At 42.8% G+C, this 70,712-nt stretch overlaps 3 protein-coding genes, 1 long non-coding RNA gene and 1 pseudogene across 9 annotated transcripts; 1 reads left to right on the top strand and 4 right to left on the bottom strand.

Moving 5' to 3' along the window:
- Positions 1–17,732: 17,732 nt before the first annotated feature.
- Znf773 (zinc finger protein 773) lies at positions 17,733–31,095 on the bottom strand. 2 transcript variants are annotated; one of them, XM_087606525.1, is made up of 4 exons: positions 31,006–31,095; positions 20,582–20,708; positions 20,080–20,166; positions 17,733–19,499 (listed from the first exon to the last, which is right to left on the bottom strand). In XM_087606525.1, exons 1-4 carry the CDS (start codon positions 31,093–31,095, stop codon positions 18,403–18,405), a joined length of 1,401 nt encoding a protein of 466 aa, XP_087462651.1. In that variant the 3' UTR covers positions 17,733–18,402. The 2 variants fall into 2 exon arrangements, with proteins under 2 accessions (XP_087462651.1, XP_087462646.1); XM_087606520.1 differs by lacking the exon at positions 31,006–31,095 and adding an exon at positions 29,723–30,924.
- Positions 30,796–38,838, top strand: LOC148007210 (uncharacterized). 2 transcript variants are annotated; one of them, XR_015649688.1, is made up of 3 exons: positions 30,796–31,050; positions 31,923–32,014; positions 38,613–38,838. It is a non-coding gene; the product is annotated as an uncharacterized LOC148007210 (long non-coding RNA). The 2 variants fall into 2 exon arrangements; XR_015649687.1 differs by having other exon boundaries at positions 30,869–31,154.
- Positions 38,108–44,055, bottom strand: Zfp954 (zinc finger protein 954). Of its 4 annotated transcripts, none has more exons than XM_087554050.1 (6): positions 43,817–44,054; positions 42,964–43,054; positions 42,054–42,092; positions 41,170–41,296; positions 40,004–40,102; positions 38,108–39,580 (listed from the first exon to the last, which is right to left on the bottom strand). In XM_087554050.1, exons 4-6 carry the CDS (start codon positions 41,201–41,203, stop codon positions 38,676–38,678), a joined length of 1,038 nt encoding a protein of 345 aa, XP_087410176.1. In that variant the 5' UTR covers positions 41,204–41,296; positions 42,054–42,092; positions 42,964–43,054; positions 43,817–44,054; the 3' UTR covers positions 38,108–38,675. The 4 variants fall into 4 exon arrangements, with proteins under 4 accessions (XP_087410176.1, XP_087410187.1, XP_087410184.1 ...); XM_087554061.1 differs by having other exon boundaries at positions 41,207–41,296; XM_087554058.1 differs by lacking the exon at positions 42,964–43,054 and having other exon boundaries at positions 41,207–41,296.
- A 6,376-nt stretch (positions 44,056–50,431) lies between these two features.
- Zfp773-ps1 (zinc finger protein 773, pseudogene 1) lies at positions 50,432–56,226 on the bottom strand. The gene is made up of 4 exons (XM_087606515.1): positions 55,913–56,226; positions 54,827–54,953; positions 53,872–53,955; positions 50,432–52,854 (listed from the first exon to the last, which is right to left on the bottom strand). Exons 1-4 carry the CDS (start codon positions 55,970–55,972, stop codon positions 51,851–51,853), a joined length of 1,275 nt encoding a protein of 424 aa, XP_087462641.1. The 5' UTR covers positions 55,973–56,226; the 3' UTR covers positions 50,432–51,850.
- Positions 61,314–64,240, bottom strand: Hiat1-ps1 (hippocampus abundant gene transcript 1, pseudogene 1; annotated as a pseudogene).

Below are 70,712 nucleotides of genomic sequence, written 5' to 3'. Positions count from 1 at the left end.
GTCTTTGGAAGAATCTGCTCACAAGGATGTGGGCTGTTGATCAGCGAGCATGATTTCTCAAAATGTGGAAGGTGACTTCTGTTTTAGCAGGTGACTGAGAGACTGATGTCAAAGGTTATATTCCATTTTCTTTGTATTTGAGTCAGTAAGTGCAGACTGCTTGCAGAGGCTTCCATGAGTTGTCAGTATAGTAGCAGGTAGGGAAGAGCAGGGACCAGCTTTCAGGCCTTCATCTCCCAGACTTCTCACCAACTCAGGCTCAGTGTGTTGTCTCTTTTTGGTGACACAGGGTTTCTCCACATCTCTATGTAGCCCATACAGCCCAAGTTCATGTCTTATCCAATCTTGTCCCTTCTGTGGGTGGCATTCTATAGGCTAATGATCTGGTCCCTGGACCTCTTAGTGGGAAAATAATAAATAAATAAATAACCGTTGGGGCTGGAGAGAAAAAAAGCACAGCAGTAAAGACCACTTGATTCCCCTCCAGTAACTGCAGTTCCAGGAGATCTGACACTCTCTTCTGACCTTGCCAAGTACCTTCATACGTATGGTATACATAGATATACTCAGGCACAGACATACAAATAAATAAGTTTTCTTCTTTTTGAGGCAGACTTTCTCTGTGTATCCTTGGGTGTCCTGGAACTCACTCTACAGACCAAGTTGACCTTGAACTCAGAGATCACCCTGCCTCTGCCTCCTGAGTGCTGGGTTTAAAGGTATGTACCATCATGCCCAGCCTTTTTTCTTAAATAATTTAAAAAAATAAATTTATTGTTCTTGTCATTTGTATAATTAATTTGTATAAATAATTAATAATTGTATAATTATTCTCTTTTTTGAGTGTTCTTTAGCTGTTGCTATAGACTCTGTTTATATTCTGGACAAACATCTCTGTGGCACTTGTTGACAGAATGCTAACACTCCTTCCTGGTTCAGGGAATATTAAAGAATAGGAGGTTCATGAGCTTGTAAGAGTCATTAAGGAGTGGAGGAATGTAGGGACCTAGCTAGATCTGGCCAATGCCTTATTGGATTGAAATCACCATGTTTGTTACAGATCAGCCATCATCAACACAGCAGTGGCTACCATTCTTGATATAAACCACAGTAGATTCTGTGTGAAATCACTTTTGTCCTGAACAATTTTAGAATGCCTCCTTACTGGCCCCACCACAGAGCATTCCTGATTTTGCTGTCAAACTTGACTATGTTTCTGTAAATTGTATTTTGAGCATCCTTGGATCTGGCTGCCTCTTTTTGAAATTTTATTGTACACTCACCGTGTGTGTGTATGTGTGTGTGTGTGTGTGTGTGTGTGTGTGTGTGCGCGCATGCATGTATGTACCATGATACATAAATGGGATAAGTGGGAGTTAGAGAGTTAGTTCCTTTCTTTTACCATGTGGGTCTTGGGGCTTGAACTTAGGCTGTCAAGCTTGGTGGCAAGCGACTACTGAGCCATCTTCCTGGCCATATCTCAAAAGCCTCAAAAGCCTGTGACCAACTCTCATAAATTAGGAATGCATTTTTCCAGGACTTTATACCCAGAATTGGACATGTAATGTTGTAAATGTATCTTTTATTCTCCTGATGTAGTGGTTGCCTCAGACGCTTATTGTCTCTGTCTACTAACCAGACCTAGTCCTGGAAACATCTAGCCTCTGTACAATCTAATATAGGCCTAGAATGTTTTCAGCCTCTGAGATTACTGCTGAATAAACTTACTCTTTTAGTTCTTTCTGAACTCTGGCTGGCTGGTTCAACTCAGTTCTTGCTCAAACTCTTCTCCAAGCTGACTGATTCAGTCTAGCTTCTCTCAGTTTCTTACTGAATTGCTCTGCTCAGACTGACTGTAGAAATGTGTTCTGATCCTTCTCATTATTTGACTTGTTCTGCTCTCACCTGTGTCTACCTTGTTCTCTTTTTCTCTCTGCAACCTGTCTCCATACAACTGTCCCAGTAAAATTGCTTCTTTTTTCTCTATATACTTCTCTCTTACATAGCTTCCATTTTTTCTCTCTTGAAGGTTGGGAGTATCCTAGTCTGTCAGATCTTTCTCTGATTCATCTTTTGTCTGCCACTCAATTAATTAGACATCATATTCAAACATGGTTGCTTCTTTCTACAAACTAACTTAAGCTTTGTTGTTTGGGGTTAAAGGTGTGTACTAAGGGCTCATCTGTATTCCAGTCAGGAGATTAAAAGCACATGCTGAGGGTGAGCCACACAACTAGAAACAGGTTTGTTTTTTTCAGTAAATAGCACAATATCAGGTTTCACAGTATCATCAATATCCTGCAACATAATGATGTGGTTACTGTTTATGGTGGTCCTGTGGCCGTTTTACAAAAATCTCTCTTGGGGGCTCTTTTTTATTTTTATTTTTTGTTAATAATTCCATTCATTTACATCTTAAATGATATCCCCATTCCTGGTTACCCCTCCACAAACCCCTTTCCACATCTGCTCTCTCCCTCTCCCATTTGCCTCTATGAAGGTGCTCCCTCACCTCACCTCACCCACTCCCACCCCACCTCTCCAGCATCCCCCTACACTGGGGCATCAAACCTCCACCTTATATGGGAAATGTCTGCTTCTAGTGTCAACTTTCTGGTGTATTTTTAGATGGGACAGATGAGTGAGGGCCTTGCCACACTCCTTACATATATAGGGTACTTCTCTATTGTGGATATTTCCGTGTTTAAAAAGAGCAGACTTCTTGAACACATGGGGGAAGATCTTCAACTGCAACGACACACTTACTAAGCAACAGAGAGTTCACACAGGAGAGTCCTTTTAAGTGCGCAGATGTGACAAAGCCTTCAGTCTTAGAGACACACTTATTCAGCATCGAAGACTTCACACCGGAGCAAGGCCTTTACGTGTGTAACGAATGTAAAAACAAAACAAAACAAAACAAAACAAAATAAAACAAAACAAAACAAAAACACCCTACATTAGTAGCGCCCACATTAAGCACAAGAAAGTCCATACTGGTTGAAGACCTGTTGAGTGTAGTCAGTGTGGGAAGAAGTGTATGGCTACAAAAACACACTTATGACTCACCAGAAAGTCCACATTGGAGAAAGGCCTTATGGATGAGGTAGTGGGGGAAATTCTTCAGAAATAGCTCCAACCTTATTGACCATCAGAGAAAAAAGATCTCCTGTGTGTAACGGCTTTGGAGATCATTAAGCTGTATCTCCTAAAGTTACTCTTAGCACAAAAAAAAAAAAAAATTATCCTAGAGAAATGGGGGAAGCCTGCTGTTTCCTTTCTTAAGCTAATACATACCAGAGCAAAGCTCAGTGTTTATGGAGCAGCCAGCATCCTGCAGGTTAACCCTGTCCTTTTTTTTTCCCTTTTGGTTTCTTCAGGAAAGGGTCTCACAACTCTCACTGTTGTCTTGGAACTCACTGGTCTCAACCTCACAGAGATCCACCTCCCTCTGCCTCCCTGCGGGGATGAAAGGCATGTGCCACCACAGACCTTATAACAACTGTCCTTACCACCTATTCTGGAGAGAGTCCCAGTTAGTATCACATATAGGATGTTTTTCATGAGCCATGTTTGTCCTCTAAACTGTTCAGGGCTCTTGACAGAGGCATGTCACTGCCAAAGCGTATAGAAGCCATTCTACTCTCACCACCATCCGTTACCACCTGTCCATTCCTGCTCTATGAAGGCAGACTTGTGCTTGCTCTCCCCTCCAGGGGACCATGAATGATGTGAGCCCATTGAGGGTTCCCTTCACAATTAGGGTCTGAGCAAACAGCTAGCTTTGATCTGAAAGGAACCCAGTTAAGGTCTACTGCAGATATCCAGACACTTCCTCGTGGAAATAGTTGACTCGTGATAGTAATCTTGCCAGATTCCAACTTTGAAACTCCTTTACTGTTGTTTTTCACGGTGGCAAAGGGACAGCGTCTATCATTTTTTATGTCTGCTTACAGTGTGGGGTAGCTTGGGAATGAGGTCGGTTTCTGCCAACACAGAGGGAGGAACACTCTATAAGCACAACCTTGACTCTGATCTTTCTGGCCATATAGACAAGTGTCCATGACCTACAAAGTGGGGTGGGTACCAGGAGTGGTGCAGGGAAACTGAAATGATGGGACTGGGTGACTTTGGTTAGACAAAAGATTTGTTCATTGGAAAGGATCTTCTACAAATGGATGTGTACTTAAAGCCACATGGAATGAATGTGCAGAGAGTCTCTGAGCCTGTGTCTTTGGCAACCGAGAGTATCATCAGAATAAATTATCTGAAGCAATGGTTCTCAACCTGTGGGTCATGACCTTTTTGGGGAGTCAAAGAGCCCTTTTGCAGGGGTCTCCTAAGACCCCCAGAAAACAGATATTTACATCATAATTCATAACAGCAAAGTCACAGTTATTAAGTAGCAACAAAATAATTTCATGGTTGGGGAATCATCACATGAAGAAGTGTATTAAGGTGCCTCCGCATTAGAAAGGTGGACAGCCCTTACTCTAAAGGTTTCTGGATTTCTTTTCCATCCTGGATGTTAGTCTTGTAGCCATTACTGTCTACTTTGGGATTCCAGGACTAGCTGCAGAGGATGGGTTTCTAGAACTCAAGAGAGCCCTCCTCACAACCAAAGTGGGCATGAATGTTTTTGTCAACGAGTCAGGCATTACTCTCCTAAATCATGAAGAATGCGTTATGGTACAGCCAAACTACTTGACATCTCTGAGTCTCTAAGAACAATGGGCCTAGGGATTGTACTGGGAAATTGGCTAAAAAGGAAGGAGAAACTATCATCTTAATTACTACATGGAATCGTTGACCTCATAACTACTGTTAGAGTTCAGGTTTCAGTCGGTACCATCTTGGTACATCTATTTGGGGGAAAAGGGTGTCGTCGAGATAGGGTTTCTTTATGTAGCCCTGGCTGTCCTAGAACTTACTTTGTAGACCAATCTGGTCTCCAACTCAGAGAAGTGCCTTGCCTCTGCCTCCCAAGTGCTTGGATTATTAAAGGTGTGTACCACCACTGCCCGATCTATATATTTTTTAGAAATACACAAATATCCAAGCTGTTGAGATTTTTTTCCCTGGTGACATGGCTCAGCTATTAAGAGGACTGGCTGCTCTTTCAGAGGTCCTGAGTTCAGTTTCTAGCAACCATGCAGTGGCTCACACCATCTGTAATGGGATCCGATTTCCCCTTCTGAGGTGCAAAAAGACAGAATGCTTCTACATGACCTAAATGATTACATGAACTTTTTAAAATCAGTGTTAACTATATATTGACCAGCACGCTGAAGCCCAGTGATAAATAGAGACCACCATCTTGCAGTAGCACCTATATTCTTTCTTTTTTTTTTCTTTTCTTTTTTTTTTTTTAGGCATTTTGGTTTCTTTTATTTATTTTAATTTCTCCATCTTTATTAACTTGGGTATTTTATTTACATTTCAATTGTCATTCCCTTTCCCGGTTTCTGGGCCTACATCCCCCTAGCTCCTCCCCCTCCCCTTCTATATGGGCTTCCCCTCCCCATCTTCCCCCATTACCACCCTCCCCACAACAATCACATTCACTGGGGGTTCAGTCTTGGCAGGACCAAAGTCTTCCCCTTCCACTGGTGCTCTTACTAGGCTATTCATTGCTATCTATGAGGTTGGAGCCCAGGCTCAGTTCATGTGTAGTCTTTAGGTAGTGGCTTAGTCCCTGGAAGCTCTGGTTGGTTGGCATTGTTGTTCATATGGGGTCTCAAGCCCCTTCAAGCTCTTTCAGTCCTTTCTCTGATTCCTTCAACGGGGGTCCCATTCTCAGTTCAGTGGTTTGCTGCTGGCATTTGCCTACTTTGTATTTGCTGTATTCTGGCTGTGTCTCTCAGGAGAGATCTACATCCGGTTCCTGTCAGCCTTCACTTCTTTGCTTCATCCATCCTATCTAGTTTGGTGGCTGTATATGTATGGGCCACATGTGGGGCAGGCTTTGAATGGGTGTTCATTCTGCCTCTGTTCTACACTTTGCCTCCCTATTCCTTCCCAAGGGTATTCTTGTTCCCCTTTTAAAGAAGGAGTGAAGTATTCGAATTTTGGTCATCCTTCTTGAGTTTCATGTGCTCTGTGCATCTAGGGTAATTCGAGCATTTGGGCTAATATTCACTTATCAATGAGTGCATACCATGTGTGTTTTTCTGTGATTGGGTTACCTCACTCAGGATGGTATTTTCTAGTTTCATTCATTTGCCTATGAATTTCGTAAAGTCATTTTTTTTTTTTGGTTCTTTTTTTTTCGGAGCTGGGGACCGAACCCAGGGCCTTGCGCTTCTACCACTGAGCTAAATCCCCAACCCCCTAAAGTCATTGTTTTTGATAGCTGAGTAGTATTCCATTGTGTAGATGTACCACATTTTCTGTATCCATTCCTCTGTTGAAGGGCATCTGGGTTCTTTCCAGGTTCTGGCTATTATAAATAAGGCTGCTATGAACATAGTGGAGCATGTGTCTTTGATATATGTTGGAGCATCTTTTGGGTATATGCCCAAGAGAGGTATAGCTGGGTCCTCAGGTAGTTCAATGTCCAATTTTCTGAGGAACTTCCAGACTGATTTCCAGAATGGTTGTACCAGTATGCAATCCCACCAACAATGGAGGAGTGTTCCTCTTTCTCCACTTCCTCATCAGCATCTGCTGTCACCTGAGTTTTTGATCTTAGCCATTCTCACTGGTTTGAGGTGGAATCTCAGGGTTGTTTTGATTTGCATTTCCCTTATGACTAAAGATGTTGAACATTTCTTTAGGTGTTTCTCAGCCATTCGGCATTCCTCAGCTGTGAATTCTTTGTTTAGCTCTGAACCCCATTTTTAATAGGGATATTTGTCTCCCTGCAGTCTAACATCTTGAGTTCTTTGTATATTTTGGATATAAGCCCTCTATCTGTTGTAGGATTGATAAAGATCTTTTCCCAATCTGTTGATTGACATTTTGTCCTAACAACAGTGTCCTTTGCCTTACAGAAGCTTTGCAGTTTTATGAGATCCCATTTGTAGATTCTTGATCTTCGAGCATAAGCCATTGGTGTTTTGTTCAGAAAATTTTCTCCAGTGCCCAGGTGTTCGGATTCTTGCCCACTTTTTCTTCTATTAGTTTGAGTGTACCTGGCTTGATGTGGAGGTCCTTGATCCACTTGGACTTAAGCTTTGTACAAGGTGATAAGAATGGATTGATCTGCATTCTTCTACATGCTAACCTCCAGTTGAACCAGCACCATTTGCTGAAAATGCTATCTTTTTTCCATTGGATGGTTTTGGCTCCTTTGTCAGAAATCCAGTGACCATAGGTATGTGGGTTCATTTCTGGGTCTTCGATTCTATTCCACTGGTCTATCTGTCTGTCTCTGTACCAATACCATGCAGATTTTAATCACTATTGCTCTGTAATACTGCTTGAGTTCAGGGATAGTGATTCCCCTGAAAGTTCTTTAATTGTTGAGGATAGTTTTAGCTATCATGTTTTTTTTTTTTTTTGTGATTCCAGATGAATTTGCAAATTGTTCTGTCTAACTCTATGAAAAATTGGGTTGGAATTTTGATGGGGATTGCATTGAATCTGTAGATCGCTTTTGGTAAAATGGCCATTTTTACTATATTAATCCTGCCAATCCATGAGCATGGGAGATCTTTCCATCTTCTGAGATCTTCTTCAAAGACTTGAAGTTCTTATCATACAGATTTTTTACTTGCTTGGTTAAAGTCACACTGAGGTACTTTATATCATTTGGGACTATTATGAAGGGTGTCATTTCCCTAATTTTTTTCTTGGTTTGTTTTTCTTTTGTATAGAGGAAGGCTACTGATTTATTTGAGTTATTTTATACCCAGCCACTTTACTGAAGGTATTTATCAGGTTTAGTAGTTCTCTGGTGGAACTTTTGGGACAATCATATCGTCTGCAAATAGTGATAATTTGACTTCTTCCTTTCCAATCTGTATCCCTTTGATCTCCTTTTGTTGTCTGATTGCTCTGACTCGAACTTCGAGAACTATATTGAATAAGTAGGGAGAGAGTGGGCAGCCTTGTCTAGTCCTTGATTTTAATGGGATTGCTTCAAGTTTCTCTCCATTTAGTTTAATATTAGTTATTGGTTTGCTGTACATGGCTTTTACTATGTTTAGGTATGGGCCTTGAATTCCTGTTCTTTCCAGGACTTTTATCATGAAGGGGTGTTGAATTTTGTCAAATGCTTCTTCAGCATCTGATGAAATGATCATGTGGTTTTTATCTTTCAGTTTGTTTATATAGTGGATTACATTGATGGTTTTCCATATATTAAACCATCCCTGCATCCCTGGGATGAAGCCTACTTGGTCATGATTGATGATTGTTTTGATGTGCTCTTGGATTCAGTTTGCAAGAATTTTATTGAGTATTTTTGCATCAATATTCAAAAGGAAATTGGTCTGAAGTTCTCTTTCTTTGTTGGGTCTTTGTGTGGTTTAGGTATAAGAGTAATTGTGGCTTCATAGAAGGAATTCGGTAGTACTCCATCTGTTTCAATTTTGTGGAATAGTTTGGATAGTATTGGTATGAGGTCTTCTGTGAAGGTCTGATAGAATTCTGCACTGAACCCATCTGGACCTGAGCCCTTTTTGATTGGGAGACTTTTAATGACTGCTTCTATTTCTTTAGGAGTTATGGGGTTGTTTAAATGGTTTGTTTCTGATTTAACTTGGGTACCTGGTATCTGTCTAGGAAATTGTGCATTTCCTGCAGATTTTCAAGTTTTGTTGAATATAGGCTTTTGTAGTCGGATCTGATGATTTTTTCCTCTGGCTCTGTTGTTATGTCTCCCTTTTCATTTCTGATTTTGTTAATTTGGACACACTCTCTGTGTCCTCTGGTTAGTCTGGCTAAGGGTTTATCTATCTTGTTGATTTTTTCAAAGAACCAGCTCCTGGTTTTGTTGATTCTTTCTATGGTCCTTTTTGTTTCTACTTGGTTGATTTCAGCTCTGAGTTTGATCATTTCCGGCCTTCTACTCATCCTGGGTGTATTTGCTTCTTTTTGTTCTAGAGCTTTTAGGTGTGCTGTCAAGCTGGTGACATATGCTCTTTCCTGTTTCTTCCTGCAGGCACTCAGAGCTATGAGTTTTCCTCTTAGCACAGCTTTCATTGTGTCCCATAAGTTTGGGTATGTTCTACCTTCATTTTCATTAAATTCTAAGAAGTCTTTAATTTCTTTCTTTATTTCTTCCTTGACCAGATTATCATTGAGTAGAGCATTATTCAACTTCCATATATATATATATATATATATATATATATATATATATATATATATATATATATATATATATATATATGGGCATTCTTTCCTTTTTGTTATTGAAGACCAGCTTTAGGCCATGGTGGTCTGATAGGATGAATGGGATTATTTCTATCTTTCTGTATCTGTTGAGGCCTGTTTTGTGACCGATTATATGGTCAATTTTGGAGAAAGTACCATGAGGAGCTGAGAAGAAGGAATATCCTTTTGCTTTAGGATAGAATGTTCTATAAATATCCGTTAAGTCCATTTGGCTCATGACTTCTCTTAGTCTGTCTACATCTCTGTTTAATTTCTGTTTCCATGATCTGTCCATTGATGAGAGTGGGGTGTTGAAATCTCCTACTTTTATTGTGTGAGGTGCAATGTGTGCTTTGAGCTTTAGTAAGGTTTCTTTTATGTATGTATATAGGTGCCCTTCTATTTGGAGCATAGATATTTAGGATTGAGAGTTCATCTTGGTGGATTTTTCCTTTGATGAATATGAAGTGTCCTTCCTTATCTTTTTTGATGACTTTTGGTTTAAAATCAATTTTATTTCATATTTGAATGGCTACTCCACCTTGCTTCTTCAGACCATTTGCTTGGAAAGTTGTTTTCTAGCCTTTTACTCTGAGATAGTGTCTGTCTTTGTCTCTCAGGTGTGTTTCCTGTAGGCTGCAAAATGTTGGGTCCTCATTGTGTATCCAGTTTGTTAATCTGTGTCTTTTTTTGGGGGGAATTGAGTCCATTAATTTTGGGAGATATTAAAGAATAGTGATTGTTGCTTCCTGTTATATTTGTGTTTCGATGTGAGATTATGTTTGTGCTTGTCTTCTCTTTGTTTTCTTGCAAAAAGATTAGTTTCTTGATTTGTCTAGGGTGTAGCTTGCCTCCTTGTGTTGGGCTTTACCATTTATTATCCTTTGTAGGGCTGGATTTGTAGAAAGATATTGTGTAAATTTTGTTTTATCATGGAATATCTTGTTTTCTCCATGTATGTTAATTGAGAGTTTTGCTGGATACAGTAACCTGAGATGGCATTTGTGTTCTCTTAGGGTCTGTATGACATCTGTCCAGGATCTTCTGGCTTTCATAGTCTCTGGTGAGAAGTCTGGTGTAATTCTGATAGGTCTGCCTTTATATGTTACTTGACCTTTTCCCCTTACTGCTTTTAATATTCTTTCTTTGTTTTGTGCATTTGGTGTTTTGACTATTATGTGACTGGAGGAGTTTCTTTTCTGGTCCAATCTATGTGCAGTTCTGTAGGCTTCTTGTATGTTTATGGGCATCTCTTTCTTTAGGTTTGGGAAGTTTTCTTCTATGATTTTGTTGAAGACATTTACTGGTCCTTTGACCTGGGAGTCTTCACTCTCTTCTATACCCATTATCCTTAAGTTTGATCTTCTCATTGAGTCCTGGATTTCCTGTATGTTTTGGGCCAGTATGTTTTTCTGTTTTACATTATCTTTGACAGTTGTGTCGATGATTTATATGGAATCTTCTGCTCCTAAGATTCTCTCTTCTATCCCTTGCATTCTGTTGGTGATGCTTGTATCTGTGGCTCTGTTTCTCTTTCTTTGGATTTCTATATCCAGGGTTGTCTCCCTTTGTACTTTTTTTATTGCTTCTATTTCCATTTTTAATTCCTACACCTGTTTCTTTGTGTTTTCCTGTAATTCTTTCAGGGATTTTTGCATTTCCTCTTTATAGGCTTCTGCTTGTTTATGTGTGTTTTCCTGCATTTCTCTAAGGGAGTTCTTTATGTCTTTCTTGAAGTCCCCCATCATGATCAAATGTGATTTTAAATCTAGATCTTGCTTTTCTGGTGTGTTTGGATATTCAGTGTTTGCTTTGGTGGGAGAATTGGGCTCTGATGATACCATGTAGTCTTGGTTTCTGTTGCTTGGGTTCCTGTGCTTTCCTCTTGCCATCAGGTTGTCTCTGGTGTTACCTTGTTCTGCTATTTCTGACAGTGGTTAGACCGTCCTATAGGCCTGTGTGTCAGGAGTGCTGTAGACCTGTTTTCCTGTTCTCTTTCAGCCAGTTATGTGAACAGAGTGTTCTGCTTTCAGGTGTGTAGTTGTTCCTGTCTACTGGTCTTCTGGTGTTCCTGTGGGTGTGTGTACTGAGTCCACCAGGAAGGTCACTTGGAGCAGAAAAGTTGGTCTTGCCTCTGGTCTCGGGCCTGGAGTCACTTCTCAGATCCGTGTTTCAGCTCTCCTTGAGGGCAGCAACCTGAAGGGCCTGTGCCGCCTTCCCTCGGGACCCTGTGCACAGGGGGCCCAGATGGTGCTAGGTGTTTTCCTCTAGCGTCAGAAATGTGGGCAGAGAGTAGTCTCCCCTAGCTTCCCAGGCGTGTCTGCCCCTCTGAAGTTCTAGCTTTACCTGCTACAGGATTTGGGTGCAGGGAGCTGTTTGTCTGGGTCCCTTCCGATCTGGTCTGGACCACAGTGATGAGTGCCCCTATCTTCCTGTTCCCAGAGGCCCTATAAGTTTTCCTATTAGACCGGGGATGTGGACAGGGGTGGGCAGTACTAGGGGTCTCTCCTGCCCTGCAGTTTCAGGAGTGCCCACCTGTCTGGGCGGTGAGCTCTCTCTCCCATGGGGTTTGGGAGCAGAGAGCTGTGGGTATTTCATTGTTTCTTTCTCTAAACATCACAAGTCTGCCTATAGCTAGGTTTTATCTATGCATATCTCATTCTTTTTATAGTATGATCTAGCTGCTGTTTGGGGAGAGGTATGTCGGTTAAGCACATCATATGGGAGGTAAAACCAGAAGGTCACGACTACTACCTCACATCACTAAAATTCTATACAGGAGGTCCGCCCTTCAGAGCCTGGGAAAGCATGAACCAGCACAAGTCTTTGTAGATACTAGACTGTCTCTCTTCCATCTCCCTGTTAATGAGCATAATGATACCCTTGATATTAGAAATGAATTTGACTATAATTTCATGGTTAGAAAACTCTTCAGAGGAAGAACTTTAATCAGGCGTCAGACATTCAGATATTGAAAAAGAGATAGTGCTGAGAACTGGATCTCAGTGCTCAGGAGACTGGAAATAGCATGATGTTGAGATACTTTGTTACAGGTCAAAGTGATGAAAACAAAACTTTGTTACTTGTTTTTAGGAATATAAGAAATTCTGAAGAAGGAAATTGAAAATAAGTAAGAATGAAGTTCAAAACAGTTAAAACAGTAATAGGAAACTAGTTTTAAAGAGAGAGAGAGAGAGAGAGAGAGAGAGAGAGAGAGAGAGAGAGAGAGAGAGAACTGGATGTGGTAGTACATAGCTTTAATCCCAGATCTTAAGAGGCAGAGGCAGAGACAAACAGATCTCAGTGAGTTCAAGGCCAGCCTGGTCTACATAGGGAGTTTCAGACCAGTTAGAACTAAATAGGGAGACCCTTTCTCAAAACAAAATGAAGCAAAATGAACACAAAATTTGAAGAGACAAGTTCTACAAGAAAACATGTGTGGAGTTAAAGAGGTGACTCAGCAGTTAAGACCACTTAATGTCCTTGTGGAGGACCAGGGGTTTGATTCCCAGCACACATATGGTGGCTTACAGTCAAATGTAATCCCCAGACTAGGGGATCTGAGGCCCTGTCTGGCCTCCATAGTACCTACACATATAGTACCTAGAAACTCATGCAGGCTATGGTGGTTTAAATACAGCCCTCATAGACTCGTGTGTTTGAATGCTTGGCTTATAGGGAGTGGCACTATTAGGAGGTGTGGCTTTGGAGGAAGTGTGCCACTGTGAATGTAGGCATTAAGGTTATATAAGCTCAAGCCATGCTCCACGTGGCACATAGGTTTCTCCTTGGTACCTGCAGATCAAGATGTAGAACTCTCAGCTCCTTCTCCACCACCATGTCTGCCTGCAGGCCACCAGGCTTCCTGCCATGATAATGATAATATCTGAGACTGAAAGCCAGTCCTAATTAAATGGTTTCATTTATAAGGATCTCCTTGGTCATGGTGTCTCTTCACCACAATAAACTCTACCTATGACAAATAAACATAAAGTTTAAAAAAATTTTTAAAAAGAAGAAAGAAAACATGTGGAAGATAGGGCTAGAGAGATGGCTTCATGATTAAGATCACTTGATGCTCTTGCAGAGGACCTGGGTTCTATGTCTAGCGCCACAAAGGAGATCCAGCCATTTATAACTCCAGTCCCTTTTCTGGTCTCTGAGAGTGCCAATGATGTATACATACAAAATTAAAATAAATATATCTGAATAAAATAGGTTAAAGATTAATATGTGAGGGAAATGTAAACTAAAACCACAATTATATGCTACTGCTGATGAACCAGTCTGCCTCCATCTAGATTCATTTCTGTTTATGGTCACAAATCTATTTCTTGCAGCTGGAGAGGTGGCTAAGAGGTTGAGAGCACTGGCTACTCAGAGGTCAATTGCCAGCAACCACATGGTGGCTCACAACTATCTTTAATGGGGTCTGATGCCCTCTTCTGGTGTGTAGGCATATATGCAGGCAGAGCACTGTGTACATAATAAATAAATTAACTTAAAAATCTATTTCTGAAATAGTAGACTACGCACCACCTATAACTTTAATTACAAATGGCTCTGTACTGCCTGTTTCAGGAAACAGCAACTGTGCCTTTGTTTCAAAGGGTTGTCATGATGATCTGTTACTATGACCACCTTGTAACCATGTCTGTTTCACAAGAGGTTGTTAGGATCAATTTGTTATGCTTATGGTTTGCTTCTGTAGCCCTGCCTATTTGCCTATCAAATTCCCTACTCCTGAGCTATAAAAATTTTATCTCCCCCATTCCAATGCTGACCTCTTAAACCATGCCTTAAGGGGAAGCAGCCCATGTACCTGAATAAAAAGCTTGATTTAATTACTCCCTTTAATTCATTTGGCCATGATGATTTGGATTGGTAGTCTTTTTCCTCTCATCTGTGAGATTATCACTACCTAGCTATTAGAGAGACTCATTGTGTACAAATTGTCAGGACTCAAGGAACTGGTATCTGATATTACTCTAGGAAGAAATCTGAAACACACAGTGTGATGGTTTGCATATGCTTGGCCCAGGGAGTGGCACTATTAGAAGGTGTGTTCTTGTTGGAAGAAGTGCGTCACTGTGGGGGTGGGCTTGGAGACCCTCTTCCTAGCTGCCTGAGGATGTTCCTCCTGCACCATGCCTGCCTGGATGCTCCCATGCTCCAGTCTTGATGATAATGGACTGAACCTCTGAACCTATAAGCCAGCCCCATTAAATGTTGTCCTTACTAGAGTAGCTTTGGTCATGGTGTCTGTTTACAGCAGTAAAACCCTAAGACTCCCTGGCATGCAGTTCTTCCTCTTAGCAAAAGCTAATTCTAGGATCTGTACCTTAAGTACCCATGCTCCCTCATTCAAGGAGGATGCCAGTGTCTTAGTCAGGATTTATATTCCTGTACAAAGCATCATGATCAAGAAGCAAGTTGAGGATAGAAGGGTTTATTCAGCGTACACTTCCACACTGGTGTTCATCACCAAAGAAAGTCAGGACAGGACCTCACAGGGCAGGAACTTGGAGGCAGGAGCTGATGCAGAGGCCACAGAGGGGTGCTGCTTTTTGGATTGCTTCCCCTGGCTTGCTCAGCTTACTTCCTTATAGAACCCAGGACCACCAGCCCAGGACTGAAGCAGAGGTGAAAGGATGTTCTGCTAAAACAAGCACATGAAAGGACAGGTAATGAAGGATTCTTTGCTAATGACAGGCACGTATTGGTCTACCTTACATTGCATAGTTGAGCTTCACTTTCTGAATACCATAGAGAGAAATGCACACACACAAAATGTTGGGAGCAACTAAAGATGGCACTGACATCTAGTGGTCGTTTGTGGTATACAACCATTAAGCCATGTCTTTAGCTTTCTTCTGGCATTTTACAAGGCCAAAGATGATAAGCATGTTAATAAGATATCTCTCACTCCACCAATCCCCAGAGGACAAGTTTACAGCCACTGTCTGTTTTGTACTTAAGGCGAGTGCCTTTGTTCCCTGGGGTCTCCCGAATCAACAGTGAGGTGTTCCTGCAATAAAGGCTGTTAAAGAAGAATCCAACGGTGTCGCGTCTTCCTTGCTGGTCGAGGTGGGCGCTTCAACAAAAAACCCTACTGGTGGTGCAGTGCAGCTTCTTGACACTTCCTCAGACTTGGGCTGATTGTTAGAGCGATGTCAGTTGAAACAGAATCACGTGCTGAGGCAACACATGTGCTGAGGCAAGACCCATGGAGGGCACATGATATTTGAAGAGAGTATGAAAAGGACTCTACATGACAGTGAGAGGAGGCTGGGCTATGCTTAGAGCTCGCTGTGCAATGCTTGCTGTTCTCCCTTCGCTGCTCTTTGCTTTGCTGAGAGAGACACGGCTGAGAACTCCTCCATTCCTGATCCCTCCTGCGGACTCATGTGAGGCTGAGGCCTGGCTGTTCCTGTTAGGTCATGCCAACCTCTGCTGCTAACCTGACTACTGAACTGGACTGCTGGTGTATCTGTGAGTAGATCAAGCTGCTAAATTACATGATCATTTCTTTCTTCTGTATTATTAGGTATTTATGAAATTTGGGTGAGTTAGACATAATTGACCCCTTTCTAATTTTTATTTGTTCATCTATCATACTTTCTCTTTTTGGAAACTATTCTTTTATATGTGCAAGAATATTCTATCTGTGCACGTGCTTCTGTGAACTCAGGAGTGCATGTGTTACTCTGAGGCTTTAGTTACATATCGTGTAGAGTTACCATGTGGGTGCTGGGAACTGAACTCAGGTCTTTAGGAAAAGTAATGTGTCAGCTTGTTTGGTGGTGTCTGTGGATCAAACCTGTGGCTAGGTGTATGCCAGAGAAGCACACTACCAACTGAGAAAGTTATTCCGTACTTTTGACATCATCATATGTGTATTCTCTCTCTCTCTCTCTCTCTCTATATATATATATATATATATATACATATATATACATATATACACATATATACACATATATATATATGTATACACACACACTGAAGTAAAAAAGTAAAATAGTGTATTACTCAAGTTAAATAGCAAATCAGTTTTTACAAGTTCTTTGAAACTACATTGAAGAAGGTAGATAATGTAATCAAATTCCTCTTCAGCTCTGAATTTCTCTGCTGATGCTAGCCAGTTCTCATCTACTCTTAAGATACACAAGGCCCCGAAACAGGAAGTTCCACTATTGTCTTGTAAATGAGTCAGAGATGACCCAGTCTATTCTTCATTTTTGTTCTATTTTATCTTTTTATATACCATGAGACCTGCTTGTTGCTAGGCTACATCTACAAAGGGCTCACTTTTATTCACTATAATGTGATTTAGCTGCTTCCCCAGAAAACACTCAACTGTGGAGCAATCCTGGTGCATTGGAAACAAAAATAAAAGGCTTCCAGTGTCTGGAAGAAAATCAAAGGCCTCTGCTGATGGTGCCCTTTATGATCTGGGAGGCATGAATCGGCACGAGCCTGTGCAGATAATTTCCTATGTTACATCTCTGTGTTCTAATGTCAGGAGCACTGGCATATTATGAATATGGCCAGACTTTCAAGGTTAGAGAAATAACCATGAATCAGAAAGGTGAGAGGAATGCTTAAGCCCCTGACAGATCATGGTAGTTTTGAGAACTGCACACAGCTGGGCATGTTGGTGCATACACAACCCCAGTACTCAGAGGACTGAGGTATGACAGGAGCATCAGGTTACAGACACAGCAAATAGAGGCACACGCCTTTAATCTGAGCACTTGGAGGTAGAGGCGGGTGAATCTCTGAGTTTTGAGGCCAGCCTCGTGTACATAGAGAGCTCCAGTCCAGCCAGGGTCACAAACTGAGAACTTGTATTAAAATAACATAAGCAAAGAAAAAAGTTTCAAAACAATAATATAAAACTAGTTTAAAAAAATTAGTGTAGGTATCTGGGTGTGGGTCATACCTTTAATCTCAGCACTCTGGAGGCAGGTGGATCTCTCTGAGTTCAAGGGCAGCGTGGCAAACAAAGCAAGTCCAGGCCAGGTAGGGCTGCACAGAGGAAACTACCTCAAAAAAATAAAACAAAACAAAAGCGCACACACAAAGAAAAGACCAAAACTAAATAAGCACAAAATTTGAAGGCGTATGTCCTTCAAGAGAATGTGTGTGATGGGGCTGGAGAGACGGCTCAGTGGTTAAGAGCACTTGGTTTCTAGCAGAGGATTTGAGTTTCACTCCAAGAACCCACACAGTAGTTCCCAAGTGTGTGTACTTCTGCTTACAGGAAGTCTAACAACCTTGGCAACTTCCTCCAGCACCATCCATCCAGGCGTGCCCTGGATTTCCATACACACATGTAGGCAAGGGCTCATACACATGTAGTAAAGAAATGCATTTTTTAAATTAATTCCTTGGAGATTTCATATATGCAAATAATGTATCTTTATTTAAATTTTTTCATACAGTGTAGTTTGATTATATTCTCCCCCACCCCAACTCTGCCCAGACTTCTTACCTCCCTACCCACTCAACTTTATGGTTTCTCTGAAACACAAAATACTAAAACTAAACAACAGCAATAACAACAGAAACAATCCGCTGGTCAGCTACTCCCGGGCACAGGGCCTCTTCTAGAGTGTGGCTCATATACATGACACATATGACACAGTGACAGTTCACTGGAGAAAACTTGGTTAATCAATTACTTCTTGGCTAGAAGGGGGATTTTGTCTGGTTTGAACGTGTCTTGTCTGTGCTGCCAGTCTGTGACTTCCTGATGTGCCAGTCCTGATGTGTCTAAACAGACGTTACGCTTTCCTGGGAGTCATCCAATACCTCTGGCTCATACAATCCTTCTGCCTTCTCTCCTCCAGAGATCGCTGAGCCTTGAGGGGATGGTTTGAAGAAGACATCATATTTAGGGCTGAGTGCTACAAAGTCTCTCTCTCCCTGCACACTGTCCAGTTGTGGCTCTCTGAATTAATTACCAGCAAGAAGCTTCTCTGATGAGGATCCCGCCATGTGTGGGTCTGGGAGAACATCCTCCACATTTGAATTGTTTATGTTTTTTCTTTTCCACTGAGTTTTTAGGTGTTTGAATTAGATGACTGAGGGACTTTGGGCACTTTTTTTGCTCTTGGTGGCCATCTGTCTGTTGTGAACCTTGCGGTGTTTATAGAGGCCAGAGCTATTGCAATACACTTTGTCACAGTCCTTGCACTCGTATTGCTTTCTCGTGTCGTGAACTCTCTTATGTCTAATGAGGCTGTAACCTGAAGTGAAGACACTCCCACACTCACTGCACATGAAAGGCTTGCTGTGGACGTTTTGGTGTTTCACGAGGTGAGACTTTTGGACAAAACACTTTCCACATTCGCTACACTTGAAAGGCTTTTCCCCATTATGCACTCGGCCATGATAAAAAAGGCTGGATTTCTCCTTAAATGATTTCCCACATTTAAAGCATGTATAGGGCTTTTCACCAGTATGAAATCGATAGTGACTGGCGAGGCTATCTCTGTTCCTATATGATTCTCCACATTCAGAGCACTCAAAGGGCTTTTCCCCAGTATGGACTCGATAATGACATACCAAGCTGGACTTGTTCCTGTACAATTTCCCACACTGGCTACACTTATAAGGCATTTCTCCGTTGTGGGCATTCAGATGGTGAATGAGAGAGCTTTTATAATTGAAAGCTTTCCCACATTCACTGCATTTAAAACGCTTTTCTCCAGTGTGAATTCTCAAGTGCACAACGAGATGGGCATTTTGCTGGAAGGATCTCCCACATTCACTGCACTTAAAAGGCCTTTCTCCACTGTGTATTTTCTGGTGTCGGATAAGCTGGAACTTGTGGCTAAAAGTTTTGCCACAGTCACTGCATTTGTGATCTCCATTCTTAGACTGAATGGACTCAGCGTTCTCAGAGTTTCTGTGTTGCTGTCCAGCATTGGGCGTCACCTGAGACCCAGGAAGTCTTGAGGAGTCCTGGGAATCCATCACACGGTCTGTGCTTTGTGATGTTTTCTCTGGAGGGTCGCCAGTCTTCATAGCTGGAATCCTGACCTGTTTCCTTTGCAGGGGTTTCTTAGCACATCTCTGCTTCTGCCATTCAAGCACAGTTACACCAACCCCTTCCTCGGGAGAAGTGCTGCACTGAATGGATGACATCTCACCCTCTCTGTTCCAAAATCCTAAACACAGAAAAATACTCATGAATGGCGTAGATGCTAAGGGGCGACAAACAGCACAAATTGCTAACAGTGTTCTGAGATTCTTCACAGAACAAGGGGAATAGTTCAGGTGGTAAGGGTCCATTACCATGTTCAAATTGTCAAGATCATCATCTCTAGGGACCTTAGGGGTAGCAAGAACATCAATCAGAAGCAGAGCACAGGGAAGAGTGGGGAGGACCATAGCATACTCCTCGGCAAATGGCTTTCTGCAAGCCCCCCCTGCTGGAGATGTAGGACACAGTGCAGAAGGCTGTCTACGTCCATAAGACATGGTAACCAAAGAACCTATGTTCAAGGCTGCTCAGGACACACCCCACTCTAACAGTACAATACAGGAAACACTGTGCTTCACTGGTGCAAAAATTAGTACACGAAGAACAGCTTTGGTTCAGAATAACAGGGAAACCAGAGATGGAATCTGCCATTATCCTTTGCCTGGGCACCAAACCATCAGAACCAGTAGAAATATACTTCACATGAGCTCCTCCAGAGTGCATACAACAGCAACATACACCCTCCAAGTACCTGTCAAACGTACCTGGAGCCTTGAATCTCAGTGTAGGGGTGAAGAGATCCCCTGAAGACTCCAGCTGAGTGATGTCACGGACCCCAGCAGGTATGAGTCCTAAAATCAAAAATAGGACAAGTGAACATTGCAAACTAGAAACGGTGACGCAAAGCATGGTGGTCCATGGGACAAAACAATTAATAAAGAATGGTCCTTACAGGAGTGTCTTATAGGAAAAACCCATCAAACAAGGATCATATCAATGCAACAATTACTGCCACAGACACACCCAATACATGTCACTTAGAAGAAGGCTGTACCCAAATCATAGGGATGTCATGTAGTCAGTGTCGCCAGCCCATGAGAGCCATCAAGTTGACCTCTACTATGCTCACTATAAGGCTACTTATCCCATACGGCTTCCTATATACCTTTATGTATGTGGGGTTAGGGGGATGGGAAAACACATCCCTCTGTAGAAAAGAAGCTATATCCATCGTAGGCTTGTCCTGATAAAATGGGATGCCCTTACCCAATGAGGTCATGAGGACAAAGGTCTCCATCATCACACTGTGGTACAGGAGTCTCTGAGAATCATCAAGAAGTGTCCATTCTTCTTCCGAGAAGTAGATAACCACGTCCTTAAATTCCACACGGCCCTGCCACGATGAAGATATCTGAGTTCACATGAAACCTCCTTCTGTGGCACTCCAGCCATCTTCAAGACAGTCATTCCCACTTAGCTTACTTCCTCAGAGGTAATTAAACTCTGAAGCTACTGAAATCCAATCTCTCCTCAAGGTTTCTTTGACCACTGTGTTTACCAGCCTAACATAGCAGGCAGGTGGATAGAAGAAGCCCATCTATTCTTATATTACAACATTGAAAGCCCCTTGTTTCTACCAAATAATTCACATGGGCTCCTGTAGATGATCTCAACACATATGACTATTTGCACCACTCCATGATGCAAAGGCCCATGGGCTTGGAGGCCATGTATGCACACTCTCACCATACACTTTACTCTTTCTTCACTGTACCTGTATTTCTATTTAGCATTCAAGTCCAGGTGCTTAGCTACTGAGTGTCCTCTGTCTAACTCCACCAAAGAGCATGCATACCTGAGGATTTCTGAGCATCATCAATCCATCTCAGTTCCAGACTTTCAATAATGATCAATACTGCAACTTCAATGTCTCTGAATTCTAAAACAGTGCTGCTGTAAGTGGAAACCTATGCTGGCTGGTCTTACGTCAACTTGATACACAAACTAGAGCTATCTGAAAGAAAGGAACCTCAATTGAGAAGATGCTTCTGTAAGATTCAGCTGTAAGGCATTAAGGAGGGATTGATGAGAGAAGGCCCAGCAAAACCTGGGTGGTCCCATCCCTGAACTGGCAGTCCTAGGTTCTGTAAGGAAGCAGGCCAAGCAAGCTAGGGAAAGTGAGCCAGTAAACAGCACCACCCCATCTCGGCATCAGCTCCTGCCTCCAGGTTCCTGTCTTGTTTGAATTCCTGTCTTGACTTCCTTTGAATAGCAAAATGAAACTATAAGTCAAATAAACCCTTTCTTCCCCAATTGCATTTTGACCATTCTGTTTCATTGTAACAATAGAAACTCTAAGACAGGGCCTCTCCATATAATCCCTGTTCTGGACTCAGGGACCTTATTTTCAGTAATCATCTTCCCTGGCAAGTATATAGAATAGGCAGGTAGCAAGCAGAGTCTCAAGGTACTACAATCTCAGAGCTCACTAAAATGAGCATAAAACTAGTCACAGGACACTGTCCACTTACCCCTTCTTCATTGGTAGGTGTCATGGAAACAAGAGGAACCTGTTAAATTCCAAAGGTCTGAGCAACAAGCTATGGTGGTGGTATCCCCAAGGCTCACCTAAGCCCTCTTTCATATCTACAGTAAGGTATACCCAATTGCCATCCGAACCCAAGTCCTCAAAGAGATCTCTTTCTCTGTTCTCTTGGGCAAGGAAGCAATATTCTCAGTCTCGTCTATTGGAACACAAGGAGAATAATGTTAGCCATTTTGCCTGGTGAATAGGTGCACATCGTTAATTCCAGCTTTCAGAAGGAATAGGCAGGTGTATCTTTCTGAAGGCAGCCTGCTAACCGTAGTGAGTAGTGAGTTCAAGGCCAGTCAGGGCTACACAGTAAAATCAAGTCTCGCCACAGTTCCCTGCACCCAAATCCGGTGGGGAAGAGAGCTGACCACCCAGGGGTGCAGACATCCTGAGACTGCAGGACAGACTGCCATCTCTGTACACTTCTGCCCACATCCCTGGTCCAAGGGGAAATTGCACAATGCCTCTGGACACAGGGATATAGGAACAGACGGTCACTGGTATCTGAGGTTCTGGTCTGCGCCCAGGAATGAACTGAACCCGCCAAACAGCTCCCTGCACCCAAATCCCGTGGGGGAGAGAGCTGGACCCTCAGAAGTGTGGATACTCCTGAGAAGTCAGAGGAGACTACCCTCTGCCCACAGTACAGACCCAAGAGAGAACCGCATAGTGCCAACTGTGGCCGCTGGGTCCAAGGACTTACATGAACAATCAGGGGCAGGAACCTTTGATTCCTGCCCCTGCCTAGAGTTGGAAGACAGTCTCCAGGAGCACCAACACACCTGTTCTCAGGAAAGGCTGAAAGAAAACAGGAAAATGGTTCTACAGGAGTGCTGACGCAGAGGCCTACAGCAGGGTCTGGTCACTCTCAGAAACAGCAAGACAAGCAAAAACCAGAGTCAACCCAATGGCTAGAGGCAAGCGCAGGAACCTAAGCAACAGAAACCAAGACTATTTGGCATCATCAGAGCCCAGTTCTCCCACCAAAGAAAATACTGGATATCCAAATTCACCAGAAAAGGAAGATTTAGATTTAAAATCACAATTTTTTGATAATGATGGAGGACTTTAAGGAAGACATAAAGAACTCCTTTAAAGAAATGCAGGAAAACACAAGTAAACAAGTAGAAGACCTTAGAGAGGAAACACAAAAATCCCTGAAAGAATTACAGGAAAACACAACCAAACAGGCGAACGAATTGAAAATGGAAATAGAAAAAATAAAGAAAGCACAAAGGGAGATGACCCTGGATATAGAAAACGTAAGGAAGAGACAAGGAGCTGTAGATACAAGCATCACCAACAGAATGCAAGAGATAGAAGAGAGAATCTCAGGGACAAAAGATACCATAGAAAACATCAACACAACTGTCAAAGATAATGGAAAACACAAAAGGCTTCTAGCCCAAAACATACAGGAAATCTAGGACACAACGAGAAGATCAAACCTAAGGATAATAGGTATAGAAGAAAGTGAAGACTCCCAACTTAAAGGGCCAGTAAATATATTCAACAAAATTATACAAGAAAACTTCCCTAACCTAAAGAAAGAGATGCCCATAAACATACAAGAAGCCTACAGAACTACAAATAGATTGGACCAGAAGAGAAATTTCTCCCATCACATAATAGTCAAAACACCAAACGCACAAAACAAAGAAAGACTATTAAAAGCACTAAGGGAAAAAGGTCAAGTGACATATAAAGGCAGACCTATAAGAATTACACCAGACTTCTCACCAGAGATTATGAAAGCCAGAAGATCCTGGACAGATGTCATACAGACCCTAAGAGAACACAAATGCCAGCCCAAGTTACTGTATACAGCAAAATTTTTAATTAACATAGATGGAGAAACCAAGATATTCCATGATAAAAGTAAATTTACACACTATCTTTCTACAAATCCACCCCCTACAAAGGATAATAGATGGAAAACTCCAACACAAGGGAGAAACTACACCTTACAGAAAGCAAGAATATAATTTCCTTGCAATGAAACCAAGAGACAAACATAATTCCACCTCTAACAACAAAAATAATAGGAAGCGACAATCACTATTCCTTAATATCTCTCAATATCAACGGACTCATTCCCCAATAAAAAGACATAGACCAACAGACTGGATACTTAAAGAGGACCCAGCATTTTGCTGCATGCAGGAAACACACCTCAGAGACAAAGACAAACATTACTTCAGAATAAATGGCCGGAAAACAACTTTCCAAGCAAATGGCCCGAAGAAAAAAGCTGGAGTTGCCATTCTGATAGCAAATAAAATTGACTTTCATCCAAAGTCATTAAAAAGGTAAGGAAGGACACTTCATAGTCATCAAAGGAAAAATCCACCAAGATGAACTCTCAATCCTAAATATCTATGCTCCAAATGCAAGGGCACCTACATTTATAAAAGAAACCTTACTAAAGCTCAAAGCACACATTGCACCTCACATTATAATAGTACGAGATTTCAACACCTCACTCTCATCAAAGGATGGATCATGGAAACAGAAATTAAACAGAGATGTAGAGAAACTAACGGAAGTTACGAACCAAATGGATTTAACAGATATTTATAGAACATTCTATCCTAAAACAAAAGGATATACCTTCTTCTCAGCATCTCATGGAACCTTCTCCAAAATCAACCATATAATCAGTCACAAAACAGGCCTCAACAAATATAGAAAGATAGAAATAATCCCATGCGTCCTATCAGACCACCACGTAGTAAGTCTGGTCTTCAATAACAACAATAATGACAGAAAGCCCACATATACATGGAAGTTGAATAATGCTCTACTCAATGACAACTTGGTCAAGAAAGAAATAAAGAAAGAAATTAAAGACTTCTTAGAATTTAATGAAAATGAAGATACAACATTTTCAAACTTATGGGACACAATGAAAGCGGTACTAAGAGGAAAACTCATAACTCTGAGTGCCTGCAAAAGAAACAGGAGAGAGCACATGTCAGCAGCTTGACAGCACACGTAAAAGCTCTAGAACAAAAAGAAAGAAAGAAACCCAAGAGGAGTAGAGGGCAGGAAATATTCAAACTGAGGGCTGAAATCAACCAAGTAGAAATGAAAAGAACTATACAAAGAATCAACAAAACCAGGAGCTGGTTCTTTGAGAAAATCAACAAGATAGATAAACCCTTAACCAGACTAACCAGAGGTCACAGAGAGTGTGTCCAAATTAACAAAATCAGAAATGAAAAGGGAGACATAACAATGGAATCTAAAGACATTTAAAAATATTATCAGATCCTACTACAAAAGCCTATATTCAACAAAACTGGAAAATCTGGAGAAATAGACAATTTTCTAGACAGATACCAGGTACCAAAGTTAAATCAGGAACAAATAAACCATCTAAACAACCCCATAACTCCTGTAGAAATAGAAGCAGTCATTAAAGGTCTCCCAACAAAAAGAGCCCAGGGCCAGATGGGTTCAGTGTAGAATTCTATCAGACCTACATAGAAGACCTCATCCCAATACTGTCCAAACTCTTCCACAAAATTGAAACAGATGAAGCACTACCAAATTCCTCCTATGAAGCCACAATTACTCTTATACCAAAACGACACGAAGACCCAACAAAGAAAGAGAACTTCAGACCAATTTCCTTTTGAATATTGATGCAAAAATACTCAATAAAATTCTTGCGGACCGAATCCAAGAGCACATCAAAACGATCATCCATCATGATCAAGTAGGCTTCACCCCAGGGATGCAGGGATGGTTTAATATATGAAAAATCCATCAATGTAGCCCACTATATAAACAAACTCAACGATAAGAACCACATGATCATTTCATTAGATGCTGAGAAAGCATCTGACAAAAATCAACACCCCTTCATGATAAAAGTCCTAGAAAGAACAGGAATTCAAGGTCCATATTTAATCATAGTAAAAGCAATATACAGTAAACCAGTAGCTAACATCAAACTAAATGGAGAGAAACTTGAAGCAATCCCACTAAAATCAAGGACTAGACAAGGCTGCCCACTCTCTCCCTACTTATTCGATATAGTACTGGAAGTCCTAGCCAGAGCAATCAGACAGGGAAAGGAGGTCAAAGGGATACAAAATGGAAGGGAAGAAATCAAAATATCACTATTTGCAGATGATATGATAGTGTACTTAGGTGACCCCAAAAGTTCCACCAGAGAACTACCTAACCTGATAAATAATTTCAGCAAAGTTGCTGGGTATAAAATTAACTCAAACAAATCAGTAGCCTTCATCTACTCAAAGGATAATCAGGCTGAGAAAGAAATTAAGGAAATGACACCCTTCACAATAGTTCCAAATAATATAAAATATCTTGGTGTGACTTTAACCAAGCAAGTGAAAGATCTGTATAAGAATGTCAAGTCTCTGAAGACAGAATTTGAGGAAGATCTCAGAAGATGGAAAGATCTTCCATGCTCATGGATTGGCAGTATTAATATAGTAAAGATGGCCATTTTGCCAAAAGCAATCTACAGTTTCAATGCAATTCCCATCAACATTCCTACTCAATTCTTTATAAAGATAGAAAGAGCAATTTGCAAATTCATTTGGAATAACAAAAAACCCAGGATAGTGAAAACGATACTCAATAATAAAAGAACTTCTGGGGGAATCACCATCCCTGACTTCAACCAGTATTACAGAATAATAGTGATAAAAACTGTATAGTATTGGTACAGAGATAGGCAGGTAGATCAGTGGAACAGAATTGAAGACCCAGAAATGGACCCACACACCTATCACTTGATCTTTGACAAAGGAGGTAAGACCATCCAATGGAGGAAAGATAGCATTTTCAACAAATGGTGCTGGTTCAACTGGAGGTCAGCATGTAGAAGAATGCAAACCGATCCATTCTTATCACCATGTACAAAGCTTAAGTCCACGTGGATTAAGGACCTCCACATCAAACCAGATACACTCAAACTAATAGAAGAAAATGTGGGGAGGAGTCTCGAACACATGAGCACTGGTGAAAATTTCCTGAACAAAACACCAATGGCTCATGCTCTAAGATCAAGAATTGATAAATGGGACCTCATAAAACTGCAAAGCTTCTGTAAGGCAAAAGACACTGTCATTAGGACAAAACAGCAACCAACAGATTGGGAAAAGATCTTCATCAATCTTATATCTGATAGAGGGCTAATATTCCAAACATACAAAGAACTCAAGAAGTTAGACTCTAGAGAGCCAAATAACCCTATTAAAAATGGGGTACAGTGCTAAACAAAACATTCTCAGCTGAGGATTATTGAATGGCCAAAAAGCACCCAAAGAAACGTTCAACATCATTAGTCATCAGGGAAACGCAAATCATAACGACCCTGAGATTCCACCTCTCACCAGTCAGGATGGCTAAGATCAAAAACTCAGGTGACAGCAGATGCTGGCAAGGATGTGGAGAAAGAGGATCACTCCTCCAATGTTGGTGGGATTGCAAACTGGTACAACCATTCTGGAAATCAGTCTGGAGGGTCCTCAGAAAATTGGACATTCCACTACCTGAGGACCCAGCTATACCTCTCTTGGGCATATACCCAAAAGATGCTCCAACATACAACTAAGACACGTGCTCCACTATGTTCATAGCAGCCTTATAATAGCCAGAAGCTGGAAAGAACCCAGAGGCCCTTCAACAGAGGAATGGATTAAAAAAAATGTGGTACCATCTACACAACGGAGTAGTACTCAGCTATCAAAAACAATGACTTTATGAAATTCATAGGCAAATGGAATGAACTAGAAAATACCATCCTGAGTGAGGTAACTCAATTATAGAAAAACACACTTGGTATTTACTGACTGATAAGTGTATATTAGCTGAAAAGCTCGAATTACCCAAGATGCAATTCACAGACCAGAAGAAGCTCAAGAAGAAGGATGACCAAAATTTGGATGCTCCCACTCCTTCTTAAAAGGGGAAAAAATATCCATAGTAGGGAATATGGAAGCAACGTTTAGAGCAGTGACTCAAGGATTGGCCATTCAGAGCCTGCCCCACATGTGGCCCATATATATATAGCCACCAAAACTTGATAAGATTGATGTAGCTAAAAAATGCATGCTGAAAGGGACCAGATATAGATCTCTCCTGAGAGACACATCCAGAGCATGTCCAATACAGAGGTTAATGCTAGCAGCAAACCACTGAACTGAGAAGAGGATCCCGTTGGGGGGAACTAGAAGTAGTATTGAAAGAGTTGAAGGAGCTTGCTACCCCATAAAAACAACAATGCCAACCAACCAGAGCTTCCAGGGACTAAACCACTACTGAAAGCCTATACATGGACTGACCCAGGGCTCCAACTGCATATGTAGGAGAGAATAGCCTTGTTGGGGCAGTAGTGGAAGGGGAAGCCCTTGGTCCTGCCAAGGTTGGACCCCAGTGCAGGGGAATAGAGGGGGGGCAATAAGGGGGATATATAGGGGGAATACCCGTATGGGGGAGGGGGAGGGGGAGGGGATGGAATGGGTGCTTATGGACAGGAAACCGGGAAGGGGAATAACATTTGAATTGTATGTAAAGAAATATAGCTAATAAAAATTTTTTTTAAAAAATGAAAAAAAAATCAAGTCTCACAAAAGATACCCATGAATGTATGAATATTATGTTACTCTCAGTTCAATGTATTAAGTACTAAAGAAAGGTGCTTCCTACACACATAATTCATTTTTAAAGTGTTTTTAGCATAATGTGAGGTGAATTTGCATGAGTTTGAGGTCAGTCTTGTATACATAGTGAGTTCCAGGCCAGCCAGGGTTCCTTTAGTGTGAGTCTGTCTCAAAACAAACAGTTGTTAGTATAAACACTTGCATATGCCCTCAAAATACATCACTTATTTACATATTTCTTTTCCCTTTTCTTTTTTTCGGAGCTGGGGACTGAACCCAGGGCCTTGCGCTTGCTAGGCAAGCGCTCTACCACCGAGCTAAATCCCCAACCCCCTATTTACATATATTTATTTACTACATTTAATGAAGACTTACACCAGGCATAGTGGCACAGCCTTTAATTCCAGCACTCCAGAAGCTGAGACAGGTGGGATTCTATAAAATTAAGAGGCCAGCCTGGTCCACATAGGGAGCCCTGGATCAGCCAGGGCTGTGCAGAGTGATCTTGTCTCAGGGTTTGGGGTCAAAAACAAGTGTGGTAACCGACATATTAGACTTTAATCAAACACTGAATATGGCTTTAAGCAATTGTTAGGTGCTTTTCAAATAATGTTATGTCCGCAATAACACACACACACACACACACACAAAATATAAAGTGTGTGAATCTTTAGATATAATCCATCAAGAGAGTCTCATTATGCATGCATGGCTATCCTTAAACTCAAACAGACCAGCCTGCCTCTGGGGTCACGGTGGTGAGATTAAAGGTTTGGGCAACCAAGCACTGTAATACTGTAATGCTGTTTTTATTGCCACTGTTTGGGTATGGATCTTGACCAGAACCTGTTGAAATTAGTATCTTTTAATTTGACAAGTTCGACAGTCCAGAATCCTACTCTCTAATGATAAACTTTGTGCCCTGAACATAACTCGACCCAATGGAAGCATTCCTAACCCCAGGTCCATCCGTTTCCTCCTTCACCTCAGATCCCACTTAGTAGACTTTTTGCCTGTTTTGTTTTTCAGAGACAAGGTTTGTCTGCATAGCCCTGGTAGCCTCAAACTTCATAGAGTTGATGTGAGCCTCCTGCTTCTGTCTTCCAAAGGCTTGGATTAAAGGTGTGTGCCATCATACCCGTCTAATAGAACTCTTTTTCATATTCTCCTCACCAAATATAAGCCCAGGCTTTGTGTTGGTACTGGTGCCCAGTGGCGTCCTTATTTATTTTCAGCTCACACCCTTCCCCAGAACTCCAGAAGTGAAAGAGCGAGCTGCCCGTAGGACGCTGTAATTCCAATACTCCGCATCGCCAAGGACAAACTGATCTCACTCTGTGAAGTTGCTGTAGCAAACTCTCAAACTGCCATCCTTCCAAATGCTCAGAAAAAGAACGGAAAAGCTCGAATAGTGCTTTTATCTTTATTTGCTGCACTTGGCCCAGGAGGGTGTCCTGACAGTAAAATCCTTGACGGATTTTAAATTCCGTCAAGAAATCTGATCTGGCCCTTTTCGCCAAGATGGCGCCAAAAGCTAAGAAGGAAGCTCCTGCCCCTCCCAACGCCGAAGCCAAAGCGAGGCTGTGAAAGCTAAGATGGCGGTGCTGAAATGCGTCCACAGCCACAGTCGCAAATCACCCACCTTCCGGCGGCCCAAGACCCTGCGGCTCCCTGTCATCAAATTCCTACCGACCACGGAGTCGGCCATGAAGAAAATATAGGAAAACAGGTTTGTGTTCGATGTGGCTGTCAAGGCCAACAAGCGCCTGATCAAACAGGCCATTTAGAAACTCCGCAGAGTTGATGTGGCCAAAGCCAATACTTGATAAGGCCTGACGGAGAAGAAAGCCTAAGTTCGCTTGGCTCCTGATTATGACGCTCTAGAAGTTGTCAACAAGACCGACTGAGTCCAGAGAGCTAATTCTAAATATACATCTTTTTTTTTCCCGCCATAAAAAAAAAAAAGAAAGAAAGAAAAAAGGAAGAAATCTGATCTGTCCTCTCCACCCTTGCAGTCCACACGTGCCCCTGAATTTTTACACAGGGTCTCTCCTGGTCTCCACCCACAACACACTGATTCATCCAGGAGGGTTGAAGCTTTGAGAACTTGACCCAAAGTCTCCCCCGTTACGAATCTGTAGCCACCGCCATCTTTACAAATCGAACTCAGCTGCGTAAGTGCGCCGAGTCCTTCCCCACTTAGTAAGGCAGGCGTCACATGAGGTGTTTGTTGAGTCTCAGCGCTCAGGCCTGCCTGCAGACCTTAGGAGGTATGTTCCATCTAGATGACGGAACTTCCAGCACAGATTGTCAGGAAGGAGAATCTAGAAGTCCAAGACAGAGCTCCCCTACCACACAAGCCAGGACTCTGCCCTGCCTTGCCCTGTCCGGCAGGCCTATGACCCCAGGGCTTCCTCCTAGAGCTTTTGGTAGGCCTCTGACCACCTGGCACTTACCTGAGTCTGGGGTCCTGCCTCAGCGGCTGCCATCATATCCTGCCGGTTAGTAGGGGACAGAGACATGGGGGGCGTCTTTGAACCAGACATGCTGCGGGTCACACAAAGTTACCACAGACTTCAGACAGACTTTGGTACCAGAGGACAAGGTAACTTCCTATCCTGGACTACTCGATGTGATAACTCATATTCTGTGGACCTGGAATCTGAACCAGGAACTCTGAGGAGAGTCTTTTCCCGCAATGCGAAAAGTCCCGCCCAACACGGGTTGCAACAACGGAAGCGTCCATTTTGATTGGCTGAGTTTTGTTTTTTTAAGTTTTCTGCGCGCCAGCCCTGGGCATGTCACGCCCCACGCAAACTTCGTGCTCTGGAAGTTATCCAACTCAAAAGGGACTCTGGGATTTTGTTGTCGTTGTTGGGAGTCGTGGTGGTAGTGGTAGCGTGTGTTTGTACGCCTGCTTTTTAAATTTTTCTTAAGTAAAACAAAGTATATGAAGTTGGGTGTGGAGGGATGGGAGCTGGGAGGAACTGGTAGAGAGGAAAGAATATGACCGATATATTGTATGATAAATCAAAAATTATTTTTTTTCGGCTAGTGAAAATTGGTGTCTCCGAGACTAAAATTACTGTTGAATCAAACTTAGTGTGTTGCCTGCAGGTAATTCTTTTCAAAGTGCCTGGCTTGGTTGATCAGGTCTGCACAAACTGGTTTTACCCTGTATTGACCAGGATGGAAAGACAGTAGAGGCAGCAATCTGAGACACCACAAGTGACCTACCTGCTCGACCCTTGGCTGGGGACTGCCAAGATCTTCCATCTAGCTCTCCAAAAGAAACTCACTGCAGGAGCGTGTCAGAACGCTTATAGCAAGTGAATTTCGAGTGATCACTGACGCGATTGTTTGATTGTTCCAGGGCCTGTGGAAGGCTGGGCCATGACTGTAAAGATCCAGATTGGTAGCTCTGGAAGGGTGAACTCCAACTCAGCCACTTTTTAGGATTGAAAGGTAAAGATTTGGGCTCTGCATTGAGGCCCATTAAGACAAAGCCTCCTCTTCTTAGCTGCGAGGTTGGGAAATACAGTCTAAATTCCAGGTCTGGGTGGAGAATTGATAACCTTTGTTCTTGTTTTTGTGTTTTGTTTTTTGAAACAGGGTTTCTCAGTGTAGCCCTGGCTGAGTGTGCGCGCCATCACCGCTCAGCTGAGAAACCCCCTATTATGTTACATGTGTCCTTTCCTCCTTTTTAAAGAGTTAATTCAGATGCTGGAGAAAAATGGCTCAAAGCTTAAAGGAGCTTGCTTGCTGCTCGAGCGGAGGACCCGATATGGTTCCCATGGCAAATCCATTTCTAGGGCATCTGATACCCCCTTCTGTGCTCCACTGAAACACATGACATACAGGCACCCAAGACACATAAACATAAAATAAGTAAATCCTTTCCGATGTTGATCCAGCTGGGCTTGTCAATCACCGACCCTGGAGATCTTGCTCTGATTTCTGAATTCTGAACCCCCCAGAAATCCAAGTCCTCCTGAGAGATTCTAAGGTGAGGTGATTCTGAGCTCATTCTCCACAGACTACCTCTTTAAATTTTCACAGTTTACCTCAGGCAGCCTGAAGAACCTCCCTTCTTACTGGCTTTTTTTGAGACGGGGTTTATCTGTGTAGCCCTGGGTATCCTGAAACTTACTTTGTAGACTAGGCTGAATTCAGAGATTGAACTGTTCCCGCCTGCTGGATGGGAGGATCAAAGGCATGCACATACATCATTTTTAAAGTATACTCTTAATTTTGTGCTTTTCTTGTCTTTGTGTGTGTGTGTGTGTGTATGTATATATGTGTGTGTGTGTATATGTAGATGTTATTGTTTTAAAATTATGTGTGTGTGTGCGTTTGTTTGTTTTGTCTTTATTTTGAGGGGCCAGATTCTTACTGTATAGCCCTGCCTAGGCCAGAACTCTATGGAGACTAGGCTGGCTCTGAATTGACAGATCTGTCTGCCTTCGCCTCTTGAATGCTGGATGAGTGCCACCATACTGGCTTTGTTTTGACTTCAGAACAAGTATCCAAGTCCATTTTCCTTCTTTGTCCTTTAGTGTTTTTGACAGACTTCATTTTGTGTTCCTGGCTGGCCTCAGGCTCTTGATTCTCATATTTCAGTCTCCTGAGCACTGGGTTTGTAAGTGCACCAGCTTCTCAGGCTCCCACCAGGGAGAATACAACCATGACCACAATTTTGGAGCCAAATTCCAAACAAGCTTTGTTTTCTCTTCCAGTTAAAGAATTAAAGTGCAGGAAAAATCTCCAGTACTACAGGGGCAAGGAACATCTCAAACACAGCAGACATGAGCAGACAGCATCAGCCTGTCAAGAAGGGCCTTTATTAGGAATGAGGAAACACACACATACAGCAAGCACACATAGAGAGGGAGACTCTGGAAGTTGTAGCCCAGCCTCTCCTTGAGTGATAAGTTTTGATTCCTTAAAACAAAACAAAACAAAACAAAACAAAACAAAACAAAACAAAACACCACCACCACCACCACCAACAACAACAACAACAAAAACCTCTTTGAAGTATTTTCTGTTATTCCCACCAGGTGAGAATGAGACCACTACCATAATTTTTCAAGCCAAATTTAAAGCATGCTTTATTAAATACTGGCCAGGATGATGGACACTGGCTGGGTCCATACCTGGGAGGCCCAGAGTATGGCACCAAATTACATTAGTCAGAGGCTTATAATGGTAAACCCCGCAAGGACATGGACCTAATCACAGCAAGCATACACCATGCCATAATTCCTGCCTACATAGCTCCTATCTATGTGCGATCAAGCAGATCCTGTGCAAGCTGGGTCAACCAACCTTGTTTACAAAAGTGAAAACATGTGACTTGTATTAACAGCCCCTAGCATTCCAGAAAGTTATGTGTCCTTGGGCAGGTGGGGCTTATAGGCTAGAGCCATTTTTGTTTTATAGAATTCTTAAGCACAGTCATTAAAATGTAAAATATAATTTTAGCCCACACAGACACTCAGCTGTCTCAGTTATCAATACTACCGTACCTTGATCTGTCAAGGCAGCAGAAATGTGTAAGTCTTGACAGATCCAGGACATTGTGTGTAGGCACACACCTTTAATCCCAGCACTGTAACAGCAGAAGTAGGCAGATCTCTCTGAGTCTGAGGCCAGCCTGTTGTACATAGTGAATTCCAGGACAGTCAGGGCCATATAGAGAGACTGTCTCAAAACAAACGAATGGATGGATAAATAGACTTTAATAAAATGCCATTTTGTTTTCAAGAAAATGCTAAGCTCTCATAATAATATTTTAGTGGGTTTTAATTGTCCATTTATGGATGAATATTGACCCAGTACTGTTTCAACAATTACTTGCTAGACAATTAAGACTGGCTGGCCCTATTCAGAGCCTGCCCCACATGTGGCCCATATATATACAGCCACCAAAACTAGATAAGATTGATGAAGCTAAAAAGTGCATGCTGAAAGGGATCGGATCTAGATCTGTCCTGAGAGACACATCTAGAGCATGTCCAATATAGAGGTCAATACTTGCAGCAAACCACCGAACTGAGAACAGAACCCCCTTTGGGGGAATTAGAGAAAGGATTGAAAGAGCTGAAGGGGCTTGCTACCCCATAAAAACAACAATGCCTACCAACCAGAGCTTCCAGGGACTAAACCACTACCCAAAGACTACATGGAAGGACCCAGGACTCCAACTGCATATGTAGCAGAGAATAGCCTTGTTGGGACACCAGTGGAAGGGGAAGCCTTAGTCCTCCCAAGGTTGGACCAAGGTTGGACCCCCAGTACAGGGGAATATCGGGTGTGGGGGGCAGTAAGGGGGGGTGGGGGAGAACATTCATATGGGGGAGAGGGAGGGGATAGAGGGCCTATGTACCAGAAACCAGGAAAGGGAATAACATTTGAAATGTAAATAAAGAAATATATCTAATTTTAAAAAAAAAGACTGGCTGGCCCTGAGAAGTCAGTTCTTGGTTTCAGCTAACTGCTAGGAGTACATTTCCAAGGAGGGAATTCTGCTGAGGTCTCTTCCGAAGGGACAGGGGATCATCCCTTTTCTGTGAAAGGTGAAGATCTGGGGCACAAATAGGCTATCTGCATGACTGACCTTTTGTCCACAGGGACTGGGCAGAAAAAGGCCAGCTGAGCCCAATCTACAATACCAACAGGCAGGTCTTCACACAGTCCAGAATTCTTACATTATAGCAGAGTGGTTCTGAGCCTGTGGGTCACAACCCCCTTGCAGGTCATAGGTCAGATACCCTGCTTATCAGACACATTACAAATTCATGGTAGTAGCAAAATGACAGTTATGAAGCAGTAGTAAATAATTTTATGGTTGGGGGTCACCACAGCATGAGGAACTATATTAAAGGGTCTCAGCATTAGGAAGGTTGAGAGCCAGCATTCTAGAAACTCCAGTTCTGTAGCCACAAGTCAGAACAACTTACTGTTCATCTCCATACCTGTGGAGGGAGTACCACCTGAAAGGGCCTTATCATCCTCTACTCCTTCACAGTTCTTCAGAAACAAGTGTTAAAATTATCTTTCAATATAAGGCTAGGCTTTGTGAGATCCTGATTCTCCACTGACCCCCTTTAGTTATCCTTGGTTTAAATGTTTACATGAGTAATTGCAGTTCTCTCTTCTGGATTCTGGGTTCTTAATCTTATTAGACAAACAAACAAACAAACAAACAAACAAATGAAAATGGGAAACCAGGTATTTGTGTTAGCATTCTGTCTAAGCTCCATTCCCACAGTTACATGGCAACAGCCAGGTATGCCTGACACTATAAAAGGGCTGCTTGCCCCCTTCTCACTCTCTTGCTCTTATTTTCTTTTCCCCTTTGTCCCTTCTTTCCCCATTCCTCTACCCCCTTCTCTCCACGTGCTCATGGCCAGCCTCTACTCTTCTCTCTGTTCCCTTTCTCTCTTCTCCCTCTCTTACCCCCCTTCCCCTTGTCTCTGCCATTCCAACAAACCTCCTCCATGTGAGACCATGTTGGCCTGGTGTGGTTTGTCCGGACCCAAGCAATGATTTCCACCCCAACAGTTTGGGTGCACAATTTTAATCCCAGCACTTGGGAGGCAGAAGCAGGCAGATCTCTGCTTTCAAAGCAAGCCTGGTCTACAGGAAGTTCCAAGCCAGGGCTACAGTGTGAGATCCAAGAAGATGGGGTGGATCTACTACTGGAGAGATAGCCCAGGGGTTAGGAATGCTTTCTTCTCTTCCAGAGGATGAAGTTCAGATCCTGGGACCTAATTTTGGTAGCTCACAGCAACTGACCAGTAGCTAGGCTCCTGAGATCCCTGGAGGCAAATATATACACATGCCTGCTTATTCTCACTCATAAATCCCTATGTAAATAAAAGTAAAATCTATTGGGGGGGGTAGAGGCAGATGGTCTCTGCATTTGAAGCCAGCCTGGTCTACAAAGCAAGTTCCAGGACAGCCAGAGATATGTAGAAATACCAAAAGAGAAGGGAGGCTCTGTGGGCTGCCTGAGGTATAAAAAAGCAAGGGGAGTCACGGGCAGGTTCATAAGCTCAAAATTATCTCATGGTAGCATTCTTTCCAGGGTACTCAGAAACAAAATATATAAAAGGTGGCTGAGATGGCTTAGAGCTGTCATAATCCTCATCAGAAATTTCATCCAGTAACTGATAGGAACAGATGTAGAGACCCACAGCCAAACATTAGGTGGAGCTTGGGGAATCCTGTGGAAAAGGGTGAGGAGGGATTGTAAGAGCCAGAGGGGGGGGGGGTGTCAAGGACACCAAAAAGCAGCCCACAGAATCAATTAACCTGGGCTCATAGAGGTCACAGAGACTATCAGGGAGCCTGTATGGGTTTGACCTAAATCCTCTGCATATGTGTTATGGTTGTATAAACTTTGTGTTCTTGTGGGACTCCCTCTGACACTTTTGCCTGCTTTTGGGGTACTTTCCCTCCTGCTGGGTTGTCTCATCCAGCCTTGGCAAGAGGGTTTGTTCCTGGTCTTATTAAAACTTGTCATGCCATGTTTGGTGGATATCCCTAGGAGGCCTGGCTCTTTTCTGAAGGGAAACAGAGGAGGAGTGGATCTGGGGAAGAGGGAAGAGTAGAAGAAAGGAACAGAGAAGAGAGCAGGGAGGGTAAATTTCAATCTATTTAACGTGAGAAAAGAGTAAAAAACTTTCACCAAAACCAAAACCACCTGCCACCTTGAAGAGGACCTAGGTTCCCTTCCCAGTGTGAACATAGCATTTATAACTCCAGTTCCAAGGGATCCAATGACTTACTTCTTCAGGTACCACATGTGAACTCAAGACACACAAATACACACAGGTAAACACATAAAACATTTGGGTTACACTTCAACATAAGAATCACCATAGAGCTGTTCCCCATCAAAACTAGGGAAAATTGGGGCTGGAGAGATGGCTCAGAGGTTAAGAGCTATTCTTTCGGAGTTTTAAGAGAGAGCCCTGACTTTGAACTTCTCACCAGTCCTTAGGGAAGGTCCTTGAGTCCCTCTCCCTGCCCAGCCAATTAATGTAAAGGTCGCCAGGACCACCCATCATTACCTGCCTAGTTGCTGTTGCAATAATCTGTCCTTGAAATTGTATAAAAAACTTATGAAAGAGAAGGGATTGCCTCTCCTCTGGGTGCAGGACAACCCCAGTGCACTGGAACAATAAACCTCTTGCTTTTGCATTGAACTCCATTCTCGAGTCTCATTTGGGGGTCTCCTGGTAGCTAAGGCTCACTTTGAGTTTTACATTTCTCCCCATCCTCTGCATCGATACTGTGGTTCACAATCATCTGTACCTCTAGTTCCAGAAAAGCCTATGTCTTCTTCTGATCTTTGTGGGCACCAGACAAAAAAAATGTGTTCTACATACATAGATATATGTATATGGTAAACATATGTAACCAAACACTCACACACAAAATTAATGTATCTACCAAACAAGCAAACAAACAAATAAACAAACAGAAAAACCTCCCAAATCTACTTAAACTCAGGAGCACACTAGAAAACCTTTCAAGAGTCAAGAAAGATTACAGAGAAGAAAAACACATTTATTTCAGGGCACTGCAACACTCAGCAAAAAGAGCAGTCATGTCTCATTATTAAACCACTCTGTTCCTACGCCATCCAAAATCAGAAACTCTGCCATCTCACTTAGCTCCCTGGCATCAGCTCCTTGGGAACAGAAAGATGACAATAGTCCTCATGTCCTGATGTACCTACTCCAGGAAGAAGTTCCAATGACTGTGTCTCACAAAAGCCATTCTCGGAACTTCTCTAAGGTCAGGTTCAGTCCTAGGGCTGAAGGTTTGCCAGTGGCTGAAGCTACTCCCTACAATCTCCACACCCAGAGACCAATGTGGGGTGTGCCTGTTGTTCAGAAAACACTTTTGCTCTGCTCAGAGCCTATCCCAGAATCCAAGGGTTCACACTGCAGCCTAAGTCCGGTGACAACTTCACTTTTCTGGGCTGGAGGTGTGGGTAGATGATGCCCTCCTTTGCTTTGAAGCGTTTAACACTTCTTTTTTCTCGCAGAGATTTCAAGTGTTCACGGAGATGGCCAAAGGACGTCGTACCCTTAGAGCTCTCCTGAGTGGTCTATCTCGCATGAATCTTCCGGTGTTTGTACAGGCTAGAGCTGCTGCAGTACACTTTGTCACACTCCCTGCATGCATACTGCTTTGCTACAACATGCACTTTCATGTGTCTAACAAAGTTGTAACTGGAATTAAAGACTCGCCCACACTCATTGCACTTGAAAGGCTTGCCGTGAACCGTTAGATGTTCAATGAGCTCGGAGTTTTGGGTGAAATACATGCCACATTCACCGCAGCTGAAAGGCTTCTCTGCAGTATGACTGTAGAAATGATTCAGAAGGCCCTCTCTGCTCCTGTACGACTTGCCACATTCACTACACTCAAAGGGCATTTCACCAGTGTGAAACCGATAATGGACCTTAAGGCCTTCTCTGCTCCTGTATGATTTCCCACATTCAGTGCACTTAAAAGGCATTTCTCCTGTGTGGAGTCCCTGATGAGAAATAAGGGAGATATTATGCTTGAAGGCTTTGCCACACTCGCCGCACCTGTAAGGCTTCTCTCCGGTGTGCATTCTGAAATGCTTAATGAGAAAGGCCTTTTGGCTGAAGGACTTCCCGCACTCGCTGCACTGGAAAGGCTTTTCTCCTGTGTGTATCTTCCAGTGCCGATTGAGGTGGGATATACTGGTAAAGATCTTGCCACAGTAAGTGCATTTGCAGTTCTTCTTCTCGTTCTGAATGGCCTCTCCGCTCTCAGTGTTCGTTGGGGCGTCCCTACCACTGGAAGTCACCTGATGCCTGAGAAGACTGGAGGAGGTCTGAAGGATCGTCACATTGTCCGTGCTTAGCAAGGGTGTCTCAGCACAGCACAGCATTTGCTGTTGCAGTGTGGATAAACTAACACCTCCTTCTGCAGACAGACTCTGCTCAATAGGGGACTCGCTCTCCACTTTGATCCAACAACCTGAACACAGAGAAATACTGATGAGTGGCACATAGGCTGTCGAGTGATAGACAGACAGATAGCACCTGTTTAACTAATGGTGATCTGAGATTTCTCACAGAACAAAGGGCGAGTTCAGAGTAGACAGGGCCTGTTACCATGCTGAATTTGTCAAGATCATATGTTCTAGGGGCCTTAGGAGCAGCAAAAACACAAGCATGGAGTGAATCACAGGGAATGCTAGGAACCATAACATATTCCTCACCAATAGCTTTCTGCAAGCCTCCCATGCTGGAGATGCAGAACACAGTGCAGAAGACTGTCTAGGCCAGTAAGACATGGTAACTGAGGAACTTGCACTCAAGGACTGCCCTGGGTACACTGCACACTAACACAAGAGAGGAGAGCCTGTGTTTTGAAACGTTGCATGGGAACAAAATATACCTGTCCATAAACATGGAGTCAAGAACCTCAGTGCCGGCACAGAGAGATCTCCACAAGACTCCGCCTGAGTCAAATCCTGAATCCCAGAAAGTTCAAGTCCTAGAATAAAATAATACAAGAAGTGAGTCTTCCGTACAAGGACTGATTGACCCATAATAATCCAATTTGGAAGGGATCGCTTAGACCTGTTTGGAAGCCTCAGATAAAGCTGTAAGCCTAGACTGGGCAGATTCTGAGCCATTCTAACCTATATCCAAATCAATCATAGGCCCCGTGTCACTTGTAGTTTGAGTCTCGCCCTGCCCTACTGTGTAGTTCTACGTGTGTCTTGAGGACAAGCTTCTCTTGGCCATGTGCTCATGGTCCAATGTGCCTCAAGGTGACTTTTTTCTCTGTTGTCTTCCCCTCCTTCCCTTCATGGTCTCTCTTGAGACCCCTCACTCAATTCTAAGTCCTACCTTCTTCTCCTCTCTGCCCAGTCGTAAGCCCCAGACATTTATTGGCCAATCAGGAATTGTTGGGGAGCTTTCTTTACATCGGGTAATACAGTGCACCAAGATCAGGTTGTAGTCTGGGCTGGGACACAGTTTGGGAATACACAGCACACAAGACTAGCCCCACCAATACAAACTAAAGAAGCTTAATGCGAACAATCCTCCTAAGAGTGTCTTGTAAGAAAAACACCAAAGACTAAGCCCGCCAGAGCCACCAGTCCTCACACAGGGAGACACAAAGCATATCACCTAGATAGAGAAGTACCTGTGAGAAATGCCATGCATTTACCGTCTCATCAGGTCCGAGAGAAATGATCACTGTCATGATTCCTGACCTCTTAGTGGTGCAAATCATTGATCCCAGTACTTAGAAAGCAGAGGCAGGAGGATTTCTGTGAGTTCTAGCCACCTTGGTCAATACAGTGAGTTCCAGGAGACCCAGCCTCAACCCACCACCCAAACAAATATTGTCACCCCAAACTGATTACTGTTTGCCTTTACTATACTCGAGAGTGAAAAGGTAGCTGTGTAACAAGCCTCTGTCTATAGCCTGTATTTTTAGCCATAGGACGGTTGGGGACAGACAGAGCGTTCATAGGCCAGCTTTGAGATGAACATGTCTCCCGGGTTCTACCACACAGACATGGCTCTGTCAAGGCAGGAGGTCCTTACTCAGGGAGGACACTAGTGTGAAGATTTCTGTCATCACCGTCTGGTACAGGAGCCTTTGAGAGTCATCAAGCAGTGTCCATTCCTCCCAGGAGAAGTACACAGCCACATCCTCAAAGGACACGCAGCCCTGAACAATAAAGAAAGTTGAGTTTGTTTATATGAAGCCTCCTTCTCAGGGACTCTTGGTATCCTCAAGACAGTCATTTCTACACAGCTGCCTACCTCAGAGGGTACTAGGCTGTCAACCTTTGACACCCAGATGTCCTCCAGGTTCCACTAATGACTGTGCTCATCATTCAGTAATAACAGGAACCTGAACATGCTGGCTTTTCTATTACTGTGAAGAGACACCTTTCTATCAGTGAATTCACCTGGGCTCCTCCCAATCATCTGTCTCACACAGGTCACATCTGGGTCACTGTTGTCCACTCTGTCCCTGGCACGAAGACCAGGAAGCCATCTACACGTGACATCGAAACACACACATCAGTCTTCACACTGAGCTTCCATTTCCATCTCAGTACGCAGGCTCAGCCCTCAGCTGCTGTGCTACCCAGCTCCTACCTTCTGCTAAAGCCGGCAGACCTCATGCACACCTGAGCATTTCTCAGCATTCTCAACCCATCTCGCTTCCAGGCATCCTGTAAGGTCATCACTGGACCTTTAAGACCTCTGAATCTTCAGCCAATGGTTACCATGAAGGGAAACCTGGCGGCCATGTAATCCCTGCTATGGATGTGGGGACCTTTCATTCTGAGCATGTGCCAGGGAAACCCAATGGAAGGACAGAGAGAATCCCAAGCACAGAGTCTCAGGACACCATAGTCCCAGAGGTCACTTATGTAGAAAGTGAGGAATGTGATTCTAGGGCACCCTCCACTTACCTCTTCCTGGTTGGCAGGTTTCACTGAGTACTGGGAAACCTGTAAAAAACAAGGCTGTGAGTAACAAGCAAGAGTGTTGGTATCTCAAAGGTTCACCTAAGTCCCCTCTCATACATGCAGTCAGGTACCCCCAACTGACCCTGGGCTCCATCCCTTAACGGTATGCAGACAAAGAATCAATCTCTTTGTTGCCTGAGGACACGCAGATGTCTCATTTACTGTTCTACTGCTGTGACGACACCATGGCCAAGGCAACTCTTCCAAAAGCATTTAAGTAGGGCTTGCTTTTAGTTTCATGGGGGTTAGTCCATTATTATTAACATGGTGTGAACAAATAGGTGTGGCACTGGTTCAGTAACTGATGAGAGCTTTACATCCTAATATAGATGCAGCAGGAGAGAGAGGGGTGGGGTAGGGGAGGGATACTGACAGACAAGCACTAGCCTTAGCAAATTCTCCCAGCTACACATTTCTTTTAACAAGGCCACACCTCTTAGTTTTTCTCAAACAGTGCCACTCCCCGGTGACTAAGCATTCAAACACAGGAGCTTAGGAAAGTACTTCTTATTAAAACCACCACACAATCCTAGCTCGAAAGGAAAATTATTGCACCAAACTCAGTTCTGTGTGTGAAGTACTCGGTACAGGCTTTTCCTATGCACATGACTAATGCATGTGTCTAGAATTTCACAAACACACAATTGTTTCAGAATGTATGAGTTTATCTATATACAGTCAGTTAAGAATTTGGGGGCTGTAGCGATGGTTCAGTCGTTAAAGTCTAAGCTCACACCAAAAATATAAGAATTTGGGAGGCAGGTGGTGGCGGCTTTTATCTTTAATCCTATACAGAAAAATCCTGTCTCAAAAAAACAAAAAAAAAAAAATGCCAGGCAGTGGTGGCACATACCTTTAATGCCAGTACTAGGAAGGCAGAGGTAGGTAGATCTTTGAGTTCAAGGCCAGCCTGGCCTATAGAGTGAGTTCCAGGGCAGTCAGGTCTACAAAGTGAAACCAAAGGCATATCTGTGTGAGACTGAGGCCAGCATTGGCTACATAGGCCAGCCATACTCGCAGAGTGAGTTAGAGGGGAAAAATAGTTAAGTAGTACACTTTAGTCAAATGCTTAATGGTTTCACATAACTAACTAACTAAGCAAGCAAGCAAGTCAGTAAATAAATCATTTCAAGGTTGATTCCAGCCTGATTTACACAGGGAGGTCCAGGACTGCCAGTACTATTGTCTCAAAAAAAAAAAAAATCAGATATTTGAAGACTAATCTCTACCTCTATGGTCTACAACCCTAATTCCTGCATTAGTACACAGGACTAGGATTCATAGATCTCTGTCTCCATCCATATCACTTCATCCTTGCTCAATATTCCCCCGGGGATGCTTGGGAAAGTTTGAATAGACTAAGTCTCACCTCTGTTCAAATCTTCCAGGGGCTGCCACTGTCTCTATAAACAAAAGTCAGCTCCTTAGGTGCAAAGAGCCTTTTCCCTCATCTAATGCCAGCAGAGGTCACCCCAGGGCTCTGTCTCCGAGATTAGGCCCGCCTCACAAGCTTTGGGAGGTGCAGTTGACCAGAAGCTGAGAAGGAATGGCTAGCACACAGATGTCAAAATACATAATTTCGTCCTCCGGTTTCTTACAGTTGGGGATATGGGGCGAGGGAGGTGGGGCGGGTATACCCTGTTGGCTCCTGACCCAGATCTCAGCGCTTTCGAACTCAGGTAAGTGGGCGATCACTAGGCACTCACCTGGGGCAGGGCTCCACCCGCAGCTTCCACAATCACCATTGGGCTCCAGAGGATGGTGGGGCCCTGGGACGTGGCCATCCCCACTCTAAGGCTGGATCAGATCACACGGGTTGTCGCAGACCTCAGATCCGTCTTTGAGACGGAGGACAAACGCTTCTAACGCGCCGGCTTTCCAGCCATGGCTAAAGCCGATGACACCAGTTTTCTGTGAACCATACTGACGGGTCCAGGAAGTTACAAAGAACCTCCTGCTCGCTTAGCCAAAGGTCCCGCCCAATGGGTCTCATCGTCGCTGGAATGCCTATTTTCATTGGCTGAACTTCATGCAAAGTTTTCTGGGCAATGTAGTTCAGACAGGATCAAATGTCTGAGATCAGGACACAACTACAACTGCCCTGTTGGAGGAGACTATGTCTCAGTGGACTTAATAGGACTAGTCTGGAGACTATTTTCTCCACACTCTTTTCTACCTGAGGCGAGTTGGGTGTGGATTAGAAATAGTAAAGGCTGAGCTACAAGGCCAGGCTTGCTGGAACTCTTTTATATTACGGAACTGCAGACAGAGGCAAGTAGAATTCTGTGTTTTAGAACCCAGGCTGCCATAGTGTTCTAGGCCAGACAGGGCTACATAGTGAGACTTTTTTTATTTAATGTCTGGAAATGCATGAGACTGGCAAAGTTGAACTTTGCATTTGAGACATTTGCCATGTATGAAATGGTACCTGCCAGGTCTGTGAACTAAGAAATACAGGAATGGTGACCATGGAAGAGGGAGAAAGGACATGTTTGGATTGGAATCAAAGATTCCCTCATCATGGGACTCTAAATTCAGATGCTACTCACACCAGTATGGATGGAGTCGTCAGGATTAACGTTTCTATTGTGCAGCCCCGTGCTAAGGGAAAATGAAGGGAACATCGGAATTCGGTTTAGGAAGCTTTTGCTGTGGCACTGAGGCTGCTCCAGGAAATGTGAACACTGGTGCATTTGTAATCACAACAGTGTCCACAGGAGTCCTGTTAATTTCAGGCACATCCCTTCTCTGCGTTCCACTTCTGCAACTGTCCCGGTCTCCATGGTGCACATTGTTTCAACTATGTTACCCAGGAGATGGCGCATACACCTTTAATTCCAGAACTTGAGAGGCAGAGACAGGTGGATCTTTGAGTTCAAGGCTAACTTGCTCTACAGAGTGAGTTCCAGCGCTACACAAGAAATCCTCTTACTAAAAGAGAAACAAGGCTGGAAGGTAGGAAAGGATAAAGACTTTGTCTTCTGGTACCTAGACAGGTTTGAAATCTGCACCGCTTTGGCGTGACTGGTTCTAAGCCTTAGGTAGGAACATCTCTATTTATGTGCCTCTCTGGGCAGCCGGGTCAGCTGGGGCTGCAAACTCTGGACGCAAACGCGGTGATACATGATCCCTGGACAACTGATGTTACATAACCCTGGGGTCTGGATCATGAGCCCGGGGATAGGGCTGATGTCCCTCCCGATGGTGATCCAGTCCTAGAAGGTTCTGTTTTTTATCTTTATTCTTCTGAAGACTGTATTTACTTTCTGGGCCGATACTGCTCCTGTAAACACGCTGAGTGCAAACACTCCGGACTTTCTGCAACCAATGCGGCAAGCACCGGCTCCACAAAGTGGCACAGCACAAGATGGGCAAGGATTCTTTGTCCAAGGAAAGTGGCCTCACAATAGAACAGAGTGGCAAAGGTCAGATGGAGCCTGCCTTCTGCCAAAGGCTGAAATAGCATCTAGTGCTTTAACTGCTGAACCATCTTGGGTTTTGTTGTTTCTTTTGTTACCCATTGAGTTAAGCCAGGGCCACATGTGGCAAAACAAGCTTCAATGACTAAATTGAAGTCCCCTGTGTTACACATATTAAATATCCTGTCACATCGATGAGAAAGGTAACTAATACAGCTCTCATACCTATCAGCCCCCCTTTTGATTTTTAAAGTTTTATTTATTTAGTTTATAGATGTGAGTACACTGTTGTTCTCTTCAGACACATGAGAAGAAGCATCTGATCCCATTACAGATGGTTGTGAGCCACCATGTGATTGCTGGGAATTGAACTCAGGACCTCTGGAAGAGCAGTCAGTGTTCTTAACTGACTATGTAACTGAGCTATATTTCCAGCCCCAGCCCTTCTGTAGAACTGCTTATATCCCAAGTGTCTTGTCTTTTCCTCCCTTCTCTCCCCACCCCCTCTGTCCCTGGCTGTCTTGGAACTATATGAAGATCAGCAGGCTGGTCTCGATTCCAGAGATCTGCCTGCATCTTCCTCCCAAGTACTGGGGATAAAAGCTTGAGCCACATTGTCCCTCAGTATAGCATTTTTGTTTACATTGAACTTTAAAAATTTTTAAATTTTCCTCCGGATTTCTTCAATAACCCATCGATCACTCAAGAGCAGTGTCCAATCGTCTTTTCTTTGCAATTGTACATTTTAGTTTTATTTGACTGTGATATGAGCAGATACAAGTAATAATTTTGATTGTTTTGTATTTTTGAAGATACCATCTGTCTTAGGGATTTACGGCAGTGAACAGACACTATGACCAAGTCAACTCTTTTATAAAAGGCAACATTTAATTGGGGCTGGCTTACAGGTTTGATCCATTATCATCAAGGCAGGAACATGGCAGCATCCAAGCAGGCATGGGGCAGGTGGAGCTGAGAGTTTAACATCTTCATCTGAAGGCTGTTAGTGCCAAGACTGCAGACTTCCAGGTAGCTAGGGTGAGGGTCTTAAGCCCATGCCCACAGTGACACACCTACTCCAGCAAGACAACACCTTCTGATCCTGCCACTCCCTGGGCTGAGCATATACAAACCACCAACCATCTATGCTGGGAGTAGTGGTGCACACCTTCAATCCCAAGACTTGGGAGGCAAGGGCAGGTGGAACTTTGTGAGTTCCAGGCCAGCTAGGGCTGTTGCACAGAGAACCCTGTCTTAAAAGAACAAAACAGAACAAAGGCATCATTTATATTCTGCAATGTGACCTATGTCAGAAAAGGCTCCATGGGCTGAGAATACGTCTTCAACAGTTGTTGCTTTAGAAATCATCATTTTTAATTGTAGTATGCATAGGTGTTTTGTATATACGTCTGTGCACCACCCCATCTCTCCAGCCCATTTATAACAGTATGGAAATCTCTTGCAATTTAACTCTTCCCTTGATTTTTTTTTTGTTTAAATCTAGGTGACTATCCTTCTGATGACAATGAGGTATTGAAGTCACCCTATTTATCTGTTCATGTCTAGCTATGTTTATTTTAGAAAATAAAGGACCCTAATTCACACACATACACACACACACACACACACACACACACACACACACACACACACCCCTCATTCCTCTTATTAATATGTTGTAGCACGTTTTATCTAGTCCAGTCTTTAGTAAAGTGTAATTTATCAGCTGGAAGTCTTAACTGCTAATGGTTAGTTTTTTGTCTTCCATGTGCTTTGTATATTGTCTTACGTCTTTTATTTTCAATTTCTTTGCCAGTGACCTTATTTATTGAGGACAAAAATGAGTGAGCCCTTGCTTTAAAACCACGTAATTGGCCTTTGGCTTATAACTAGAGAGCTCATACTATTAGCAGACAGGTCAATTACTGGGGACTATTTGTTGATTCTGGTAAATTTGGTTGGTTTGTTTGTTCATTTTTTCTTTTTTTGGGATTTCCTGGTTTAGTGAGCGGGACATGACTCCATTCTGGTTCTTTTTTATTCGTGCTGTCCTCTTCGTCCTTCTTCATCTTCTTTTTTTCTTCTTCTCCTTCTTTTCCTTTTTTGGTGTTTCAAGACAGGGTTTCTCATGGTTGGAACTGGAAAATATCATCCTGAGTGAGCTAACCCAATCACAGAAAAACACACATGGTACGCACTCATTGATAAGTGGCTATTAGCCCAAATGCTTGAATTACCCTAGATGCCTAGAACAAATGAAACTCAAGACGGATGACCAAAATGCGAATGCTTCATTCCTTCTTTAAAAGGGGAACAAGAATACCCTTGGGAGGGGATAGGGAGGCAAAGATTAAAACAGAGACAGAAGGAACACCCATTCAGAGCCTGCCCCACATGTGGCCCATACATATACAGCCATCCAATTAGACAAGATGGATGAAGCAAAGAAGTGCAGGCTGACAGGAGCCGGATGTAGATCGCTCCTGAGAGACACAGCCAGAATACAGCAAATACAGAGGCGAATGCCAGCAGCAAACCACTGAACTGAGAATAGGACCCCCATTGAAGGAATCAGAGAAAGAACTGGAAGAGCTTGAAGGGGCTCGAGACCCCATATGTACAACAATGTCAAGCAACCAGAGCTTCAGGGACTAAGCCACTACCTAAAGACTATGCATGGACTGACCCTGGACTCTGACCTCATAGGTAGCAATGAATATCCTAGTAAGAGCACCAGTGGAAGGGGAAGCCCTGGGTCCTGCTAAGACTGAACCCCCAGTGAACTAGACTGTTGGGGGGAGGGTGGCAATCGGGGGAGGGTTGGGAGGGGAACACCCATAAGGAAGGGGAGGGGGGGGAGGGGGATGTTTGCCCGGAAACCGGGAAAGGGAATAACACTCGAAATGTATATAAGAAATACTCAAGTTAATAAAAAAAAAAAAAAGACAGGGTTTCTCTGTGTAGCCCTGGGTATTCTGGAACTCACTCTGTAGACCCCACTGGCCTCCAACTCACAGAGATCAGCTTGCTTCTGCCTCCCAAGTGGTGGACCTAAAGGTTTGTCCCACCACTACCTGGCTTGTATACTTTCTTATACACTCATGATTAAGAATGCCTTTCTTCAAACAGGATATACATGGAAGTCTATAATCCCAGAATTTGGATTTGAAGGAGGATTATGTGTTCAAGACCATCTCCAATCTGAACTACAATAAAATAGACAAGTTCTCAAAAACATCAACTATTACAGACAGCTGAGATGGCTCAGCAGGGAAAGGTACTTGCAGCCAAGCTTGACAAGCTGAGCTTAAATCCTCAAGATCCAAAAGATGGAAGGAGAGAGCTGACTCCCACAGCACCCCGACACCCATGTGCACATTATAGTTTGCATATGCCGCCCACCCTCATGCAAATTTGATAAATAAGATGTAACTGTGGGTACAGTTCTTTAAGTGTCTTTTGTGTGCTGGATTGATGGTCACAAGGTGCCTTGTTTTGTGCCTATGCCAACATGCTTTTGTTTCCCTGTGAAGTTTGAAAGGTGAGACTGCTGTTCATGTCATCTTGGTTAGCAGTTATGTTCATTCAATGCCAGACACATGTCATTTCTGAGCACTGTGATCAAGTTCTGGGAGGCTCCCCTTTCTCAGTGAATTGGCATTTGCTACCTGTGACCTTTAACACTGATTTCCACTTCGTAATTTCTACATTTAGATGGTGGCGTGTCACAGAGATTCTTCTCTTGGCACTTAAGGTTCTTAACACCTTCTGTGACTAAATGTCCATTTCTCCCTTAGCTCTGTAAAATCATATGCTACCATTTCATCGAACGGCTTTTCTAGTCCTTTAGATTTTTCTTTTGTTAACTTGTTTTGGAGATTTAATAATAGTTCTATGTACATGAGTGTTCTGTCTGCTTGAGTATGTGTGCCTTGTGTGCTGCCTTTTGGGTGGTGGTAGACCACAGCATAGTGGGTGCTGGAAACTGAGCCTAAGTTCTCTGCAAGAACAGCAAGTTATCTTAACTGTTGAGCCATCTCTCTTGGCCCCTGAACTCCTAGGTTTTATTTCAAGCCTTCTTTCTACCCTTAGTATTCATAGGTTTGGCCTCTTGCTTGTGTCTCATAATTTGTTAAGGTTGTAATAACGTTTGTTTTTGCTTTAGGTGTTTTTGCCTGGATTTTGGTTGGATTTTTGTTTCTGAGACAGGGTCTTACTATGCAGTGCTGGCTGATTTGGAACTCTCTATGTAGACCATATTACTCTATAACTCACAAAGATCTACTTGTCTCCGTCTCCCAAGTGATGGGATTGGATTAATGGCTTACACAACCTCACACTGACCCTGTCCAATGTCATTTTTATGGATTAGGCTGGCTTCCGTCTTTGTATCTCAGGATAACTTTGAAAATTTTTAGCCACCTGCCTCTCCACCCTGAATGAGTGGCCATACCTCTGGATTATATGCTGCCGAGAATCAAACCCAGGACCATGTGTATGCTATACAAGCCCTCTACTAATTGAACCCAACCTTACTACCCTCATGTTTTGACCTCACCATTATGTTGGGCTGTTCAAAAAGAGTCTCACAGCTTGAGAGATGGCTCAGCAGCTAAGAGTATGTTATGTTTGTACAGAGGAAAAGGTCTCCACCTTTTCAGTGCCCATCTGGAGTCTTCCAAATGCTTTTATTGGATGTCTATATGTCTTTCTATGCACATGCCTGCCACACCACTGATTGATACACCTACCATCTAGCTTACGCAGACTTTGACAATGTATTTAAAATATTAAAGTTTAATAGTTTTCACATGTACTATGTTGATGAAGTCAAATAAATTCCTCTTCAGATCTCAGCCTCTCTGCTGGCTTTACAATATATCAATATACCTTAGTGCATGCTTTATTTCCATTCTATTTTATTTTTTCTTTTATTCATCATGAGACCTGCTTGTGGCTAGGCTTTACCCACCAATGTCTCAGTTTCATTTGCTAACACAAGATCCACTCACTGTCCCTGGGAAACACTCAATTGCAGGTAAAGTCCACTGTATACCAGGCAAAAATACAAGGCCAACAGTCTCTCACACCACACTAAAGGCCTCTCCAGGAGCTCCTGCCCTTCAGTCTGGGAAAGGATGAATGGGCAGAAGTCTGTGCAGACACTACAAGATCCTATGTCACATGCCTACACAAACACACAAACTTAACCAACTCTTTATAATAACACATGAAGATAATGCCAAATTAAAACTACAATTACATGCTACCACACAGCTACAAAAATGATTCAAATGAACACCACACAGCTTACAGGGTGTCAGGGAAGATGTAAGGAACCAGTACCTGATAAGCTGAAATCTGAACCACATAGTCACTTAGAATCTGGTAACTTCTTAAAACTTGGGTTGGAGTGAGGGCTCAGTGTGTAAGTTCATGTGCTACCCTTGCAGAGGACTTAGGTTCCATTTTCAACAAACACACTGCTTCATACCCATCTGTAATTCCAGTTCCAGGGATCCAATGCCTGTTTTTGAGCCTTCATAGCCACCAGGCATGTATTCAGTGTATACACAGTATATACACAGACAAAATAGTCACACCTGAGAAAACAACAAATACTAAAAACATAGAGGTTATATACCTACAAGAGAGCATAAAGTGCTACACAGAGCTGGTCCCCAACAAAATTAGTGACACTTAGGAACACAATACTAGTGAAGACTTTACAGTAAAGAGTCATTTATCCCAGGGACTGCAATATTCAGTGAGAAAAAAAAAAGCAGGCAAGCAAGCAAACAAGAGCAACAACAACAAAAATATGTCTTATTTAAAAGGTGGCCACTCTCTTCCTCCTCCATTCAAAGTCAGTACCATGGAGACTCCACACTGATGCAATCAAGAACACAGCTTCCTCTTGCTAAGTCCCCAGAAAGCATTAACTTCTTAGGAATAAGAAGACGGCAATAATTCTCATCTTGCCTCTGTGTTCTCCTTTGATGAGTAACTTTCAATGGCTGGCTCCCTTGCAAAGGCTACTCTCAGGACTTCTGCTCAAAGTCATGTTCACTCCTAAGGCTCAACCAGCTTGGTCAATGTTCTCTGCATTCACAAACCTATCTGGGTTGTGTCTGTGTTGCTAATAAGAGCAGACTTTGCTCAAAGGTTTTCCCAGAATCAGTGGGTTCACGATGCATCTCTGCGCTGTGGCTTCTTAGGTTAAACAGGATGGAAGTGTGGGTGAAGGCTCCCCACATTTGAAGCACTCTTGACTTTTGCCCATTGAACATCCTCTTGTGTAGATAGGGTAGATCATGGGAACTATTTCTCATCTTCACTGTCCTCAATATTTTTTTCAGCGTGAACCTTGCGGTGTCTAGAAAGTCCAGTCCTGTAGCAAAACACTTTCCCACATTCCTTGCACTCATGATGCTTTTCTGCAGTGTGAAATCTCTGATGTTTGACAAGGATGTACCTCATGGTAAAGAATCTTCCACACACATTACACTTAAAGGGTTTTCCCCTGCTGTGAACCTTTCGGTGTTTCACCAGGTGTGAGTTTTTTTTAAAACTCTTCTTACACTGACTGCACTCAAAAGGCCTTTCCCCAGTGTGCACCCGGGCATGATAAACGAGGCTGGATTTCTCCTTAAATAATTTTCCACACTCACTGCATTTGTAAGGCTTTTCTCCAGTATGAACCAGATTATGACGTATGAGGCTGGACCTGTTCACGTACGATTCCCCACACTGGTTGCATTTATAAGGTTTCTCTCCAGTGTGAAGTCTTTGATGTCCAACAAGGGAGCGGCTGTGTTTGAATTTTTTCCCACATTTGCTGCATCTAAAGGGCTTTTCTCCAGTGTGAACTTTCAAGTGTTGATTCAGGTCAGCCTTCTGGATGAAGGACTTCTCACATTCGCTACACTTAAAAGGCTTTTCTCCAGTGTGTATCCTCCGGTGTCGAATAAGCAGCGACCTGCAGTTGAAGGATTTGCCACAGTAGGAGCAGCACTTGTAATTCCTCTTCTCACTGTGAGTGGCCTTTCCTTTCTTGGTGCTCCTGGGTTGCCCCCCATCACTGTGAGTCGCATGATGCCCGAGAAGCCCTGAGAGAGTGCGGCTGTCCATTGTATTGTCTGTGCTTTGTAAAGTCTTCTCTGATATGTCACTTCTGTTTCTCTTCGTAACTGAAAGTCTGTGCTCTGCTCTCTGTAAGTGATTCTCAGCACTGCTCAGCTCCTGCTGTGGGAGCATGGTCACATTAAGCCCTCTTTCTGTTGTCGAAAGGGTCTGCTCACAAGGTATCTTTGCAGGCTCCACTCCTTTGCAGCAACACGGAAACACAGAGAAACAATGATAAAGGACATATAGACTTGGAAATGGCAACAAGCCCAAGTAATCAACACCCAAGACTGCTCACAGAGACTTCAAGATGGGAAGGGCCTACTCCAGGGAAGAAGGAGGAAGAGCCCTGTCCCAGCAAACATGTCAGGCAACAACACAGGAATGCCATGCAGCACAAGAAGGCGTGTTGGAGACTTGAACTTCCTTCCTCAGAAAATGGCTTTCTGAAGAGCCTCAGATGGGCACTGTCCCGATTGGGTTGGGTTTTTTTGCTTTTGTTTTTCCCTCTACTTGACACACGTTAGGGTCATCTGAGAGTAGGGAATCTCAGTTGAAAATAAAAAGCCTTCATAAAATAATCATCAAGGGCCATTTTCTTGATTAATTTTTGATGTGGGTAAGCCCACCTCATTTCCTGTGGTGCTACCCCTGGCCAAGGTGATCCTGGCTGACCATGCCATGAGGAGCAAGCTAGTAAGCGATGTTCTTCCATGGCCTTTTCTTCAGTTCTTGCCTTGAGTTTCTGCCTTGAATCATTCTTATTGATGGACTTTTATCATGAAATATAAGATGAAATAAACCCTTTTCCTTTCTAACTTGCCTTTTGTCAGAATTTATCATAGCAATAAGAACTCAGAGACAGAGATATTCAACACAGTGCAAAAGGCTGTGTCTAGGCCCATTCAATACAATAACTGAAGAACCCATTTTCAAGGACTTCTCAGGGCACTTGTACACACTAACAACATAATTAAGGAAAACTTATGTCACAGGGGAGCAGGCAAAACACTTAAGACTCATATGTGAGAGATAGCCCTGGATCAGAGATAACAGCAATGACTGTTAGACAACTGGGCAAACATAGCCAGACGGACTCTACCACATTCCTTTGCCCTGGCACCAAAACAGCAGAACCAATAGAAAGATACTTCTTATAAACCCATCTAGAGTGTACACACCAATAACCTTCACCCTCCAAATACCCGTGCACTTACTTGGAGTCAAAAATCTCAGGGCGGGGATGAAGCGATCTCCTGAAGACTCCAGCTGAGTGATGTCAGTCCCAGAAGGTACAAGTCCTAAAGTAAAATACAGGAAAGGGGAATGTCCCATACCAAGACAGAGTGGTGTAACTTATGCAGTCCACAGGAAAGAAAACTAACAACAAAGACCCCTTGTGGTGGTCTGAATGAAAATGGCTCCCATAGACTTGTAGGAAGTGGTATTATTGGAGGTGTGGCCTTGTTGGAATAGGTAGGTGTGGTCTTGCTGAAGGAAGTGTGTCACTGGTGGTGGGTTTTGAGGTCTCAGATGCTCAAGCCAGGCCCAGTGTCTCACTCTTTTCCTGCTGCTTTAATATCTGGATGTAGAACTCTCAGCTCTTTCTCTAGCATCATGTCTGTATGCATGCCGTCATGTTTCCCACCATGGTGACAGTGGACTAAACCCTTGAACTTCAAGTCAGCCCCCAATTAAATATTTTCTTTTTTAAGAGTTGCCATGGTTATAGTGTTTCTTTACAGCAATAGAAACTCCGAGACATCCCTAGAGAGATCTTGTATGAAAACCCAAGTAGTGTCTATATCAGTGCCACAATTTCTGCCACATAGAGACACAAATCACCTACAGGAAAAGAAAAGTACCTGGGTCATAGGAATGGCAGAGTATTTACAGTGTCTCCACATGAAGAAGCCATCAGTGTGAAGTCTATTAAACTACCATAAGATTCCTCACTTTAGGCTGCTTCCTGTGTGCCTTTGCTATATAAGAGAGAGACGATGGTCATATACCATGCCCAGGTCTCTCATTTGAGCTTCCCACTCCATGACAGTGGGGAAAGAACCAAAACCCATGGCCCAGATTTGGGAAGGAGACATCTCTCTATAGAAAAGAATCCAAGCCCAAACAGACAGGATGCTCTTACAGAGTGGGTGTGGGGTAGGAGCTTACCTGATGAGGACATGAGAACAAAGACCTCCATCATCACGTGGTGGTACAGACGCCTCTGAGAGTCATCAAGTAGTCTCCATTCCTCCCTCAAGAAGTAGATAGCCACATCATGAAAGGCCACACCACCCTGCCACAACAGAGAATGCTGAGTTAATAAGAAACAGTTTCCTTCTCTTGGACTTTTGACATCCGAGAGAACCACTCCCATTTAGATCCCTTCTTCAGAGGGCACCAGACTCTTCACCCATTGACACTCTGTCTCTACTCAAGGTTGCAATGATCACTGTATTCAGCACCAGCCACAAACAGGTAGACAGACAGATGAAATTTACCTAGTCTTAATGTTTGGTATGGAAAGTTCTACCTTTCTACCAGACAATTTATATAGGCTTCTTCACATCATGCCAAACAGATATGCCCAGATTGGAGCCACTGCTCTCCACTATACCTCTGGCGCACGAGCTTGGACATGAACACATCTAGTCATACTTTCTGCCACCATAATGTCATTCCATTTTCGCTTTAGTATTCAAGCCTGCAACTTGAATACTCTCATCTACTGAACCCCTCCCAACTGCTGTCTCCCACCGCACCCAGCAGATCTCAAGTATACCCGAGGGCTTCTTTGAGCATTCCTAATCCATCTCACTTTAATAGTCGCCACTAGAACTTGAATACCTCTGAATCTTAAGGAAGTCGCTTCCTATTAATGGAACTGTCCATATAATTCCCGCTCTGGACTCAGAGACCTTATATACTATAATTATCTTTTATGGAAATCAGATGGTAAGACAGGAGCATAATATCAAGCAGAGTCCCAAAGCATTGTAATCCCAGACATCACTTATAAGGCAATTGAAAAATGTGAGTTCCTGCGGCACCGTTCATTTGTGAATAAAGACTGCTATTAACACAAAGCCTCCCATATCCCTGAACAAGTCTTACAGTCACAGGGCTCCCAGGCTCATTAATGTGCGTGTATGAGTACTCTAAGCCATCTGCAAGCTCCAACTAGCATCCCAGCCCACATTGCACTCTAGGACTGGGGAATTGGGGGTGTGTGGGGTGTGATCACGTGGTACGCACCTGTGCCTGGGCACCCTGCCCAGCTACTGCAGTCTGAGTCTGCTGGGCAGTTGGGTCCATGGACACGGCTATTTTCCCCAGGCCTGCAATTAATCACACGGGGTCTCTTAGACTTCAAACCGGTCTCGGTGCTAGACAAAGCCTCGTTCCTCTCGCTCCTTTCAGTCCTGGACAGAGAGCTGTAAAACCAGTTTTCCTTTGACCTGACCCAAGCATCCAGGAAGATAATTACCGCACACAACCACTAAGTCCCAATGTTCTCCCGCCCCTCTCTTTTTTCCCTTTCTTTCCCTCTTTCCCCCCTTCTTTCAGTTAAAGCCCCCGGAAGCGCCAGTTTCCATTGGTTTAGCCCTTTTGCGCGGTCCATTCTGGGTAATGTAGTTCAGACAGCGTGCACCCTGGCGACCTGGCCGCTGCTGCAAATGTGTAAGCAGGAAAAGGGATATGCAAGGATTTCAAGGAACTTCTGCAAACATTTCCTTGCCTACAGATGCACCAGTGTTTCAACTCCTTGATCATCAAGGATAAAGTGGATTCCTGGGTCTGACTCTGGTATGCATTAGCAAATTTCCCTTGGCAGAAGGAAGCTCAGCTTAAAAGCCAATGGTGACAGTATCATACCTGACGTGTAAAGATGTGAAAATAGTCCGAATTTTGAAAACAGTCTGCGCAATTCCAAGACGCACTATTCACTCACCTCTACCTGTATTCCTGTCTTTTCTCACGGGCCTAGTATGTGTCGATTATGTCAAGGAAGCACACACTCGCACGCATGCTCTCTCTCTCTCTCTCTCTCTCTCTCTCTCTCACACACACACACACACACACACACACACACACACACACACACACACACACACACACACACTCACACTCACTCCCCTGCATCCTTTCCTTTTCCATGTTCCTACAGGATGTTATGGGTACTGTGGATAGAAGAGATGCTAAGACTTAATTTTATTCTATTCTTTGATTCTCCCAACTCTCATCTCAGCACAGAGTAACAGACAACCCCTACTGTTCAAGAAGACTCCAAAAGACAAGAGATAATGAAATATTAGTGCCATTCTGGAACACTCTGGAACTGGATGGTGAGTGTTGATTCTGGAAAAGGTGGGGATCAGGATTGCTACTGACCATGTGATATGCTAGAGAAAGCGCCAATATTTTTGTCCTTTCTGCAACAGTCGTCACTTTAAACCCAGCCTCCTTCTGTTAGGCCACAGTGTGCCATGAGGAAGTGGTGGTAATGAGCTGTGATTGGTATAGTAAAGCAAGCATTGGGACATTGAGTGGGAAGCCTCCTGCTACTTTTTTTTTATTGGATTTTTTATTTTACATTTCAAATGTTATTCTCTTTCCTGGTTTCCCATCCATAAGCCCCCTATCCAATTCCTTTCCCCTTCTTCTATAATGGTGTTCTTCCCCCACCACCACTCCACCTTCCTGCCTCCCCTCTCTGACATTCCCCTACACTGGAGGGTCCATCCTTGGCAGGACCAAGGGCTTTTCCTCCCATTGGTGCTCAACAAGGCCATCCTCTGCTACATATGCAGCTGGAGCCATGGCTCTATCCACGTGTAGTCTTTGGTTAGTGGTTTAGTCCCTGGGAGCTCTGGTTGGTTGGTATTGTTGTTCTTGTTGGGTTGCAAGCCCCTTCAACTCCTTCAATTCTTTCTCTAACTCCTCTAACAGGGACCCTGTTCTCAGTTCAATGGTTTGCTGCTAGCATTCGTCTCTGTATTTCTCATGCTTCGGCTGAGCCTCTTAGAAAACAGCTATATCAGGCTCCTATCAGCATGCACTTCTTCCCTTCATCAATGTTGTCTAGTTTTGATGGATGTATATATATGTACTGGGTCCCCAGGTGGGGCAGGCTCTCTGAATAGCCATTTCTTTAGTCCCTGCTTCCAACTCTGTCTGCATATCTCCTACTATGAACATTTTTTATTCCCCCTTTTAAGAATGGCTGAAGCATCCACACTTGGGGCGTCCTTCTTCTCGAGCTTCATGTGTCTGTGGATTGTATCTTGGATAATTCGATATTTGGGGCTAATACTTATCAGTGAGTGCATACCATGTGTGTTTTCTGTGATTGGGTTACCTCACTCAGAATATTTTCTAGTTTCATTCATTTGCCTATGAATTTCATGAAGTCATTGTTTTTGATAGCTGAGTAGTAATCCATTGTGTAGATACACCACATTTTCTGTATCCATTCCTCTGTTGAAGGGCATCTAGGTTCTTTCCAGCTTCTGGCTATTATAAATAAGGCTGCTATGAACATAGTGGAGCACGTGTCTTTGTTATATGTTGGGGCATGTTTTGGGTATATGCCCAAGAGAGGTATAGCTGGATCCTCAGGCAGTTCAATGTCCAATTTTCTGAGGAACCTCCAGACTGATTTCCAGAATGGTTGTACCAGTCTGCAATTCCACCAACAATGGAGGAGTGTTCCTCTTTCTCCGCATCCTCGCCAGCATTTGCTGTCACCTGAGTTTTTGATCTTAGCCATTCTGACTGGTGTGAGGTGAAATCTCAGGGTTGTTTTGATTTGCATTTCCCTTATGACTAAAGATGTTGAACATTTCTTTAGGTGTTTCTCAGCCATTTGGCATTCCTCAGCTGTGAATTCTTTGTTTAGGTCTGAACCCCATTTTTTAATAGGGTTATTTGTCTCCCTGCGATCTAACGCCTTGAGATCTTTGTATATTTTGGATATAAGCCCTCTATCTGTTGTAGGATTGGTAAAGATCTTTTCCCAATCTGTTGGTTGCCGTTTTGTCCTAACCACAGTGTCCTTTGCCTTACAGAAGCTTTGCAGTTTTATGAGATCCCATTTGTCGATTCTTGATCTCAGAGCATAAGCCATTGGTGTTGTGTTCAGGAAATTATGTCCAGTGCCCATGTGTTCAAGATGCTGCCCTAGTTTTTCTTCTATTAGTTTGAGTGTGTCTGGTTTGATGTGGAGGTCCTTGATCCACTTGAACTTAAGCTTTGTACAGGGTGATAAGCATGGATCGATCTGCATTCTTCTACATGTTGACCTCCAGTTGAACCAGCACCATTTGCTGAAAATGCTGTCTTTTTTCCATTTGATGGTTTTGGCTCCTTTGTCAAAATTCAAGTGCCCATAGTGTGTGGGTTCATTTCTGGGTCTTCAATTCTGTTCCTTTGGTCTATCTGTCTGTCTCTGTACCAATACCATGCAGTTTTTATCACTATTGCTCTGTAATAGTGCTTGAGTTCAGCGATAGTGATTCCCCCTGAAGTCCTTTTATTGTTGAGAATAGTTTTAGTTATCCTGGGTTTTTTGTTATTCCAGATGAATTTGCAAATTGTTCTGTCTAACTCTTTGAAGAATTGGATTGGTATTTTAATGGGGATTACATTGAATCTGTAGATCGCTTTCGGTAAAATGGCCATTTTTACTATATTAATCCTGCCAATCCATGAGCATGGGAGATCTTTCCATCTTCTGAGGTCTTCTTCAATTTCTTTCTTCAGAGTCTTGAAGTTCTTATTGTACAGATCTTTTACTTGCTTGGTTAAAGTCACACCGAGGTACTTTATATTGTTTGGGTCTATTATGAAGGGTGTCATTTCCCTAATTTCTTTCTCGGCTTGTTTCTCTTTTGTGTAGAAGAAGGCTACTGATTTATTTGAGTTAATTTTATACCCAGCCACTTTGCTGAAGTTGTTTATCAGCTTTAGTAGTTCTCTGGTGGAACTTTTGGGATCACGTAAATATACTATCATATCATCAGCAAATAGTGATATTTTGACTTCTTCTTTTCCAATCTGTATCCCCTTGATTTCCTTTTGTTGTCTGATTGCTCTGGCAAGAACTTCAGGAACTATATTGAATAAGTAGGAAGAGAGTGGGCAGCCTTGTCTAGTCCCTGATTTTAGTGGATTGTTTCAAGTTTCTCTCCATTTAGTTTAATGTTAGCAACTGGTTTGCTGTATATAGCTTTTACTATGTTTAGGTATGGGCCTTGAATTCCTATTCTTTCCAGGACTTTTATCATGAAGGGGTGTTGAATTTTGTCAAATGCTTTCTCAGCATCTAATGAAATGATCATGTGGTTTTGTTCTTTCAGTTTGTTTATATAATGGATCACGTTGATGGTTTTCCTTATATTAAACCATCCCTGCATGCCTGGGATGAAGCCTACTTGATCATGGTGGATGATTGTTTTGATGTGTTCTTGGATTCGGTTTGCCAGAATTTTATTGAGTATTTTTGCGTCGATATTCATAAGGGAAATTGGTCTGAAGTTCTCTTTCTTTGTTGGGTCTTTGTGTGGTTTAGGGATAAGAGTAATTGTGGTTTCATAGAGGGAATTCGGTAGTGCTCCATCTGTTTCAATTTTGTGGAATAGTTTGGATAGTATTGGTATGAGGTTTTCTATGAAGGTCTGATAGAATTCTGCACTAAACCCATCTGGACCTGGGCTCTTTTTGGTTGGGAGACCTTTAATGACTGCTTCTATTTCCTTAGGAGTTATGGGGTTGTTTAACTGGTTTATCTGTTCCTGATTTAACTTCGGTACCTGGTATTTGTCTAGGAAATTGTCCATTTCCTGTAGATTTTCAAGTTTTGTTGAATATAGGCTTTTATAGTAAGATCGGATGATTTTTTGAATTTCCTCTGAATCTGTAGTTATGTCTCCCTTTTCATTTCTGATTTTGTTAATTAGGACACACTCTCTGTGTCCTCTCATTAGTCTGGCTAAGGGTTTATCTATTTTGTTGATTTTCTCAAAGAACCAACTTTTGGTTCTGTTGATTCTTTCTATGGTCCTTTTTGTTTCTACTTGGCTGATTTCAGCTCTGAGTTTGATTATTTCCTGTCTTCTACTCCTCCTGGGTGTATTTGCTTCTTTTTGTTCTAGACCTTTTAGGTGTGCTGTCAAGCTGCTGACATATGTTCTCTCCTGTTTCTTTCTGCAGGCACTCAGAGCTATGAGTTTTCCTCTTAGCACAGCTTTCATTGTGTCCCATAAGTTTGGGTATGTTGTACCTTCATTTTCATTAAATTCTAAGAAGTCTTTAATTTCTTTCTTTATTTCTTCCTTGACCAGGTTATAGTTGAGTAGAGCATTGTTCAACTTCCACGTATATGTGGGCGTTCTTCCCTTATTGTTATTGAAGACCAGCTTTAGGCCGTGATGATCTGATAGCACGCATGGGATTATTTCTATCTTTCTGTACCTGTTGAGGCCCGTTTTTGACCAATTATATGGTCAATTTTGGAGAAAGTACCATGAGGAGCTGAGAAGAATGTATATCCTTTTGCTTTAGGATAGAATGAATGTTCTATAAATATCTATTAAGTCCATTTGGTTCATGACTTCTCTTAGTCTGTCTATTTCTCTGTTTAATTTCTGTTTCCATGATCTGTCCTCTGATGAGAGTCGGGTGTTGAAATCTCCTACTATTATTGTGTAAGGTTCAATGTGTGTTTTGAGCTTTAGTAAGGTTTCTTTTTTTTTTTTAAAGAAAAAAATCATTAAAATATTTAATTTTATTAACAGAATATTTACATTTGAGACCTTATTTAATCATAGTGAATGCTCCAAGTTTAAAAAGCATTAGGCAGTAACCACACACAAGATGAAAACAGTGTAAAGTATACAATACTTTATGTACATTTTTACAAAGTAACACTTTTTTAAATAATATAACTGGACACAAAAATATACACTTTAGAGAAATTCACATCAGTAATTGTATAAAGCTCTCTTCTAGGGTCCTGAAAATTTAGGACAAACATTAGCTCTGTAAATAAAGTGTTACCGTGACAGTCCTGAAAGGCCACTATATATATTTATCTACATATAGATATCACATTGACATTTTCAAGGCTACCAGCTTTACTATAGAATTTTTAGATTATGTATTCAAGTGTTGAGGTCCTTATGATTATGCAAACATCAAAGGAATAGTGGAATAAGAAGCAGAGCAAATTTACACGAATTGGGCCAGAACACGGATGCACAGGCTCTGGCTGCCCCAACTTAGATCGTCAGTGGCTGATATATTCATACTTCAGACAGCAGTGAAGGTTTTAAATAAAATTATGGCAAACAGGCTTGAAACATGATTCTGATTTTCTACAATTTTCACAAGTTCTTTTAAATGCAAACAATTCTTTACCATTTCTTTATTCTAGTGCATCTGCATTAAGGCTTTGAATTATTGACCCAAGATTTTACAATGACTCAGGTTTTACAATGTTAAAGCAAACAGGTCCATAACCATCCCGCCTACTGTGTCACTGAGTCAGCATGAGCAGGTAAAGGCTCAACACCTAAGGAAATGGCAGAGACGTGCTGACAGCGGAGTTACATATATAGCTTTAATTAAAGATGTGTAATAAAACAGTTTAGTGGCAAGAGAGTGGTGCTAATATAAACAAAAGGTTTCTTTTCGAAAGAAATTGTAACATCTTTGGAAAACTGTCCGGTTCTTTCTTTAGTTCCCACGGAGTTCATGCAGGTATTTCTTAAGACAATCTTAAAGTACATTGGAGATGGGGATGGAATGTACGTCCAGAACTACAGGTGAAAACTAAGACCTGGGTGAGCTGAGAGAAGTCTTCCTGATTTCAGTCACACATTCGTGTCCTGGAGTAAAGGTTCTTTGGCCTCTCCTGGCGCTTGTGTACTGTGAGGATGGCTGTAACCACCACAATGCTTCCTCCAACTGCTGGACCTTAAACTTAAATTAGTATGCTCCGGAATAAACAAGGCAACGAGCAGAGCCAGCAGTACTGGGCAGGCTCCAAAGAGGAAGGGGGACCAGGGATGATGGAATTCTGTTCAAAGTGGTGCTGAGGGCTTGTGTTTGTCCCCAGGTCTGGCCCTGTGATTGGCAGTTGTTTAAGTTCCACATGGAATATGTAGAAAATGAAGCCATAAAGGGCTGGTCCCAGACCATTGCACAGTCCTCGGATTCCTGTTATCATTCCCTGAACAACACCCTGTTGATCGGCATCAGCAGTCCGTGAAACCAGGGCACTAACAGCTGGAAAGGTGATGCTAGACATGGCTGCCACTGCCCCAGCAGCCCACATCATCCAAGGTTCTGAACCAAAGCCGTACCATGCCAGCTGTAATATTTGAAATCCCAGACCGAGTAAGATGGTATTCTTATTTCCAATTGACCTCATGAGTAAACTCAAGACTATGGTCTGTGCAATAATGGACAGAATGCCAAGGACCGCTATAAAGGCTGCCACACTTTCTGGGGAAAATTTCATTATCTGTCTGAGGTATAAGAAGAAGCTGGAGTACTGGCCTGCTTCGGGTAGGTAGGAGAGAAACACCGTGATACAGATCAGCAGCACTATGGAATCTTGGCCCACTTTTTTTAAAGATGCAAAGGGGTCAGCCTGTTTCCAGGAAATGGGAGCGCCCCACGATGCTGGCCTCATCTTCTCAGGCAATGACTCTGGCACAGCAACAAGGATAAAACAGATGTCTAGCAGGGCTATTGCTGTAGCAAGGACCACCACTAAGCTGTCCCCATACACTCGTCCAAGGTAGGCTCCAATTGCAGGGCTGGTAACTAAGCTGGCAGCGAATGTAGCGGAAACCAGCCCATAAGCCATACTTCTTTCATGCTCTTGAGTTATATCTGCTACATATGCAAATACCACAGAGAATGTTACTGCAAAAACCCCAGAAACAGAGATAACTGCAAAGTACCACAATGGGCTGATCTTCATTAGAGGAATAGGGGCACATGTGAAAAACACTGTTAGCAGCAAGAAGGATTTTCGGCCCCAAACATCAGAAAGAGCACCAATAAGTGGGGCACTGAGGAAGGACAACAAACCCTAGGGATGCTTTACTCCTTGAATTAGGCCATTCATCAGAAATGTATGTTTAGGGAAGGTTTCATGCAATACCACCAATGTGGGTGCTGTCAGTAGTCCCCAAGCAAAAAACTCCAAAAAGATGACGATAACCGCATGATAAACACTAGGGGAGCCTATTCCTTGAGGCGTGCCTCCGTCCTTAATGATGATCTTTTTGGCCAGCATGATACTGCGGTTTGCGGCCCGTTTCTTTTTCTTCCCCTGGGTCATTTTACCATCCTCGACTCCCGGCGCTGCAGCAGCCACTCAGGGGGCGGGCGGCCCCAGCGGCGAGTGCGGTCCCGCCACTACTGCCAGGCCGAGCCGCTCAGGGCGCACGCCGCCATCTTGAGGGCCCGGCCTCTTTAGTAAGGTTTCTTTTACGTATGTAGGTGCCTTTGTATTTGGGGCATAGATATTTAGGATTGAGAGTTCATCTTGGTGGATTTTTCCTTTGATGAATATGAAGTGTCCTTCCTTATCTTTTTTGATGAATTTTAGTTGAAAATTGATTTTATTTGATATTAAAATGGCTACTCCAGCTTGCTTCTTCTGACCATTTGCTTGGAAAGTTGTTTTCCAGCCTTTCACTCTGAGGTAGTGTCTGTCTTTGTCTCTGAGGTGTGTTTCCTGTAGGCAGCAGAATGCAGGGTCCTCATTGCGTATCCAGTTTGTTAATCTGTGTCTTTTTATTGGGGAGTTGAGACCATTGATGTTGAGAGATATTAAGGAATATTGATTATTGCTTCCTGTTATATTCGTATTTGGATGTGAGGTTATGTTTGTGTGCTTTTCTTCTCTTTGCTTTGCTGCCAGGATGATTAGTTTCTTGGTTTTCTAGGGTGTAGCTTGCCTCCTTATGTTGGGCTTTACCATTTATTATCTTTTGCAGCGCTGGATTTGTAGAATGATATTGGGTAAATTTGGTTTTGTCATGGAATATCTTGGTTTCTCCATCTATGTTAATTGAGAGTTTTGCTGGATACAGTATCCTGGGCTGGCATTTGTGTTCTCTCAGGGTCTGTATGACATCTGTCCAGGATATTCTGGCTTTCATAGTTTCTGGCGAAAAGTCTGGTGTGATTCTGATATGTCTGCCTTTATATGTTACTTGACCTTTTCCCTTACTGCTTTTAATATTCTTTCTTTATTTTGTGCGTTTGGTGTTTTGACTATTATGTGACTGGAGGAGTTTCTTTTCTGGTCCAATCTATTTGGAGTTCTGTAGGCTTCTTGTATGCCTATGGGTATCTCTTTTTTTAGGTTAGGGAAGTTTTCTTCTATGATTTTGTTGAAGATATTTACCGGTCCTTTGAGCTGGGAGTCTTCACTCTCTTCTATACCTATTATCCTTAGGTTTGATCTTCTCATTGAGTCCTGGATTTCCTGTACATTTTGGACCAGTAGCTTTTTCCGCTTTACATTATCTTTGACAGTTGAATCGATGATTTTTATGGAATCTTCTGCTCCTGAGATTCTCTCTTCTATCTCTTGTATTCTGTTGGTGAAGCTTGTATCTATGGCTCCTTGTCTCTTCTTTTGGTTTTCTATATCCAGGGTTGTTTCCATGTGTTCTTTCTTGATTCCTTCTATTTCCGTTTTTAATTCCTTCAACTGTTTGATTGTGTTTTCCTGGAATTCTTTCAGGGGTTTTTGTGATTCCTCTCTATAGGCTTCTACTTGTTTATTTATGTTTTCCTGGAATTCTTTCAGGGATTTTTGTGATTCCTCCCTGTAGGCTTCTACTTGTTTATTTATGTTTTCCTGTGTTTCTCTAAGGGAGTTCTTCATGTCTTTCTTGAAGTCCTCCAGCATCATGATCAAATATGATTTTGAAACTAGATCTTGCTTTTCTGGTGTGTTTGGATATTCCATGTTTGCTTTGGTGGGAGAATTGGGCTCTGATGATGCCATGCAGTCTTGGTTTCTCTTGCTTGGGTTCCTGCGCTTGCCTCTCGCCATCAAATTATCTCTAGTGTTACTTCGTTCTTATTTCTGACAGTGGCTAGACTGTCCTATAAGCCTGTGTGTCAGGAGTGCTGTAGTCCTGTTTTCCTGTTTTCTTTCAGCCAGTTATGGGAACAGAGTGTTCTGCTTTCGGGCGTGTAGTTTTTCCTATCTACAGGTCTTCAGCTGTTCCTGTGGGCCTGTGTCTTGAGTTCACCAGGCAGGTCTCTTGGAGCAGGAAGGTTTGTCTTACCTGTGGTCCTGAGGCTCAAGTTTGCTCGTGGGGTGTTGCTTATGAGCTCTCCCTGGGGGCAGCAACCAGGAAGATCTGCGCCGCCCTTTCTGGGAGCTTCCGTGCACCAGGGTTCCAGATGGCGTTTGGTGTTTTCCTCTGGAGTCAGAGATATGGGCAGAGTGTAGTCTCTTCTGGTTTCCCAGGCGTGTCTGACTCTCTGAAGGTTTAGTTCTTCCTCCTATGGGATTTGGGTGCAGAGAACTGTTTATCTGGTCGGTTCCTTCAGGTTCTGGCAGTGTCTCAGACGCAGCAGTCTTGCTGCTCCTGTGCCCTTATCCAAGGGAACCCAGAGGCCGTATACAGTTTCCTCTTGGGCAGGGATGTGGGCACGGGTGGGCAGTGTTGGTGTTCTCTTCTGCTCTGCAGTCTCAGGAGTGCCCGCCTGTCCTGGCGGTGAGCTCTCTCTCCCCTGTACTCCATTTTTAAATAGGGTTCTTTAGCTCTTTGGAGTCCAACTTCTTGAGTTCTTTGTATATATTGGATATTAGTCTTCTATCAGATGCAGGATTGGTAAAGATCTTTTCCCAATCTCTTGGTTGCCATTTTGTCCTAATGACAATGTTCTTGGCCTTACAGAAATTTCACAGTTTTATGAGGTCCCATTTGTCGATTCTTGATCTTAGAGCATAAGCCATTTGTGTTCTGTTCAGGAAAATTTCCCCAGTGCCCATGTGTTTGAGGCTGTTCTCCACATTTTCTTCTATTAGTTTGAGTTTATCTGGTTTTATGTGGAGGTCCTTGATGCACTTGAATTTAAGCTTTGTACAGGGTAATAAGGATGGGTTGATTTGCATTCTTCTACATGCTGACCTCCAGTTGAACCATCACCATTTGTTGAAAATGCTATCATTTTTACACTGGATGGTTTTAGCTCCTTTGTCAAAGATCAAGTGACCATAGGTGTGTGAGTTCATTTCTGATTCTTCAATTCAAATCCATTGATCTTCCTGCCTGTCTCTGTACCAATACCATAAAGTTTTTTAAAATCACTTTCTCTGTAATACAGCTTAAGGTCAGGGATGATGGTTCCCCCAGAAATTCTTTTATTGTTGAGGATAGTTTTCCCTATCCTGGGTTTTTTTTATCCCAAATGAATTTGCAAATTGCTCTTTCTACCTCTATGAAGAATTGAGTTGGAATTTTGAATCTATTGGCCAAATGGCCATTTTTACTATATTAATACTGCCAATCCATGAGCATGGGAGTTCTTTCCATCTTCTGAGATCTTCAATTTCTTTCTTCAGAGGCTTTAAGTTCTTGTCATACAGATCTTTCACTTGCTTGGTTAGAGTCACACTGAGGTATTTTATGTTATTTGTGACTACTGTGAAATGTGCCATTTCCCTAATTTCTTTCTCAGCCTGTTTATTCTTTGAGTAGAGGAAGGGTACTGATTTGTTTGAGTTAATTTTATATCCAGCCACTTTGCTGAAGTTGTTTATTAGACTTAGTAGTTCTCTGGTGTAACTTTTGGAGTCATTTAAGTATACTATAATATCACCTGCAAATACTGATATTTTGTCTTCTTCCTTTCCAATTTGTATCCCTTTGACTTCATTTGTTGTTTGATTCCTCTGGCTATGATTTAGAGCACTATATTGCATAAGTAGGGAGGGAGTGGGCAGCCTTGTCTAGGCCCTGATTTTAGTTGGATTGTTTCAGGTTTCTCTCCATTTAGTTTGATGTTGGCTACTGGTTTGCTGTATATGGCTTTTACTATGTTAAGGTATGGGTCTTGAATTCCTGATCTTTCCAGGACTTTTATCATGAAGGGGTGTTGAATATTGTCAAATGCTTTCTCAGCATCTAATGAGATGATCATGTATGGGTGGTTTTTTTTTTTAGTTTGTTTACATAGTAGATCACGTTGATTGATTTCCATATATGAACCATCCCTGCATCCCTGGGATGAAGCCTACTTGATCATGATAGGTGATTGTTTTGATGTGTTCTTGGATCCAGTTTGTGAGAATTTTATTGAGTACTTTGCGTTGATATTCATAAGCAAAATTGGTCTGAAGTTCTCTTTCTTTGTTGATGTAATTCTGATAGGTCTGCCTTTAGATGTTACATGACCTTTTTTCCCTTACTGCTTTTAATATTCTTTCTTTGTTTTGTGCATTTCATGTTTTGACTATTTTGGGATGGGAGGACTTTATTTTCTGGTTCAATGTATTTGGAGTTCTGTAGGCTTCTTGTATGTTTATCGTCATCTCTTTTTTAGGTCAGGGAATTTTTATCTATAATTTTGTTAAAGATATTTACTGGCTCTTTAATTTAGAAGTCTTCGCTCTCTTATATATTTATTATCCTTAGGTTTGATCTTCTCATTGTGTCTTGGAATTCATAGATGTTTTGGGTTAGGACCTTTTTGCCTATAAAATTATTTTTGATGGTTGTGTCATTGTTTTTTATGGTATCTTCTGCCCCTGAGATTCTCTCTTCTAGCTCTTGTATTCTGTTAGTGATGCTTGTGTCTATGACTTCTGATCTTTTTCTTAGTTTTTCTATTTCCAAGATTTTCTCCCTTTGTGACTTCTTTGTTGTTTTTATTTCCATTTTTAAATCCTGGACGGTTTTGTTCAATTCCTGCACCTGTTTGGTTGTGGTTTTCCGGTAATTATTTAAGGGATTTTTGTGTTTCCTTTTTAAGAGCTTCTACTTGTTTATGTGTGTTGTCCTGTATTTCTTTAAGGGAGTTATTTAAGTCCTTCTTAAAGTCCTCTATCATCATCATGAATTGTGATTTTTAAATCCAAATCTTGTTTTTCTGGTGTGTTTATGCTTTGCTGAGAGAACTGGACTGTGACAATGCCATGTAGTCTTGGTTTCTTTTGCTTAGGTTCCTGTGCTTGTCTCTCGCCATCACGTTGTCTGTGGGGTTAGCTTGCCTTGCTGTCTCTGATAGTGGTGTGACCCTCCTGTAAGCCTTTTTGTCAGCACTCCTGTAGACTTATTTTCTTTCAGCTGGATCTGGGAACAGAGAGCTCTTCCTGGGTTTGTGTGTCCTGAAGCCTCCAGGCCGGTCTTTTGGAGCAGAAGAATTGGTCTTACCTCTGCTCTCAGGTGTGTCAGCGCTGGAGACTGGCTTTCATCTCTGGGCTTGGGCAAGAACTAGAAGAGTCCTGCCCTTGACTGCTCCTAGGTTCCTGTGCCAGCGGGCACAGAGGGCACTAGGCAGTTTCCTCTTGGGCCAGGAATGTGAGTAGAAGTAGTTGTCTCCTCTGAGCTCTCAGGATTGTCCGCATGGTTGAGAGTCCAACTCTCTCCCCCAAGGAATTTGTGTACAGAGAGATGTGGGACTGGTTCAGTTCAGTTCCAGGCTCAGGCAGAAACTGGCCTTCTGCTTTATAACTCCAGCACAGGAGACAAATCACTTTTTTTTCTTTTTAAACAAAATCTCAATTGTCCCATTTTACCTTTGAAGATTCAGGAGCTGAAATGCTCAGGTAAAAGCCTAGTAGCTCAGGGAGGCAGAGAAAGTACCCACCCAACCATCTTCCTTAGTTAACATTCCAGATGGAATCTCCTGTCTTACACCATCTCCATAAAAGGAAAATATCCTTTAAAATGAATGTCCCTGCCTTCTGCCTGGTTCTTTCTGCTGGGACAGACTACTAGTAAGTCTGCTCCCTGGAAGAGGCTATATCTTTAGACATACCAGAGGATCTGCTGCACTCAGCATTTGGTAAGACCATCCCCCTCAAGTCCCTCAGCAGTTTCTCCCTGGTTCTTTCAGCTGGGACAGACTGCTCGCAAGTCTGCTCCCCAGGTGAGGCTATATCCCCAGATATACCAGAGGATCTGCTGCACTCAGAATAGCTGACATCATATCCTGAAGTATACCAGAAGAACCACTGTACTCAAAACATTTGATAACACATCCTGAGGCATCTCAAGAGATCTGCTGCACCCGGGCCATATGACACCACAACTAGAGACATCCCAGGAGATCCACTACACCCAGGACACCAGAACTTGAAGGCATCCCAGGAATTCCTCTGTACACAGGGCAACTGGGCAATTGACACCACAGTCTAAAAGTCTCCCAGGGGCTCTGAAGCATGCAGGGAAACTGAGTCAAAAGACTGAAAGCTTCCCTGGAGTGTGGCTGCACACAAGGAAACAAAAAACACAATCCATTGACCCCCCCATACACCCACCCACCCTGTGATTGCTCCTCTGAAGATCTTCCAGTTAGAAGGCCCCACAGGAGGTCTGCTACAGCCAGGACCACGGGCCTACCAGGAGACCTGAAGCAACCCAGAGACAAAAAAGATAGACTCCAGACAGAGTTGCTGGGACCAGCAAACATGAGGGATAACCAGATGGTTGAGAGGCAAGCACAAGACCATAATCAACAGAAGCCAGTACATGTGGGCATCATCAGAAGCTAGTTCTCCCACCACAGCAAGCCCTGAATACACCAACACACCTGAAAATCAGGAAGCTGACCTGAAATCTTATCTCATGAAGATAATAGAGTCCTTTAAGGAGGATATAAATAACTCAATGAAAGAAATACAGAAAAACACAGGTCAACAGGTAGAAGCCCTCAAAGAGGAAACAAATAAATCCCTTAAAGAAATACAGGAAAACACATTCAAACAGGTGAAGGAATTGCATAAAGTGGTCTAAGACCTAAAAGTGGAAATAGAAACAATAAAGGAACACAAATGGAGGCAAATCAG

Source organism: Rattus norvegicus, chromosome 1 (genome assembly GCF_021556685.1).
Source record: "Rattus norvegicus strain SHRSP/BbbUtx chromosome 1, alternate assembly SHRSP_T2T, whole genome shotgun sequence".
Classification (NCBI taxonomy): domain Eukaryota; kingdom Metazoa; phylum Chordata; class Mammalia; order Rodentia; family Muridae; genus Rattus; species Rattus norvegicus.
This window is presented reverse-complemented; position numbering and strand designations above follow the sequence as displayed.

Excerpts from the sequence above, each read along its gene's own strand:
- Znf773 (XM_087606525.1), bottom strand. The coding sequence starts at position 31,095 with ATGTCTGGTTCAAAGACGCCCCCCATGTCTCTGTCCCCTACTAACCGG. Across the intron at positions 20,167-20,581 it reads TGTCCTCATGACCTCATTGG|GACTCATACCTGCTGGGGTC; the intron begins GTAAGGGCATCC and ends TTTTGATTTTAG. Across the intron at positions 19,500-20,079 it reads ACTGAGATTCAAGGCTCCAG|GATTTTGGAACAGAGAGGGT; the intron begins GTACGTTTGACA and ends TTCTGTGTTTAG.
- Zfp954 (NM_001107472.1), bottom strand. The coding sequence starts at position 43,894 with ATGGCCACGTCCCAGGGCCCCACCATCCTCTGGAGCCCAATGGTGATT. Across the intron at positions 41,297-42,053 it reads AACCTGCCAACCAGGAAGAG|GGCTGCGTGTCCTTTGAGGA; the intron begins GTAAGTGGAGGG and ends TTTATTGTTCAG. Across the intron at positions 39,581-40,003 it reads GACTCCATGTTTATGGACAG|GTTGTTGGATCAAAGTGGAG; the intron begins GTATATTTTGTT and ends CTCTGTGTTCAG.
- Zfp773-ps1 (XM_087606515.1), bottom strand. The coding sequence starts at position 55,972 with ATGGACCCAACTGCCCAGCAGACTCAGACTGCAGTAGCTGGGCAGGGT. Across the intron at positions 54,954-55,912 it reads GGCAGGGTGCCCAGGCACAG|GGTGGTGTGGCCTTTCATGA; the intron begins GTGCGTACCACG and ends CTGTTGTGGCAG. Across the intron at positions 53,956-54,826 it reads TGTTCTCATGTCCTCATCAG|GACTTGTACCTTCTGGGACT; the intron begins GTAAGCTCCTAC and ends ATTTTACTTTAG.